Source organism: Carassius gibelio, chromosome A20, assembly GCF_023724105.1.
Source record: "Carassius gibelio isolate Cgi1373 ecotype wild population from Czech Republic chromosome A20, carGib1.2-hapl.c, whole genome shotgun sequence".
In the NCBI taxonomy this organism is placed as follows: domain Eukaryota; kingdom Metazoa; phylum Chordata; class Actinopteri; order Cypriniformes; family Cyprinidae; genus Carassius; species Carassius gibelio.
The window spans coordinates 15,887,015-15,959,103 of record NC_068390.1 but is presented as its reverse complement, the minus strand read 5'-3'; the positions used below and the strand labels follow the sequence as shown (position 1 = coordinate 15,959,103).

At 35.4% G+C, this 72,089-nt stretch overlaps 1 protein-coding gene and 1 long non-coding RNA gene across 3 annotated transcripts in view; one reads left to right on the top strand and one right to left on the bottom strand.

Annotated features, from left to right (window-relative positions):
• Positions 1-7,482, bottom strand: part of LOC127938110 (DBH-like monooxygenase protein 1 homolog) — a 15,294-nt gene extending 7,812 nt beyond the window's left edge. The window contains exons 1-5 of one of the 2 annotated variants that reach the window (XR_008148630.1): positions 6,852-7,482; positions 5,461-5,607; positions 5,014-5,181; positions 4,533-4,616; positions 1-78 (exon numbers count right to left, since the gene is read on the bottom strand). The exon at positions 1-78 is cut by the window's left edge and continues 102 nt beyond it. Coding sequence is in view for 1 of the 2 variants with exons in the window: in XM_052534530.1 (XP_052390490.1) it covers positions 1-78; positions 4,533-4,616; positions 5,014-5,181; positions 5,461-5,607; positions 6,852-7,121 (747 nt within the window). In the remaining variant the exon portion in view is untranslated. The remainder of the gene's footprint in view (positions 79-4,532; positions 4,617-5,013; positions 5,182-5,460; positions 5,608-6,851) is intronic. The other variant, XM_052534530.1, reaches the window with a different exon arrangement.
• Positions 7,483-35,964: 28,482 nt separating this feature from the next.
• Positions 35,965-41,602, top strand: LOC127938069 (uncharacterized). Its single transcript, XR_008148621.1, has 3 exons — positions 35,965-36,129; positions 40,842-40,919; positions 41,094-41,602. It is a non-coding gene; the product is annotated as an uncharacterized LOC127938069 (long non-coding RNA).
• The last annotated feature ends 30,487 nt before the right edge of the window (positions 41,603-72,089 follow it).

Sequence of the window (72,089 nt, the reverse complement as noted above, 5' to 3'; positions counted from 1 at the left end):
GTTCAGATTGCTGTCACACTGGTAGAGCAGAATGTGATGAACCAGATTCTCATGACCCTTCTGAATCATTGGCTCTATCTGAAAACAACAACAAACAGAGAGACATATGAACAGCAGGGCTGTGAGGATGCCTTTTGTATTACAATTATATTTCTGAATTTGAACTGAGATAAGGAATTTAATATTTGAATTTAAGGAATTAAAAGGGTATTCAATTCAAATACTGTAAGTAGTAAAAGTGCTTAAATTTCACTTAACAGTAAAGAAAACCTTATTATGAAGGACTAAGTGATTATAAAATGCATTTATTTATTATAATGCATTTATATAGTTATATATTAAATCTGAAAATTAAATAATAAATTTCAATAAATATGTCAAACTATGTATTGCACATTGTGTACTGCTGTAAAATTAACACTTTTTATGGTATATATCAAGATATATATCTATATTAATATATGGCGTCATTTTAACAGTGTTGAATTTATAATCTATATATCAGAGAATGAACACAATTAATTAGTCAAAATTGTTCATTTCTTGCCATTATTTATATTTTGTCACAAATTTCACTAAATTAAATGGTCTTTTGGTTACACCAATTATCATTCCAGTTCAACAACAAATTCTTACATAAATTCTGAAATGAACCCAACCCTGATTAATATTTAATCGGTGTACTCTACCATTCAAATGCTTGGACTTTGTAAGATTTGTTTATATTTTTGAAAGAAGTCTCTCATATTCATCCATGATGAATTTATTTGATCAAAAATACAGTAAAAACTATTATTGTGAATGATTAGATTTAATCCTTGTAATCCGTTTTAATTCCTGTGAAAAAACTGAATTTATTTATTACTGTCACTTTTGTTTGAATGTTTCCTGCTTATAAATAAAAGTAGTAATTTCTTTAAATACCTAATTAGAAACTTTTGTACAGCAGTGCATATAATATAGTGAAAGTATTGCTTTAATGTAGTTACAATTAAATGAATCCAAGTTATTTAATTCAAAACAGGAACACTTTCCACTACAATGTCCAAGCTTTGTTAAAGGGATCAGCCGTAAAGATTTGATAAAAGTAGGTTATCTTTTTAAACCACTCTATTTTGATCTTCTACAAGGAAACTCTGTACGTGGATTGTTGAGCTAAAACTAGCTTGGATATCTCTGGATTAGGATGTGGGGGATTTTAGAATTATTTTTCTCCTCACAGTGGGCTTCTTCTGTCAGAACTGGAATTCTAAATAAAAGCATTTCCAACAGAGTGAACTGTGTCCTGATCTTCCAGGGGTCTCTGCCTGAAGGAGTGGGACCCCGGGCTAAAGAGTGGCTGAGTAAATATTCATACGTTCCTTTATTTCCCTTCCACCTACTCTTTTTTTTTTTTACTCATTGGGAGCCATTTTATTTTGAAGCCCTAAAATCTAATGAACATTTAGCTTATTGAGTAATAGCATTAACAGTATGTCTGATCCATCCATCTTCTAAAACCATCACAGATTCAGATCTTTCCATCCATATAATGCTAATGTTGTCATTATACTGTAAAACATTAAACAGTATGATTTCATGCACATGGCTGTATTGCATTTTCATGCTATAAAAGTAACAACATTTTGTCATCTCATTCTAAATTATTTAGAAATGTCGCACTGCGGTATTTTTGTTCATCACAGCCCAGAAAATGAGCTGGTTGACCAACATTTGTGACAATTACTACAAGCACAATCCTATTTTAAATACGGAATAAATATGCATTTATTCTATCATCTATAATATGTCAAAATAAATATTAAAATATAAATCAAAGCAACTATATATATATATATATATATATATATATATATATATATATATATATATATATATATATATATATATATATATATATATAGATAGATAGATAGATTGATAGCTAGATAGATAGATATATATAAATATTTTACAAAGCACATTTTACAAGCCTTTTTGCTTCACAGTTTCATGTATAAAGTACACCCAGATAGCCTCTTCTGGCATCACATAGCATGAGGTTTTTGACTGAATAAGGACAGTGACAATATGGCCTGAATATAGACAGTGAGAGCAGTGTCTAAAAAAATCTGCTCCTGTTTGACAGTTCAACATCTGCTCCATGAAACTGAATAGGAACAGTGCATAAAACATCCAGACACTGCTGTGGTTATGGGGCAGCTGCTGGCATCTGCTTAACAGCCTGGAGCTTTCCGAATACCAGGCTACTGTACAGTACGCAGAGAGGACAGGAAAAGAGGGCAAAATGGGGTCACAATAATTATTCACTCGTTGGTTTTACTGATTTGTGTTCAGTTGATGTTAATGACAGATTAATTGGAGGCTAAATGTAATAACTCAAACATGGTCAAAATAAATGTACCTAAGCAATATTTAGGCCATGAGTAAAGATTACATGCATGTAGTGAATATGAGAATGTGTAAGTGTGAACTTGTCTGTATGTTTCATCATCGCGTGAAACCCAGACAACGCACAAGTCTATTCACTGTAGAGTCTTTGTATCCGGCACATTACATACTGAACACTGCAGCCCAGTAAATGGGTTCCATTTATAATGTGAACTGCTCACTTCTCCATGTGCAGCACTTATCTTCACTTATCTTCTCACTAAAATAAGTGGAGCTGAATTTTACATGAGCATAAAATGGTGACAACAATTAATTTAAATGAAAGGTTAGTGCATTTGAAAAATTGGCCGAAAAGAATGATGCTTAATGCAAGTATTTTATCATACGATAAAAGTACCTATTCTGCCTCTAATTAAGAAAACTTGAAAAGCTTATTTATGGGAAGATTCTTTCATCTTGGGAAAGAGAGTATAATTTCAGTAACACGTCATAATAGCAGATGCAAAAGACAATAATAAGCAGGTGAAACAAAAAAAGAAGCTGAGGGAAAGAGCGAGAGAGACAGAAAGAGATCTAAACAGAGGCAGGTGACAAGATTCTGTAGCAAAATAAACCATGTAAAAACAACCAAAATGAGCTAAAACATAATAATAAAAAAAAATGAAATCACATACAAGGAATCTAATTTAGCAACATATTTAGCAAACTTAGCATCCCACGGAATAACAACAGTAACACAAAAATGGTGACACTACTTATTCAGTAGCATGAAAGTCGTTCAGCATTTCTCATAATAGCTTCTTTTGCCATTAAATGCTGAAAGAATAATCAAACACGCTTACCAAAACTGTGTTCAGTATTCGCACTGACAGTGATTAAATCTGTAAAGATCACAGAGCTGGATCTGATTCATTCTCAAATAAAGTTGAGAGATTGGATCTAAGTGCAGCAATTTAGTTTAATATATGCAAACCCTTGGAAACAGGAACTGAACAACCATGTAATGAGAACTGACAAGGAACAGAAGAAAACACAGGACTTAAATAAACTGAAACAAACAGGTGCAGACACTAATCAAATCAACGAATAACTAAGATAACAAACTAGTGGCAGGAAAATAGGAAAAACTAGGTCAAAGAAGGAAAACTACAACAAAACCAAAACAAAACATACATGTGACGGATGCATTGTAAAGTTCGATTTATTCTTGTAAATTGGTTTCCTCGCAGTGATCCCCCTTCCCATATTCTCAAAAATGATTCACCAATTTGAGTTGCTGTACTATCTTTCTGACTTGATTATGCAAAATGAAGCGTATAGTGTTAGTTCTGACAGGTCACGTGAGTCAAGCTTTCATTGACTGACTCTCAGCAGATCCACATCTACCTATAGGAATATGACGCCCATCACGGGCAAGTTCTATCAAGTTCTATTCAGAATTATTCAGCAGCTTTATCGCTTGCTCAGGAGCAAATCACCCTCCTCCATCCCCAACTCCCCCATTCTCCACGATCAGGAGTTGGCTTCTGATATTTCTTCACTTTATCTTGAATAATGTTTTACACTTAAAAGATCATTAAGAACAATAATGATATCTGCTTGTTCTGTTCTGTTTACCCTGCAGGGTTATAGCTGCTCTCCCTGCTCACTCATGACAGGCTGCATCGATGGGCAGGGACTTTTTTACCCATAACAGAACCATACCACCAAAACCATACTATATGCTAAGTGTCAATCATTTCGACGATAGTTATCATGACATAATTATTGTTATTGTATCAGCAAATATAAACTATATATGTAGCTACTGTTTAAAATATAAGCTTGACTGAAGTTGAGCTGCTTTAATTTAGGGTTATCTCGACTGACAGGAATCGGTTTAAAACTGTAGACAGAGGAAAATGCAAAAGCTTCAAGAAAGCCAATAAATGTAAGTATGGAAGAGATGAACTGAGATAGTAGAAGGTACTTCACAACAGGGAGTGTTTAATTGACAACACATAAGCCTGCAATTTCTTAAGCATGCATCTCTGGAATAATAATTACTGTATATCATGTCTTGGATGCATGTAAATGTTTTTAAACTTTATAATTTGATTAAGATGGGCATGCTTTAAAATGTAAACAGTATTTTCACTCACTCTGATTATATGATGTTTCTTCTTCAGCTCTGGAAATTTAAAGATCTGACACCAGTATGTTGTATCCTTATGAGGTACAGGAACCTACAATATTTGAATATGTTAAAGTTTTGGTTAAAAGGTTTGCATCAGTCACAAAACGGTTAAAAGTAGCAGTCAGCAACAAGCTGAAATATTCCATTGTGGACTGGAGAGTGTGGGCATTTTATTGATCCAATTTCCGTTTTTTTTTTCTATTCAATGCTGAGTATTTGTTGTGCAGTTGTAAATATGTACACTCTTATAAATTCTGGTGTTTGGCAGTATCCCACAGGCATAATAGGGGCCTTGTTTTCATTAAAAATACCCAATCAGGAAGCAAAAGAGTGTATTTAAAAATGATTCATATGTAACCACAAGGACCGTGATTCCTAAGCATGCAAAAATAGACAAAACTGCCTAGGGCTAATCAGTTCTCGGTCACTCCTAGCACTTTCCTCACCTCCTCATTTAGAAGGTCAAAGAAAGCTGTTCCTGCTGGGATCCTGGAGCTGGTTCCAGGGTTGAGTAATCGCAGACTCTTTCTGCCTCTGTTCGTCCCATGGTAGACTGGTCCTGAAACTCCCACGTCCTCCTCATGGAACGCCCAGATCACCCTCACAGTACTGCCCTGCGGAGTAACAAATTATGGGTAATTGTAGACTTAAGTGCAAGAGACTTCTTATATAAGTAATAATTTGACAACATTTTAGGGAAGAGAGTTTATTTAACTCCTGGATAAAACACTGTACTATTGTTTCCCCCGAACAGAAGGCAATTACTACTGAGAGTCCCGTTAAAAAGTTTTGGTTTTGTGCATGCTCCAAAAAACTGGATAAAGAAACCTTGCCGCTGATGTTTCTTTCAGACTTTTGGAAGCAGATGTGATGATGCATGCAGTCAAACCTACCGTAATGACTTTATCATTGTCATCACAGGTATGGAGGTTTCTGCTGAAAGCCAGGACAGTATGTGTGTCATTTTCTCTGCCGTACAGCAGCTGATAGCTCTGCAGCGCATCTTTATGGACCTTTCTATTTGAGTCTGTATAGCAGTCCTGAACAGAGTGAGGAGGAACGAAGTTAGTCCATCTCAGGTTTGAACATTTTGAAAAGTCTGAATCAGAAAAGAAGGTATTTTTATAGATTATAGACTGTGTGAGTAAATGCATGTGCATGTGGTCACATTTGAGAACCCTTTGACCTGAATGTTTGGTTAGCTGCACAGGAAAATGTCCTATTTTTTCCAATACATTCAGACAGCAGTATGAATATGTTTTGCAACAAAACATGTCATGACTCATGCTTACAAAACTAAAACAGAAATGTATCGATATAAATGAGCCTTCATTACACAATGCTGATGAATAGTGCAGTGCTGAAAACTAATCATAAACTTATATTGTATTCATCATACAGTTTACAGCTGGATGGAGATTATAGTGTGCAGTGAATATGGACAGCAGGTGTGGATGTATTTAAATATTGACCTGCTTGCATTTGAAACAGTAGTGTTTATGTGAGTACTGTCTGAATAAAATCCAGGTCACAGGGCAGCTGATTTTGGCAGGTCATTGGGTCAGTGGATGATCTCAGTGCAAAATATTTGAGGATGCAAAAAGCTCTCACTGCAGATTTAAATGTTTGACAGTGGTCTTTAATGTTGCTCACACTCTTTAAACACACACACACACACACACATATATATATTTAATTTTAGAATAAACTCTATGTTCATAGCATGTTTACTGTACAAAAAAATGAAGGAAGTAATAATGACAAATTCTATCAATATATAAGCAATAATAAGAGATTTTGTGATCCAAAGGAGTGCAAATTAATTTTCATATTTTGGGATGTGTCTAAATGTAGTTTAAAATGCTATTTGTTGCCCAAATGACAATGAATGGCTGTAATGTAAATATGTAATTATGCAAACGACTGTGAAATGTGAACTGTGTTGTTTCCTGATGAAAACACAGTGCACTATGGAATATAATAAAAGTGTATTTATTTTTACCCATTATATTATTGTTGTAGAAGTTAATTGGATGGATGCAAACATGTTAATTGTATTTTTTTATTACAATTATTCATCATAGATCCATCCCAAACTATTTTTGTTAGCACAAATATACAAAGGCTAAATAAGACACAAATGCCTTACAACTTAACAACATCATTTGCACAAATCAAATTCCGCAGACTAATAGTAGGTTGTGAGTCAGTGTTCTCTAATTGTATAATCAGCATTCAGCACTGAATGTGAGATGCATTCAAACCCAAAGGTGCATGCACTTACCATCAGATATGGACTTCCGTTGAGCACACCACCTATCACGATATCAGACGAGGACATCGCACCGGTCGGTGACAAACCGAATCCTACATATCCCCTCGTTTCAACTTCTACTTCAAAAGTTATCGTGGACTCGTTAAACCCCCACTTAATGTTGTATCTCCCATCCGCATCTAGAGCAGCTGAATGAACGAATCGTGTCCCCTGTGAGCACGCGGAGCTGAAGAGTGAAGTTAAGAACAGTAGAGCGTAAAGAGGCTGATTTTCAGACATATCGAGCTTAATCGCAAACAACACCGACTGCACTCAAGGACGCGTTTTATCCATAGAGCGGTTCATGGAAATGCAATTTCCGAGGGCAAGAGTGTTTGTTTGCTTTGGTGCATTGGAGGCGAATGATCCTTTCAAGCGCTGGCTGCCTCCCACTGCTGAACTGTTGGAACTTGTGTGATTTCCCTTTGATGTGGAAAGACATGTAGAGCTGAACACCGTGTCTACGAGCGCGCGACGCGACAAAAGTAGAACGCTCACGTTATTATCAAGCAGCTGCCGTGCAGTCCTCATATTCAACGGCGTGATTACAATACAGTTAAACCTGTGTAGTGTATCGTATTTCAAGTAGAAGGTGAAGAACCACTTGAATATTGGTGACCCAAACGCTGTTTCGCTGAGCAGTTTTATTATGCTTTGTTATAGGCTACGTATCACGATTAATAACCTAATTAATTTATTCATAAAACGTAGCCTTAAGCTCATCTATAGAGATACTTCAATTGAGCAGTATATCAGCCAGTAGAGTATTTATAACATATTATGAGAATGACCACTACTGCAGTGGTTCTCAACCAGGGGGCCGGGGACCACCTAGGAGGCAAATTTCCAAGGGGACAACAAGATCCAAGGGGGACCTTATTTAGCAGGCATTAAATAAGCCAAAAAGGATGAAAAATCAAGATGTCTATATTTTAATCTACTTTTCTTTTTTTTTACTTTAACAGTTTTTTTCTTTGAAGAAGGATGCCTGCTGTTCAGAGAGAGAGAGAGCAAGAGAGAGAGAGAGAGAAAACATGAGAAAGAATAATTTTAATTTCTTAAGCTAAAACTGTAAATTCTACTTCTTTGTTACAAGTATGGAAGAACCATCACTTCTACCACAAAATACTGCTTTGTAAGTAATCTTCCTGATGTATCCCAATTCCTTAGCACATCCAAAACCTCAGAACAACTTGATGATGTAACAGAAAATATGGACTCTCTCTTTTCTAGCATTTTAAATACAGTTGCTCCTTTACGGTTAAGAAAAACAAACATAACCCCAGGTACTTATTCAATACAGTGGCTAAATTAATGAAAAATAAAGCATCAACAAGTGTTGATATTTCCCAACATTACAGCAGTAATGACTTTATGAAACTTAACTTCTAAGATCCATACTATTACAGATAAAATTGTAACCATGCAGCCGTCAGCTACAGTATCACATCAGACACATCAGTGCACTGTAGACCCCCTGAGGAACAGTTCCACTCATTCTCTACTATATGGAGGAAGAATTGTATAAACTTGTTAAATCATCTAAACCAACAACATGTATTTTAGATCCTATTCCAACTAAGCTCCTAAAGAGGTGCTTCCAATAGTCATAGATACTCTTCTGACTATTATTAATTCCTCATTGTCATTAGAATATGTCCCCAAAACCTTCAAACTGGCTGTTATTAAGCCTCTCATCCAATTAACACAACTTGAACCCAAAGAACTAGTTAATTATAGACCGATCTTGAATCTCCCTTTTCTTGTCCAAGATACTAGAAAAGGTAATATCCTCACAATTATATTCCTTAGATAAAAATGGTATCTGTGAGGATTTCCAGTCAGGATTTAGACCATATCATAGTACTGAGACTGCTCTCCTTAGAGTTACAAATGACCTGCTGTTATCATCTGATTGTGGTTGTATCTCTCTTTTAGTGCTATTGGATCTTAGTGCTGCGTTCGACACTATTGAAAACTTTGTTGGCATTAATGGAAATGCATTAGTATGGTTTAAATAGTACTTATATGACTGCCATTAATATGTAGCAGTGAATGAAGAGGTATCATACTGATCACAAGTGAAGTATGGAGTACCTCAAGGCTCAGTACTAGGGCCATTATTCTTCACGATTTACATGCATGTCAGGAATCATGGTATAATGTTCACTGTTATGCTGATAATACTCAGCTCAATATTTCTTTGCGGCCCAGGTAACATACCAATTTGAAAAACTAATGGAATGCATAGTCGATATAAAAAACTGGATGATGAGTGATTTCTTACTGCTTAATTCTGAAAAAAACAAAAAAAAAAAAACAGAGGTGTTAATTATAGGACCTAAAATCTATGCATGTAATAACCTAGAAAGCCACGTTTCTAGCATTTGTGAAACAGCATTTTTCCATCTAAATAAATATCTAAATTATGGCCTATGCTCTCAATGTAAAATGCAGAAATGTTAATCCATGCGTTTATGACCTCAAGATTAGATTATTTTAATGCTTTATTAGGTAGTTGTTCTGGAAGCTTAATAAACAAACGCCAGCTAGTCCAAAATGCAGCAGCTAGAGTTCTTACTGGAACCAGGAAGTATGACCATAAATCTTGATTATTACTTATAAAGCCCTGAATGGTTTAGCACCTCAATATTTTAATGAGCTCTTGCCACGTTATAGTCAGGGGGTGCACATAAGAGGTCCGCATGCACGACCAAAATAAAAAATGCATAATATAAATATGTTCTGACAGCGCATTTGCGTACAGACATGGTTGACAGCTGTTAATGCAAAATTACCATTTTAGATCACAAACTGTACTATATAAGTTTTATTTTCAACCTGAAAGCATAAATCTAGGCTATGTCTACCGTTTCAAAGCACAATACAAAACTGTGACATTCATCCTGACGCTCTAACAGCGCTAAATCTGGAAGCACATATACTTACTTGCCGGCAACCCGACAAAATAAAAGACTGCTGATTTTAAGTTTGAATATGATGAAAGCGCTTTAGTTTATTTATTTTTAGATGCTTTTTCCTAAGCGACTTAAAATTGGGGAATACATAAAGCTATTCTTCTTAAAGAGGCAAACAAACAAAGTAGTTATAAATATTAGCGTTTTATTTTTAAGTTTATTTACTTTAAAATAAATGCATTTGTATTTAATACTAGGACTGGTTTTTATTTTTTAATAATATTATCAGACACTATTATTTAGTTTATTTACTATTATATAAAAAAACTAAATAAATAAGGTGATAATAGTTATAATATTATTACTATTATTAATTAATTTTTTATAGTTGCATTTAATGGGTCATGCTATATGCAGTGTGAGGACCAAAACCAAATCTCCAGGTTCTCTTATGAGAACCAGGCTGAAAAAATTATGTGCACCCCTGGTTATAGTCCTCCACGTCCGATGTGTTCTCAAAACTCAGGCAATTTGATAATACCTGGAATATCAAAATCAACTGTGGGCGGCAGATCCTTCTCCTATTTAGCACCAAAACTCTGGAATAACCTACCTAACATTGTTCGGGAGGCAGACACACTCTTGCAGTTTAAATCTACTGTCGATTAAAGACTTTAACCTGGTTTACACATAACACACTAATACGCTTCTAATATCCAAATCCTTTAAAGGATTTTTAGGCTGCATTAATTAGGTAAATGCTGATATTAGTCTGTTTCTCTCTTATTCTGAGGTCACCGTAGACACCAGATCCAGTCTGTATCCAGATCAGAGGGTCACTGCAGTCACCCGGATCCAGAACGTATCCAGCCCAGATGCTGGATCAGAACCTAGAAAGGACCTCTACAGCCCTGAAAGACAGCGGAGACCAGGACAACTAGATGAGCCGCAGAGACAAATACCCAGTGAAGACCTTTTCTCAGACAACCAGCGGGACAAGACCACAGGAAACAGATGATTCTTCTGCACAATCTGACTTTTCTGCAGCATGGAATTGAACTGCTGGTTTCATCTGGTAAGAGGAAAACTGGCCCCCAAACTGGGCCTGGTTTCTCCCAAGGCTTTTTCTCCATTCTGTCACAGATGGAGTTTCGGTTCCTTGCCGCTTTTGCCTGTGGCTTGCTTAGTTGGGGACACTTCATCTACAGCGATATTGTTGACTTGATTGTGAATGATTGCACAGATACTATTTAAAATGAACTGCCTTTAACTGTCATTTTGCATTATTGACACACTGTTTTCCTAATTAATGTTGTTCAGTTGCTTTGACACAATCTTTTTTGTTTAAAGCGCTATATTAATAAAGGTGACTTTTCTTGACCTGGATAAGTCTTGAAATTAAACTGCTATTACTCGATGGGCATTTTTATAATAGATATGTCAAGCTTTGAATATTTAATTGAAATTATTTCATTTTTTTTTTTCAAAAATAAAAATGATCTGTTATCCAGTAAATCACAAACAACTGAAAAAGTACTGGGAGCTTCAAATATTGTTGTGGACAGTAGGGGGCCTTGTAGTCGAAATGGTTGATTGCTTTATGCATCCAGTGAGAGTCTATTTTTTACATGTTGCTTTAGGACAACAACACTGGAAACAGTGACTCATCTTAATTAATCTTTATTACTGGACCATTTTTTTTGTGAGTAGAAGGTGCAAAAGTAAATCAAGTTTTGCTAGTTTTGGCAAGCAGGTTCTAGGTATGATATAGACATGGAGATGAGAGATGTTCTTAATTTAAATGATAATTTTTATTGGTAAAGTTCAAAGACATTAAGCTCCTAAATACTTTTGGATTTTCCAAGTTATGGAGAAAAAGAAAGAAATAAATAAAGAAGTTTGTATCTGAAGGGTTTTAAGATCCTCGCTGATTAAGCCTACCAGTTACAAGTACCAATAATTTCAATAATACAGCTGTAATTCTGAGGTTTACATTTGTGAGTGATGACTGCCATCTACTGGTGACAATAATATGTTGTAATAGCACATTTTTCATGAGAATGTCCGTCACATGTCCATTTATCCATCAATCAAATCATATTCAGGGTCATGACAAAACACATTCAGTGCTGTTTCAGACTTTAAAAAGAACGTTTAGACTTTTTTTTATTTTATTTTAATTTAAGTAATTTATTGTTTAATAATTTCTGGTCTGAATCTTAGAAATATTAGACAGTAAAAAGTATCAATGATTTCAGTAAATAGATAGCTAGGCTAGTTTAATGGATGTAAATTGTCTTTGACATCAATTGGTAAACAGAAAAATGGTGTGTGTTAGCTCAATGGCTTGCTTTGGATGTTTTGGAATGCTGTCTTGGAGAAAGATCGAGGTGGTCGAAACTACGAACGATTTTTCTTTAGGCATAATATCAGAAACTGTATTTTGTTGAACCATTTTTTGAAACACCTGAGGCTCATGTGTTTGTTGTGCCCCTCTAATTAATAGGCAACCATAAATCCACAACTGCAGGACCATCTAATTTCATAGACGTTCATGGTATCTGCTTTATAGTTACATAGTTACATTTACAGACACTAGAGGGCAGTAGAGGACAGCGATTAATGGAATGGCGTGAATCATATCAGTTACAAAAAACATCGAGGCCTGGTTTCACAGACAGGGCTTGGGTCAAGCCAGAATTAGGCCATAGTTCAATTAGGACATTTAAGTAGTTTTTATAAACGTGCCTTAGATAAAAACACTACTGCTGTGCATCTTGAGAAAAATCAGTGGTGCTGACAGTATTAACCCCTTAGCATTCTTGTACAATTTACCTGAAAAGTAATGTTTTTGAACCATTTGGAGTATTTAAAAAGTAATCTTTTCTATAACCAATGTTTTTACAGTATATGATGTTTGTTTGTGGGTGTGGGTGTGAGAGTGTGTATGTATATATATATATATATATATATATATATTCCATGATATTTCAAAGTTTGTATCAATTATGAAACATTTGTATTATTTACTTCAAAAAGGCTGAGCAAGTATGTTTATAAAACTTTCTGGGCATTTCTTCACAAATTCATATATCCATATTTACACGTTTATAAATTAACTTGTTTGAATGTTGTTAACATGGTGTGTTATACAGATAATTAAGTGGTTTTAATGTTCTAACAAAGTTTTAAAGTCTTAATGTGTAATAGTGTTTATTCCAATAAAGTAGTGTTCAGATCTGGGAATGAAGCGTGAAATAGTTTTTCACTTGGAAATGTAGAACACTCCTCTGCTAAAGTTTCAAAGTTGTAAAAAAAAAAGAAGCATTAGAAAAAGTTAAAAAGTCACTATTTTCTTCATGTGATGCAGCTTTCCTCTCTGGAGGCCTCTGACAACGTTTTGAGAGCTTTCTTTATTGAGACTTGACTCATATTCCCATATATAAGGTGAATGGACATTATTATTTTTGCACAGCTATTTTATAGACATTGCAAGTACTTTACGTCAAATGGCATAATGGCAAACAGCATAATTTACTTCAGAAGCCTGTGCAGAGTTAAACTGTTGATAATGGCTTCTCAATTCTCAGTTGAACTTTCAATACACTGTATATGACATTGAAAATATTTAGCCTTCACCAGAAGCAGCTGTCCAGACCAAGATTAGCACACTGTCATAAGCACATGGACGCATTCTGACCCATCCTTGTAAAATGAGCATGTGGAATACATATTTTCAATCTAAAGAAAAAAAAAGAAATTACATTTTGCATATTGGTGACTCAGAGAGTGGCCCGTGTTTCAAAATCCTTAAAAATATACATATTTAAATATATGCTTAATAGTTTCCTCTCTCTCTATCTCTCTCTCTCTCTATATATATATATATATGCACTAACAATATATAGTTAGACAATTAATTATTTTAGTTAAATATTGTAAATATTTATTTCTCTAATATAATAACTATTTTTTGCATCTCCACAAGCATTAATTATTTACATTAATACTTAAATTATTTTATTCAGGGCTTTATGAGCTCTCCTAAATCTTATATTAGGACATTATGTTTTGCATTAAGGGAGACTCAAAGATCTATCCATGTTTCAAAAGCTTTTGTGAAATATATGAAATAATACTTTATCAGAATACTTTAAATAAATTATTGAAAAAATATGTTATAGTTCATAAAAATGTATGATTTAAAATTTTGTAAATATTTTTTTAAATGTGTGTGTGTGTAAATGCAAAATACAGTATGTACTATTGCCTATTTTATTCAATAGTCTATTTCTCTATTTATTATTAATGAAAAGTTGTTTGGCATGTAAATTCTGCTGTCTAAATAAGTTTCAACATTTTATGTATCTGAGTTTAAATCAGGATTTTATGAGTTCCTTCCTATACCTGCATCAGCATGGTTCCACGGAGAGCGAGACTGAAGCAATACCACACCTCACCACCGAACACCTGCATTTTCACTGATGCACATCACACAGATAAAGCACCTCCTGTAGCACAGACTCACAGACAGACCCAATGCAGAGGGTTCAAAAGGTCTCCAAGGGCAGCCGAGCCTCTCTAAACATGCCTCCTGTCCCTGTGAGTTTCCATCCTGATGAATCTTTCTGTCTGTTTTTGACTCTGTGTCTCACACTCGCTGCTCTCTTAGTCTCTCCTCTTGATCTGTTTCTGTCTCTCTGATGTTTTGGAGTCTGTCTGCTTTACTGTTGTCCTCTCTCTCTCGCACCCCCTCTGATTAACCCTAGGCCCCCGCTGAGCTGACTGCCAGACAGAGCCATTTAATTTCACTCGGATCCTTTTCATTTCTCTCCTCCAGGCATATCCCTCCATCACCTCAGAGTGGATAAAATACGAGCAGCTTTCAAGGGACACTCTCTCTGCTAGAGGAGACTCGGTTGCGCAGCTATCGAACATGAAATGTGAGTTATGTATGAACTTTTTAATTTCTGACGTCTTTTATACCGTGTCACCATGAGCTACTGTTGTTTTAATGTTCAATCAGCTTCATTTACCATCTGTTCTTCCAAGTATAATTGGAAATACTTGCACATGCATTTCAGACTCTCCTACCCCATGAGACTCTCATAAAGGTGTGTGATGTGAACAAAAGAAAAGTGATAAAAGAAATAAACTTTTGTTTCAGTTATGCTAAAGAAACATTTGATAAAAAATGACACAAAACATTAATTTTTCACCTATATGAATTCCTTCATTTGGCCCATTCACACACTGAAACATCTAAACAATGGTTTCTGGCAGGTTAGTTTGGGCTGCTCAGTGAGTGTGTATAACTGTTTACTATTGTACTTCTTGTGCTATGAGGTTTTATCACTGCGTCTGCCTAGCAAGATCAGCCAGGTCTAAAATAATGGGGTTTATATTTTTCGCAGCATTAATCTGACAAAAGTGTTGCACTTGTTTACACACTGACAGTGCTGTTTTTTTTTTGGTGAATAAAAAGACAATACAATTTTATTTTATTGTGCAATTGAAAATTAAATGTTTATGTGCATTAGAGACCAACAACGATTTGTCCATTGTACTGAAAGCACAAGCAAAGTCCTGCTTGTCCTTCAGGAAGCACACAAACACTGAGGAGGTAACAGTCAGCTGCAGATGTGGGGTTAAGTGCAGGAAGAGCTCAGTATACCTCTGCCTGTTAGTTCACTCCCATCACCCTTTACCAGACCTAGAAACCAACAATTGTATGTTGATTTCCCCACCTAGAGATCCACTAATCACCTAGTGCTTCGATGTCTTACCACAATATCTATCAAAAGATGGTCATTAGAATCCTAAATTTTAAGAGTCTGTTCACATTAAGGATATAACTATAATTATAAAAATATAGTTTTAAAAATTATACTTAATTTAAAGTCCACACTACAACTATAACGATAACAGCATAGAGGAACAGTATCATTGGAATCACTTTCAAAATTATTTATTATTATTATTATTATTATTATTATTATTATTATTGTTATTTTTAGCTGGAACATTGACAGCCAATCAGGATCCATTCTGCTTTAAAGCTCGATGATTTAAAATAGCAGACTTCAAAACTGTAGCTTGTGCTTATAATAAACAGAATGTAATCGTTTGTTGGTGTGGATGCTAATATGGTCACTGTTTAAGTTATCATTATATTTAGCATATTCCTTATTTATTTATTTATTTTGTGAACGGGACTTAAAAAAATTAATCTATGCACGATTTGGCAACAGCAACTTCTTGTGTGAAAATATGTGAGAAAATTAAACACAAATTTAGATCTTGAGGAAGTGTCTATATATATATATATATATAGGGACATAAACACACAATATTGCACACAAACACACACACACACACACACACACGCACACACACACACACACACACACACAATATTTCTAATAACTGTCTATTACAACAAACATTGCTTAAATTATTCAATAGCTTGCTACTACTATAGTTTGCTATGGGAGAACACTATACCAAAACTATAACTTGATGCATAATCAAGTTTATGGTTGTGCTGAAAGAATAACTTATGTTTACCTTCTATATACTTTTAAAATCGCCGGTGTTTTATGAGTATTCTGTAAATTCATAAATATAATCTGTACAGCAAACAATTCTTCTCTGTCCGCCTCTGCAGGCACATTTTAACACTACAAGCAGCACAATAGCAGGTGAGAGAACAACAGCTGGAGAGGGAAGGAACATTAACACCCCATGCAAAACTGTTACTAGGTGTTCCCAGCTTTCTCCATTTAGAGATAATTATGTAATTGGTGTTAACACAGAGCCAACATCAGCACAAATGTTTCCCATTCCCTTCTCTCTGACACCTTCGTTCTGTAGCCTTCAGCTTGTGTTACTTTGTCACTGATAGCTTGTGTCTGAGAATGAATTTGCATACTGCATACACGTATATGATTGCGTACAGACAAGTGCATGAATCTAATCTGGGCTGTTTCCACTGAATGGACACTGTGACCCAGTAAGACCACCATGGTGCCTTAATCGAAAAATAAACTCCGGGTGAGAATTAGCCTTCAGGTGCTAATTACAGTCCTCCAGCTGCCCGCTGTCTCCTCTGAGGAGATGGGAGCACGAGCTGAGTAGAAGAATAAATGCTTTTATAGTCTGCACGTTCCTACCAGATACTACAGAGGAAGCACAACTGGTTGCTTTCACATTATTTCTCTAGTATGGTTAGGCAGCAAAGTGGCCATTGAGTGTGACTGATTTACATTCTGTGAAGTTGTTTCAAATGTTCATTATTCTGCTAAACCCATTGTTCTAGACTGAGAAAATAAACGTCACTTTATTACCTTAAAATATTTAAAGGAACGCTATGGCAGCATTAAATTGAGGAACCTTTGTCTAGGGGCAATTCATCTGCGTTACCCTTTTTCTAATCCTGAAGGCTGATATGAAATATTAATCGCTGCCTTTGAATATGTGTCCTACCATTTACAGACGGCTGTATATGGAGTGTTTTGCTGTGGATCAATTTTGATGTTTCAATGTTTGAATGCTTCAAAAGCATTAAGTCAGATTATGAATAAATAAGAAGCAGAACTGATAAAGGCATCATTGCCCTAAAGGAGGAGCAAGAGTTCATGTGTCTAATTCTACACTTCAAAGACCGTCGTGCCTTTTTCATGTGTACACAGTCTTTCTAGAAATTAGGTCGGGTTTTCTCAGTGATTTCGAAATTAAGAGAGTGCCTCTTTGAAATATAATCACAGAGGAGAGCATAGAAACACATAACTTTCATTGGTTTTTGCTCATTCAGTTGCATATTAGGTCTACGGAGATGTGTCTATGTTAGCGCAAATCATTAGTGATCCAGCCTCACCTACAGAAGAAGTGATTGTAAGGTTTTTTAATGAATCCTTCCCAATCGCCTTTCCTAATAAAGTAAACAGTCCCTCAGAGAGGGGCGGGGTCAGTAGAGCTCATTAACATTTAAAGGAAAATGCTACAAAAATGTGTGCTCTGGAAAGAGCTGTTTTTGACAGGGTAAGAAATGTGTTTTTTACATTACCATTGATAAATTTAAATAAACTATGTTACAGACTTTTCATTAAGACCTTAAAAAATCATATAAACTGGTGGAAATGGGCATACTATGACCCCTTTAAGTTTAGTTAGATTAAAAAATACACAAATGTAGGCCTATAGTAAACTAAATGAGAATACATGCAAATGAAAAGTTTGATAGTACAGACAGAGCTTTATGAAAGATACTTATTTTTGTGTAGTGAAAAGGATACTTTGTGATTGTGTGCGTTGTACTAAGACAACTAAAAATGCCGAAATGTTTGAAAAAAAAAACCCTCTGAACTTTTGATGATCTGTTGTGATATTAGTAGTAGTTTTAGTAGTTTTGAAAATGTAAGTTGCTTGTGAAAATAGCGCCAAAGTGAATAGAAAAGTCTAATGTGTCCTCTTTAATAATATAAATGTATTATAAATACAGGATTGTATCTAGTAATGCCACTTTATCTTGAGATTCACACAAACATTTACAAATATACATACACTTTCATAGTTTTGTTCTTTAATTTGCACATCAAGCCAAAAACAACAACAACAACAATAATAATAATAATAATAATAAATTTAGTATGAATATATTAATCTGTTAAATGCATTTATCCAATCATGCCAACTGAACACATAATTTTTTTCTTTATAATTTAGTTTTATAGATAGATGTTAAATTTAACATATCAAATGTTGCTAAAATGATTACTGAAGTTAAAATGGTTATTTGTTGCACATCTGAATTTCCATTTAGCTTACCATCCTCCCACATCTACCCAGAAGTCAAGCTTTCTGCTTTTTATTACTAGTCATCCACTGTAGAACTCATTTTGAGTGATGCTGATGGCAGGCATTGAGTTGTTGAAATGTGCAGCTAGGCCGACGCTGCTGTTCTCGAGGTGTGTGTGCGTGTGGGAGGGAGATAAGTTATGCAGGAGAAGTCGTTGTTTAGCACGGTGAAGCGCTCCACAGAGATCTATTGCAACATGATGAGGAGATGAAATTAAGGTCAGAAACACCACAATTTTTCCTGTCACAAGAAAGATGCAGTGAATGGCTGCGGGAGAAAACGACTTAAACTGTCCCTGGTTGTCTGCGTGGGAATCTGATTTCTGGAGTCATTAATTTTGTTCTGTAGCCATTAACACAGCTTCGTTATGAAGGACTGAAGCTGCTGCATTATGTGAGGATACCTGGAATTTTCTCAATAACATAGCAGGAATTAATTGAAGTTTTTAATTTTTTAACCTTTAAAGCTCAAAGAGAAAGCTGCTGTAATTTACTGTGTCTAAAGTCATGAATAACCTTTCATTTGATATTCCTCCACTTGACCATGAACGTCTGTCGGTATGTCTGGTCCAGCATTTCTTTCTTGTTATATGCACACCCACAGCACAGACTCATCAGAAGCCGGGTATTAAAAGTGATTTGTATCTTTATATATGATCTTCAAGTGTCATCCACACAAAATCCACAACTTGTATAAAAAAGAACTGTGGATACATAAGTCATTAACTACAAAAAAGACATGTGTTTCTGCAAACTAATAATTTAGAGTGTTTATAATGCATATTAAACTGTAAACCCTAATAAGTTGGCAGAACTCACAAAATTTGATGTAATCGTAAACTGAAAGATTAAATCAGTACAACTTTAAATATTGATTTTCTACAAGTATGTTAATCACAATTAAACTGAAATGTTGATTAAGATAACTCATAAACTTGAATGAATAAATGAATGAATAATCATGCAGAAACATTGTATTAACTCAAATCTTTTGCAATTTACTTCCAGCTAGCAAAAGCACACTTAGCATCTGCTAATGTAATTAGCAAATTGACCCACGCTATCCCTTTGTGTAACTATTATTTGCCCACTTAGCCTTGACAAATCTCAAATGTGTTTTATAGTGTAATTCTTACCTTATATAACTCTGGTCTGGTAGAAAATATCACAGCCTTTATTCAATCCTTGATACAGCAAAACTTTTCCTTTTGAAGTCAGTAAACAAATTTTCCATGGATATAAAATGGGATCGAAAGCCAGTTGTGATTCTCAGATAGTGACTTTACATAAAAGAAACAAAAAAACATAAAGAATATATAATCTACTGCACAAAGCTGAAATCGTCGGCCTGTTCTGAATTCCTCACATCACACCACAATGCAATGAAAAATACAATGCAATGTCAAAAGTTGCAGTTGGTGAAAATCAACATCAATTTGTCACAGTAGCTGTGATAAGGAAGCATAATCACAACTAGGTTTTATGAAATGACTGGCTCAAAAACTCTTCTATTTTATGATAACACTGAGCCACTTTTTGGAAACATTTTAGCAAGCATCTGCATTTATCTGAAATCAGAGAATCTAATACATATTTCCTGGCTGTATTTGTTGTTACTGTTTTTACTTGGACAAAAAATACACAATGTTCTTTGGATTGAACATTAGTGTCCCTTAGCAATAAGTTTCTTCTCATTACACATAGAAATGCACATAATTATGAATCGAGTGCAATGTGTCCCTATACTGGAAACATTATAGGACCACAGACTGGTTTGAGGTGTTCTGAGATAAAAAAAAAAATATCATGTCTCTTAGGAAGTTTTTTTTTTTAAATCCTTCTGAGAATAAACATATCAAGTTGAAGTGAACACAAAACAGTCAGTATGCCATACACTATCTCCGTTGTAGTGCAGTAGCTGAGAGAACTATGTTATCCTTCAGCAGGTTTTCTATAGGGACTGGCTATAGTCTGTTTATGACAGGGCTCTCAGGTTCAGCAAAGCCGACATGTCTGGCAAGAGTACATTTTCCCCATTCTTTTATGTAAGCTTATTTCATCTCTTTCCTCCTTTTTTTTCCCCCTGAAACTGTCAACCAGGTTTGGTTCAAAAGTGTTCTGAGAAGCCACTCAGGGTTTGATTGCCCTCAGCAGGGACAGCGTGCCATAGCTTATCTGTCCGTTAACTGACAGCGAGAGAAGCCCACAGCAACAGATATCAGCTCTGTTACACCAAAAGAGCTCTAGGGAACACTGTCTGGTCAGTTCCACACATAGACCAGCCTCTCTGACACTGTCCTGTAGAGACCATGGCACAGATTACATACAGTTTAAGAATTGTTTTGAGAACAGATGAAATTACAAATAGTATATTTGACCAGTGGAAGACTTGGACTTAACAATCAAATATGCCTAATTTAATAAGAAATTACATCATAGTTATGAGTTTACTTCCACAGTATGTGGAGAGAAACACATCAAAATGTAATTTTGCAAGTTTAAAAGCACATCTGTCAAACTTCTGACAGGACCATGAAGGCAAAAAATAGTAAAACATAATATGCTACAGCGGTAATTTTTCTTCCTATGACTTTTCTTTCTCCACAACTTGTCAAAAGTTTTCTTTTTTTTTTTTTTTTTTTAAAGCAATTTATCATGAACAAGAGTTTCTTTCGTGTTTTGGTGGCATCAAAGTATTGGTGAGGGTTGATTCATAGTGATGTCCCAGCATGCAACAGTCAGTCCGAGGGGTTCTCTGCTGAGAGATCTTCTTGACTGGCCATCTGAATCCACAGGGAACTTGCTGCCTGCTCAAGCCAACTTGACAGATAGCTGGGATTTTCCGTGGTAGAAATCCTAATATCTAAAAATGAGGTTAAGCCATGAAAAGGATTTAAATATTTATTTTACTTATTTTACTGCATATAGTATATTGCCACACACAATATGAGGGAAATGATTTATGTGAATACATGTCGTGGGGTCTGGATGATAACGTGTGAATCTGATTTTGTAGCTCAGTATTTTTCCATTTTTATTTATTGTTTATGAATCCCACAGCAATTAAGATTATAAACCAACAATGTACTGCTTTTACCTTTATTATTAAAGGGGTCATATGACGAAGGCTAAAAAGAACATTATTTTGTGAATTTGGAGTAATCCAATGTGTTAATGTGGTTTAAGGTTAAAAAAACACATTATTTTCCATTTTATGTACATTATTTTTTTCTCCTCTATGCCCTGCCTTTCTGAAACGCCTTTCTACTACTCTTGGCAAGATTTTGAAGTGCGCAACCAGTGGATGCTTTACTATCCCATGAGGCCACAGGAGATAATTGGTAAATGGCAGTGAAATGATGCAACTGAAGGAACATGACAATGACAACATGAAAAATTGTAGTAAATCTGGATTGATACTACACCTCTATTCTAGACCTATATAGAACATATATTTTTAATTATCAAAGTAGATATAATTCAAAATATGTATCTACTTAGTATTGATTTTAGATGCTTGCATCATGTTTTTGAACAAACCAGTTGAGTGAATAATTAAAATGACTCACTCTCTAGTTTTGTTCCTGCAACAAGGTCATGGAATAATTATTTCACTCAAATGAAATGACTGAAAGGTTCATACTTCTAAGGACACCGCAATTTATTTTCTGAAATGCCATCTTATTGTGTAATCTTAAATCATATTCACTTTCCCAATCAAGTTGCTGAATTAGACTTGATTTCAGAAAAAAACTGGTAAAATAGTGAGTAGAGGAGTGATAGAAAGTAATAGAAAGTGAGAGAGACAGAGAGAAAAAAAGAGATGACCAAAGCTGACATGTGTGAGTCATTTACATTCTGTTTCCACTCTGAGAAGAAAATTAACTCCAACACCGAATTAATAAGACTCCACTTAAGTCTGAGTGGCAGTCTGTTCTCTAGTAGCATGCAACATTTAGGATCTGTTTTATGCCCATGGCTGGACACCTTTATCAGCCATTACACAGCCCAAATGTGCACCTCAGTAGGACAGTGGGCTTGATGCGGGGTGTTTTAGCTGCCTTCTGTGAGGAAAAGTGAAAACAGTGATTTCATTAATTCTAAAGCAACTGACAACTGAGATTAAACCGTTTTGTACAATACTTTCTGGCATTTGAATCACAAAACCAGCTCCATATCTATGGTAAACTTGCTTGCACCTGTGGTACATCCCTGCACTTGCAATGCAGAGCTCTTGTGTATGAGTTTCATGAAACAGGAATATGAGATCTCAAAAACTTATAGAAGTAAGCTAAATTGGCATGTTTGTGTGTGTGTGTTTTTTTTTGTGTGTTTCTTTTGCTAACACTATCATTTTGTTTTAGATTTGAGTTTAGTCTAGGTTGTATTTTATTTTCACACAACAGAGCATTAACCTATAAGTGCCACTCACCGGAGTTTTTATTTCCAGACTGCTATGATACACACAATAATCATCATTATAAAACATAGCCAGAATCTTGTTCATCTAGCTGAACTTGCTTGGGGCACTGTGGCTAGAGACTGGCACTGGACTTAGAACACAACACACTAGGCATGCATAGACTTTTCATACAACGACACATATTTGTTTTGCGCAATGTTACACCAGTTAACATCAGGTATGTGTGTGTGTGTAACTGATTGTGTATTGTTTAAGTGTTGATCCTGTTCTCACCATTTTTGTTTAGGTTAACACTTTGTGAGTCAATAATTTTATTATGTTAATTTGGGTATTGTTGAGAATACAAACAAGACCGGTTGGCATGTTAAATGTTTATTGTTTTCAATCATCCACTTACATAAAGTGAACAGTCATACTTACGTACTGGAACATTTTCTCATAAAAAACAGAAGAAACCCGGGCACCACATTGCCACCATTTTTAAATACCTGTTTCCCGCCAATAGAAGGCACACTTAATTGGTCTCATGCCGGAGGTGTTTGTTTGATGCTTTGGTAAACCATAATTATGAATTTAGTTTGTGTTGTTTGAAATGGTTGTATATTTCTGCATATTTTTTAGTTCTAATAGTTATGCCTTTGTTACAATTAAGTCCCTATTTAATTGTTTTGTCTTTCTTGAACTTATTTGTTACCATCAATTATTTAATGGTTTAGTCCTAGTGGGAGGGGCTTATACTTTTTAAGTGTTTCTCTCAGTCTGGTAAAGGAGCTCGTAGAGTGAGTTGGGGAAAGTTGCTTGCTTGATTTTTGGGTCAAATTATTGACATAGCCAAAAGTTTTGTTTGTACATTTAAACTTTGTACAGTTTTTTTTCTATTTTTTTTTTCTTCTATTTTTTGAGTTACACTGTAAATATAATTTACATTCTTTTGGAAAATCTTTGTTTTTCACATTTTGGAATAAACGCCAACTTTTTGACTTCATCAGCACGTCACTTCATTTTTTTCACGCCTCCATGGGCCGGTACAACCAGAGCAGGGGTGCCGCCACTGCTTGAACACCTTGTAGCAGTTGGCACACCACTGTCTCTGTTACAGCACCTCTCACTGGACATTTCACTTTGAAAGTACCGCAAAACATGCAAGAAGCAATTTAATATAATTTTGAACAAGGCACTTTTTTTCTTCAGTGCTCTGCTGTATGCAGAAGCTCACCTTTTCCATTCTACCTCAACCCGTGCCTAAATACTGTAAAAAGGATTTGGATCATCCACATGGTCAGTATAGCGAAAGCACTTGCACACTCCTTCCCTTTATGTTGACCCAGTGTCATCTTGGGCTGTCAGAAGAGCTGTGGTCTTGAAAACATAGGAGATTGGAATATGTGAGGTTTTTATGACATCATTAATCACTGTCACTTACACACAGCAGCAGAATCGTATCAATACCGCACAGAACAGCATATCTATTTTTGCCTTTACCTCTGTCTGCTGCAACATACTGTATTGCTATCACATGCTGGACAGAGTCAGAAGAACATATAATTTTCTGTTTGATTGACAAAGCTTTTGGCGATGCAGTTGCATTGTGATAGAAGTAGAAATGATTGCTCAAATTGTATTGTAGGCAACAGAAAATAATCTTTTCTGTCGATTATTCAAATGAGATCTTACACAAAAATCTTACATAAGTAAAGAGAAAGGAAAGCAAAACTCGATATGTGTGGGAAGGCTGATTTTCTTTGAAGACTGCAAACCAACTATGCAAACATCTTCGCATAGCACTATCCCTCATTTTAGCTTTTAAAACTTTGACAACTTCTATAGAGTGCAGACACTTCCTCAGAAACCGATGGGGAGGTTTCATGGCTTTAACACACACAGAAAGGTAAAGTGCTAAAGTATTTTTTGTAAAAAAAAAATGAAAACGTGTTTATGCATAAACAAGCATTAGATTTCATCTATGAAGTCATATTCTGTGGTAAAAAAAATAACTAGGTCTAAAGATCTAGGAGTTCAAAAGCAAAAAAACCTTCTAAGACAAGTCTTACCTTCAGTGGCTGGAAGGATTTGGGAAATATGCTGGAATGACTGCAAGGCTGAATGACTGCTATGCTGAAAAACGCAGTACATCTGATTTACATTATATCCCATTATCTGTGGTTGTCCACATATTTAATCTGTGAGATCTCCTTTAAAACTCAGGAGGGGTATATTAGCCAAAATGAAGATTCAGAAGCCAGCTGAGAGTCACTTTCAAATTATTGGACCCATTGCAGGCATTTAAGCAGTATGATGTTTTAATTTAAGCATAATTAACACAGCATTAGTTTAATGTTAAGCTCTATGCAAATCTAATACAGCAAAATAATTGTGCTAGAATAAAATATAAAGGCAGCATTTTCAGCTTGAAGACCCGTGCTGAACTGCAATATTATAAAGACAGCATGTTTCCCCCCAAAGTTAGAATGACTTTACAAATTACAATTTGAAATACATTTATAAATGTAATATAGATGTGTGCAAAATTATTTACAAATATTGTGATGATATATCAAAATTAAATTGATATATCGTAAATAAACATTAACATTGACAGCCCTAAAAATTTATTTTTTTATATTTTTATTAAATTGACCAAAGCCCTCTTTCTGGCCACCTGTACTCCAGTTTGAAAACCCCTTAGCAAGAATATTGGGCTAATAATAAAAATAACAGTAATATTAATAATAAAAATAATAAACTGTGTTTTACAATAGTAATAATAATGAAAAACTAAGATAAATCATGATGTTAATGATAGATTGTTGACATTTCATAAAGAGATATCAAATGAGAAATTTTGGCTATCAATCAGACCTTTTAAAACAATTTGGCCTCATAATAGCATCTAATTTTTACACTAAAACTGAGATCCTCTGTGTCAAATTTGATCAATGGCATAGCTGGGTTCTAACCCATTTTTCTCAATGCTGCAATCTGTTTCCATTTATTTCCAATTAGTTCAGAGCTCTCATCAACTTAATTAATATTAACAGGAAACAAATGCATATTTTTGCTTAGCCACGAGGTCCAAAATTTACCGGGACATCTGCCCACATGATTCATGACTGCTCGAACACATACAGTCATGTGCTCCTACACACTTACACGGCTGGTGGGCAAAAGAGTTTAACTTTGCCTTTTAAGGTTGCAGAGGGAGTGTGAAAAGTTTGTTTAGACTCATCAAGAAAAAAAAGAAAAATCAGAACAAAGTATAAAGCTGCACATGCTCCTCAGGGACCTGTATCTTCCTCCTAATTTACATAAAGGTCTGTGCATCAGAAGTAGCGGATGCCCTTTTTAAAATATTAATGCACAGCTAGTCTCTCTCTCCCTCATTGCTTTGTAGCACCCTCTATCAAAGGCTGTGTGTGAAAAAGGGAGAGGGCAGGGAATACTGTGTGTGTGTTTCTGTCTGTTTGGGTACATCTGTGTTTAGTGTTCTTTCAGTTTTGGCCCATTTTCCATCATAATTTTCGCTGGCCGGCTTGGCAGCTACTCTGTGTGGCTTTCATTGTCACTTAGACAGCAGCCATTTCGCTTATCTCTCTGGAAGAAAATGAAACAGTCTAGTCTGGTTTAAAATGGAGTTAACGCAAGCATGAATGCATTGGACGGGTTGTTGTTATATAGGAACAGGGTGAAGATGTCACTTGTCTACATAAGCTATGAAAAACGCAGTCACTGCAGTTTCATAGAGCAGTCTGTCTGGGAGCACTGATGAGTCACTGCGCTTCCTCACTTTGAGAAAGTTTGTGTCGTTTCTGACCCAAGAGGCACCACGGCAGGGGAAAATTATAAACATTTATTTGTTGCTGAAGGAGTAGCTATTAAAAATAGAAAATACAGTAATTATTTACACACCCTCCTGTCGTTCTTCAATGTAACACAGAAGGTGAGTTTATGAGGAATATACTGGCCACTCTTTTTAATATGAATATTAAGGTGAATCTTCACCAAAAGTTTTTTTTTTTGAAAGGCCTTAAAGTATGAAAATGTTACTCATGCCCATTATTCAAGCTCTTCTGAAGTCATACAATGGACAACAGACTAAAATTAACATTGTAACTAACTGAAAATTAAAGTTCATGATAGAAGAAGCACTGTTTGATTCATGAGCCAAAAGAATCAAAAGCATTGGTTCAACCCACTGATTCAGTGAACTATAGTGTAAGAGGTTTGAATGAAACCTTGAAATTGGCCAGACACTGAAATAACGATACTATAATATTCTTCAAAAATTCTTCTTTTGTATTCCACGAAGAAAGAGTGTCACACAGGTTTGGAAAGTGAGAAAATGATGCCAGAATGTTCATTTTAAGTGATCTATCCCTTTAATCAAACCACCCGACAGTACACACGCTCTCTGGCAGTAACTGCAGTAACATGTATCATTCCTTATAGTATTTATGTTTCTAGTTATAAATCTTTATTTTTGTTTGTTGTTACACACAGCACCTTCACATTTCTTTGAGCACAGTATGAATAGAAAGCGGCTTTGTCTTTTGCAGTGGAGGTAAAACAAGTTCAATTTGCAGTTTTTTTTGATGGGACATTGCTCTTGATGTTCACTCTCTCTGAAAAACAGAAAATAAAACACACAGTGACACACACGCAAACACACACACACACACACACACACACACGCACACACACACACACACACACACACACACACACACACACACACACACACACACACACACACACACACACACACACACACAGCTGTTTCAATATCCTTAGGCTTTAAAGACAGGACATGAGAGGATTTGTGTTTGTGGGCAAGTACTGTTGTGTCCTTACACATCACACGTGATTGTTATTTTTGGTGTATGCTCAGAGGGAATAGCAATAAATCAAATTAAAAAGTAATTTCTTCCCAGTGGTCCTCCCCAAAGTCATTTCTGCTTCATTTTTCATCACATTACCTTAGCCATTTATCATATTTTATTGTAGTCTGTGCAGTGGTCTGATTGGAGAAATATTAAACAACGGTGTGTATGGAGGTCTACCTCATTAAATTGAATAATTGTCTGAATTGGCCTATTTCCAAAAACGGCTAACAATATTACAGAGCACACAAAACCCTGTGAATCTTCCCAAATGTTACCCGCTCAGAGACATTGAGCACTGTGCGTCCTCATTCATTTACTTTCTACTCTATAAATACAACACTACTCAATAATTATATTTTGCTTCATGTGGCTGTATAGTCGCATAACCAGCTTTAATATCTCAGCATAATTAGTTAAGCTCGCCTCCATCTGCTACTAATAAAAAGAAACAGGGGCTGTGTCACAGAACCGGTGTGAAATGCTGAGCAAAGGCTTGTTTACTGAGCCCTCAGCCTGATTCTCAAAGGTAGTTCTCAATATTTAACTCTTTTATATGAGTTCTCTGGCAGGAAAAGTGTAGAAAACACAGCAAAAGTAGGTGCAAAGAAATATACAACTTCAGCTCCTGAGTTCATCTCCTACACTGGGCACTCAGTGGCCCTTGTCTATGCTGTTCATGAACTGCATCACTTCAGCAAGTTTAGGTAATGTAATCTTTGTTTGATTTACCGCCCTTTTTCAATAAAGTTTTAGCTTTGCTTCGGGACACAAACGGCAAAATGAAAAACTTTACTTTGTCAGCCTGCCTAATTACCTGTGTGCTTAGGTGATTTTTTTGTTTGTTTGTTTCAGGTTTGACAGTTAATTTCACAATATACAGCTTTTAAATAATTCTGAAGTTTGGGCAGTGCAACCAGTAAGAGGCTGGGATGTATGGTCCTTCGCTAGTGTTGCATTTCCTTAAGTTAGCTCTAAACTCTATGCGTTAAACAAAAAGTTTCTCCGTAGCCGTACCTCGCCGATCAGGGAGAATGTTCTGATCCTAGTGCATTGGGCACTCTCACATGTGCAAGACCTTGAGCAGCACTCAGACTTGTGCCAGACTTGAATCTATTTCCACACCCAGAAGGTTCCAAAGCCCCTGGGAGGAGCAGCAAACCCAAGCCTGTTCTGCTAGCTGCAGTCTGTTTCCCAGCCAGTCCCCCTGAGGCTCCTAATCATAGCTGCAAACCCAGGAATCAGGGTCAGTAAATGCAAAGCAGAATTTAACAGAACGAAACCCATAGCACCACGGCAATCACATTCATTGCAGACTGAGTGCTTTCTTTGCAGAAAGTCCCAGTATGGCTTGTTATGAGCCTATTCTGCTCTGCATATATTTATGTAAACGTAAAAACACTGCAGCGTTTTGAGACACAGTGATATTGTGAGGAAAGGAGATTCGGATGTCTTTCCATTCTTCCACTGCATGCAGATATAAGTCCCACTAGATCTGAAGATGTCAGCATATTTAAAGACTAAAACGCTGCTGGACAGATGTTTTATTTTTTATGTCTTTGATCACAAAATGTCTGTGGCATATACGATTGAAAAACCCTGCAGTTTGTGTAATCAGAGAGTTTTGCTGGCTCTGTGATTACCAGCAGTGAGTGCTTGGTGGAGTTCATTATAACCCTGTCTCCTGCTCATTCTGATGTCAATTAAAAAGCCTGTTTTATACTTCTTTCCTCATCAATCAACATAGGGACTGCATTAGCTTTCAGTCCATGCCATTCAACTCCATTCCAGATGATTTCCTCCCAATCTATCATGACAGGATCCACCAAGGTTTCCACTTTAAAGCTTTGGATATTGGATGCAATTTACAGCATTTCCTGCTTGGACACAGGCCCTTCCTGGGACTTCATGAGGAAGCAATTAGATCCAAAGTGATGTAAATACAGCCATAACAATGACTTGGGCTTGAAGGTATTGCTTTGAGGGCAGAGGGTAAACACAGTTGAATTAGATTAGGGCTATTAGAACCTACCTAAATTTAAAAGAGGGAAATAATTAAATAAAAACAAGAAAAAGGAAGCCATCATTCATCGATCTCGTCATTTACGTAAAAAAATCAGCTTGTTTAAATTTGCATCGCATTGGATAAACTTCCTATAGTTCATTGTAAATCCTGTTAGTGTAATACTGATGAAAAAGTTCATTAACAAAGATTTTTTTTTTTTTTGGCAATGAAGACTGGACAATTTTTTTTTTTGCTAATTCATAATGATGATGATATTTTAATTATTTTAAATAAACCATACTGCTGACCCTAATAGCAATATACTAACCTTTTATTAAATATATTAAGTATATGTGTATATAAAAACAATACAGAAATATACAGTGAATGCTATTTAAAAAAAGTATATATATATAATTTTTATTTTATTTTTATCATTAACATAAAATCAGTCTATATAACAGTCTTTATGGTGCCTTTCTATTGATTATAATATTTGTTCTTTTTGGAGCTTTACAATCCCTGTTCACTATCTCCTCTCATTTTATGGAATACAGCTTCAATTTTGGAACATTTTTTATATTTTATGAAAAAACTGGGCCCCATGGGCCTGGAATGATGTAAGGGTGAGTAAATGATAAATTTTTCATTTTTAGGTGAATTAACCCTTTAACTGGATGCTTCCTTTTATTTGCAGACCTGAAAAGGACATTTTAGGACAGACACTCTTAACTAAAATGTTAATTTCTTCTTCTTCTTTTTTTTTAATTACTCAATATGATTAAATATAGATGATATTTTCATCAAAATACAAAAACTATGAGAGAAAAAACTGTGAAAATCAACACTGGACGAGGAAACAATAGAGAAGTGCAGTTGCTCAAACACCCTCAGTGTGTGCATATTCATTGAAGTTGTTGTGCAACACAACAGTGCTTAGGGGAAACTTTCATTTGCAAAAAATGAGATCAAAACTCATAAGATCAATCAGCCACATCGAGGAACACAAGAACCCTGCTGTGGACGCAATGCCATGCACTAAAATGGCCACCAGCGCACAATGACACACAAACACCAGCTCACCCCATAGTGTTTTTCTTTCAGGCAGAGATTTGAGCAGCTGCAGTCAGGATGCCCTAGCCCTGTGGAGTGACAAGTTTAATTTGACTTTTTTCTGGAAAAATGAGAGCTAGACAGCCCAACGTACCATTCTTCTAATTTACTGTGTCCATGGTAACCAAGTGTTATTGCACAGCAGGTTCTAAACTAAAAATATGGGGTACAGCTGAAAGCTCTTGGGATAAAAATGTGTAAAGAATAAGTAGAGCAATAATGAAACAGAAAAAGGACACTGTAAGGTTAACGTCAGCTTTTTCTAAAACATAGACCTTCACCCTCTTTCACGAGTACAAATCAATTCATGTCCTGAACTCAACCCAGGGTTTACTGATTCCATTCAGAGGAAATGAGGTCAATGCCATGATATCTCATTTTAGTCATTCAGTCATTCAGAACGCTGATTCATTCAGTCACAAAACAAGTGAGTAGCTCATTGAATCATAAATTCAAATGATTTGATCAAAAACAAGTGTCTTTATGAATGGATCATTCGTTTAATTGAGTTATTGAATCATTAATTCAACCAACTGTAATTGGTATTCAATGTATTCAAATAATATTAAGCATTTAATTTAAATTAATAGACAATATATTTTCACATAGACTTTATAAAATACACACTGCTCATATTCAGAATAGCAATGCCAAACTGAGAGAGGGTGAGAATGGCATGTTCAACATAACTCAAAGGAAGTTATCCTGTGTTGCACAGCTGCACATTGCCTCTCTCATCTTGTATCTTTAATGTGTGTTGTACTTGAACTCTTAGGCCACTTCTGTGAAACTGACATTAATGAGAGCAAATTGATGAAAAGAGATACAGGGGTAAAATTCTCCTGACTTTTTGAACTCGGGTGAACTCCAGGTAACCTCTAGAACAGGGGTCGGCAAGTACAGTAAGTTTGGCATCAGGCTAAAACGTTTTTTGCCACTAGGTGGCGGGCCAGAACATAGTCAAAGATAATTTAAGAAATTAATTGATGAAAAATGAAACTAGAATTGCCTGTGACATACTGTTACAGTGTCTATTGTAACTGGTAGTGATCTGTTACTCTGTGTTAAATCCAGAAGGACAGTTTGGAAGAGTATGTGAGTGGAGTGGAGATTCAACAATGCTTTGTGGTGAAAATTTTTTTTTAATTTTACCTATGGAACGATGCATTTCTTAAAGATTTCTGCTCATTCGAAATCGGATACAAATGAAGTGGCCTGGTAAGATTCTATTTGTTTGAATGCATTATTGAGAGAGCGATTTAAGTGATGAATAAGTGTTGTAGTACTTGTTTAAATCTTGCTTTCAGCTGAAAATATTCAGTATCTACAAGGAATAAACAAAGATAGTCCTTGAGAACTATAACTTTCTGCTCATGTCCATTGACGTCATCATAGCATTCACATTCTTTATGATTTGAGTGATCCTTCTCTATTAAGCTAGCTAAATATTTTTAACATGTGAATTCTTGCTAAATATGCAGTTATATCATGGGCTGTTCGTATGAGTTGGACTTATGATGGAGCGGTGGTGGAGGGCTTTTGGAGAGAGTAAAAACCACGATCTGACTTTTAAAAAATCTGCTCGCTCCAGTCAAAATCACACCGCTCCACTCCGCACTACGCTCCCACTCCGCTCCGCTCACATACTCTGATTGTTCTTAACTGTTGCTGTCATGACAGATCTATTTCAGAACCAGCCACTATCAAAATAATCTGGCCCGCAGGCCGCCTGTTGCTGACCACTGCTCTAGAAGTTGAACGAATATGATGAGGCATTTTTCACAACTTTGTGACAACTCTGGCTGTCAGAAACCAGACAGTCTGTGTCTGATGTACACTGCAGGGATGACAAGTAAAGACTCTTATAGTATTTTATGGATGTTTTTGAGGCTCCGCTAACAGTTTTTATCCTCACACTAAGGCTGAAGAAAGAGAGAACGACTCTTAGTGAGTGAGACAAACCACACAGGTATGTATCGAAACCAACTGTCCCACTCTGCCTCTCCATAAAAGTGTAAAAAAAAAAATCCTGTGACCCTGACATTTGAAGGGCCTGCTTCCTCAGAGGAATTAAATGATACCTATTTTCTGTCATAGTCTTGCCAGAAAGAGTAACTGAGCACCCCCCTGCCCAGCCTGCATCTATATTTAGATCTCTCTCTCCATAAGACACGCATGCCAGTATCACACATTAGAAACAGCCTCCTGCTGTTTAGCTCTCTATGACTAGCAGATTGGATGTTTACGAGAAGTACCCACTCATTAGCAAGTGATGGAGCGGAGGGTACATATCCAACTTTGGACTCAACTTCAACATTCTGTCATGATTTGACATGTTTTTTAACCTAATTAATCAGATCCACTTTTATCAGACGGAGAGCTGTATAACATGGTGTATGACAACACTGTTCAATATAGGGGAAACTGGGGCTAGTTGTCACATGGAGAAGCTGTCACAAGGATTTTAACTCAGTAACTGTAAGGTTTTGAGTTTTTTTCTTTAGCTGTGGTTATCTCGGTTTTAAATTAGGGCTTTTTTTGTGAGTTTGTTTTTCATGTCAAGTTGTCACATCAATATGCAAATTGTTAATGTTCTCATATGTGTTTTACACATTTCATGAATTGCATTCATAAAATTTGTTCTGAAATCAAAATTGTTCATTGTTAGTTCATGCTCGTGTCCATTAAATAACATTTTCATTTTAATAACATATGTAAATGTTGAAATTAATATGAACTAAGCTAATAAATGCTTTAGAAGTATTTTTCATTGTTAGTTCAACAAATTGAACCTTTTTGTAGGGTAGCACTAAGACATCAAATAAAGATGGTAATGTGAATTAATTTATGTGATTTTAAATATTTCTAACAAAAAACAATGAGTATTGCAAGCACTGATTGCCACTCAGAATCCAGATTAGCTGTGACGGTAGTTCTTATCGAGACACCCCAGACAGCTCATGGTATTATAAAAGTGATCTAAATCAAACAGACTGACAGTGAAAGCTCCTTGATTGCATTACATGATATGACCCTCTTGAGTGCATGCTGGGCTGCTAGTGCTAATCAGGTGCCACATACTTTATGTCACGCGTCTGTTTTGCTTTAGTTATATCTTAGTCAGTTGACCTAGTTTTCCCTTTGTGTTCAATTAGCTATTTCATTTGTGTTTTATTTATTAAGTCATTAGTCCCTTGCTTGCTTTTGTATTTATACTCCCTGTTCTGTTCTGGTTGTTGATTTGTCTATGTTTTGTGCTACGTTGGTTCTGGTGATTCCCATATTCCTTGTGGATTTATTATTAAAAGATTATTGTGGATTTTATATCTTTGTTGTCGTGCACTCATTCATAAGCACCGAGCACGACAGTTTAGTCCTTGTAAATGATCTGTTAACAAATGAAATGCATTTTCTGGAAGCCGCCAAGCACAAGGAGTGAGATGCTACTGTCAGCACGGGAGTCAGAATGTTAGAATTTAACACCAGAGGGCTAATGAGTATTTTTGTTTTGTTTGCCAGTAAAAAATACCATTCTGATAATTAAAAAATAAATAAATAAATAAATAAATATGGAGAAGGAAGCGTAAAACTGTTGGAAATAAAATGACCAAAGACCACCACAGTTTTGTTTTCCAGTTAAACATAAAAAATAAATACTTTATTAATTAAGCGAGTGCTTGAGCTCAGCATGAGGTAACAGTGGGTACATAATAATATACAGCACCGTTTACAATTTGCTTTAGAGCATTAACATTATATGCTTGATCCCTATGACACTTTTTTACGATTCACCATGTGAAGACATTTTCTCTTTGGCTGTTGGGGTTTAAAAAGTCTCCCTGAGCTTGCCCTGGGGTTGCACTAGCTAGCAGGTGACTTCTGTTTTTTAGAGGTTTAACTGTCTTCCTTCTCGAGTCAAAACAGCTACTTAACTCAATAACCTCTCTGGCTGTGATGAATGGTAAGATTCGGTCTGCTTTTGATAGGCTCAAAAGGAGGCTTAGAAAAGCTGAATTTCTTATTGTTTGAGCCTGAATGTGACAAATCAAATCTTAAAAAGTAGAAATAGCGATTGAGCCATGAAGTAATTGTGTCTCTCTAGAGTAAGCTTGGCTGAGGTGATTTGATCTGGGGATTTATGGTACATTAGTTGAAAGAAAATATTTTTGTTTTAATGTATTACATCACCTTAACATAATTCTTGTTTTCCAGGAAACTTAATTTGACATGGGAGGTCCAGGGTGACATAATCTATCCCTTGACCTGTTTTCGAATTTTCTAAGACGTGAATTCAGGCTGCATTCAAACTAAACAATGTGTTCCTTCTCTCAATTCTGCAGAATCATTCACAATCTTACTCATGTGTCATGCTTTGTTGTAAGAGGTCAAACAGTGGATTATTGAAAAGTTACTATGAGATTTAATCAATAATGCCTCAAATGGAATAATCTATCAGGACTGCAATGTCGATGTCCATGTCAATAAGCCCAGAAGCACCTTTTTTGTTATCTCTACAGAACCAAATAAAGCCTGGTCTAGGATAAGACTCGAATCCCATACCACTGTTTCTAATCCTTACTCTATAACTACTGTAAGTAGTTAAGCAATTCATGAGCAGTTAGGAGCTTAGTGACAGTGCTGGCCAAGCTACTCAAACCAGTGACAAAAGTACCCACATAAAAGCTAGATTTCACAGAAAAGCTGTACTATCTACACTAGCTTTTATGATTTTATGATATGGAAACAGCATTTATACCAGATGACAAAAAAATATTTTAGATCTATTTGTTAAAAAGAAAATATACCTAAAAATATCAAGTTATTATAAAGAAATATATTGCACAAATTTAGTTTCAGTCCTCCTATCTGATGTGCCAGTAGGTGGCAATAAGCCACAAGTCTCTATGATCAGTCATCGGTTGAATCATTCAACCATTTTGATTCACTATTTTGGGGACAGTATACTACTCTTCCATCATCTTCCATCAAAAAGGTTTCTTTCAAAAACTTCATTTTCACTGGCAGAGTAAAAAAGACAGCTGATAATATCTAAACTGTAAGTAAATTAATATTAGATTCTCTGTTTTTGAACTGTTGCAAACATGCTGTTGATCTTCATACTATATGAGCACTTGTTCCTGTAGTCACTAATTTACTGTTAACTTAAGTCCCTGTGGAAAAACTTTCAAAAACAAATGTAAGAACAACCACAGGTGAGCTACATGAACTCTGCTTCACACAACTAACAATAAGATTCAGTAACGTTTCTCAAAAAGAGCTGAGATAGTTGGCAGTGATGCTTTGACAGCTGTGTGACACACATTTACCTTAACATACTGTAGGACAAAGGTGAATTCTCTGGCTAGGGGTCCAGCCACCTGGAGCTGTTCACTGGGCTGTCATGTAGCTCTCGTTGCCTTGCCAGCATGGAGGTCAGATGCTGTAGAGCATGGCATGAGCAATTCCACCTGGTCAGCCTGAGTACTGTCAGCTGGCACCATAGCTTGTCTTTGATTATGTGTGAAGCTTTGATGCCCATAGAGCCTGGCATTAACCATAGCTGCTCTTGATATAGTTTTCAATGACTTTTATTAGGTCATGGCCTTCTAAACATCCCATTTGGTTGAGTTATTGTTACATCCCTCATGAGGTGTGAAATGGCCGTTCTGCATTATTTAGGCATTATTGTGGAGTCCCCCAGGGCTCAATCCCTGCATATCTCCTGTTCAATCTGTATATGTTCCCACTAGGGAAAATAATAACAACAATGCGGATATGCTTATTGTATATAAACCCAATAGACCTCTTAAATCATTAGTGGCATACTTTTGACTATCATCATAAAATCTGCTTTGCAGCTTATTCTGGCCAAGAACCACTCATATAGCCAGGACAAGGCTGTCTGACTGTTATTTAAAGCTAGAAATCACACTTTTTTGTCTTAATGTCTTTAATATGCTATTTAGGGGCAAGTCTAACTGAAATTGATAACATCACAATAATATGCTGGCACTGAAATAACTCATAATGGCACACAAGTCTCTGATAAAGAGTGCACTTCAGCAGAAAATATATGTAGGCTTTCTGAATTTCTGTACATCCAAAAGTAATAAGTACTGATTATTTCAGAGGCATCACTCAGACAACAACAGCTCTGGTTGTACAATGCTATTAGCTCTATAAATAGTTTTGTTATTGAAAAGCAACTTGATTTTGAAAATAGCAATGCTAGCACCTCACTGTTGAGAAATAATGGGTCAGAATATGAGAGTCTTGTTTGAAATATTACAAAATGTGAACTAAAAATAACATGATGATATTTAAAATTATGCAAAACTATCTGGGTTTGGTAAGTTTATTAGTTGTTGTTTCTGAAAGTCTCACAAAGGCTGAATTTATTTAATCAAAAATATATTAAAATCCATATTTCGTGAAATATTATTGCAATTCAGAAAGTTTAAAGTTTTAATAGATTTTAAAATGCATTTTTCTCTCGTGATAGCAAACTTTAATTTTCAGCATCATTACTTCAGTCTTCAGTCTCACATATTCCTTGTTGCTCAAGAAAAAAAATTGTATTATCAATTTGAAAACTACTGACCCCAAACTTTTGAACAGCTCTGTAGATATTTAAAGTATTACATTAATACATATCATACATATCAGTAGTAAAGAAATTGTAATAAAACTGCCTATTATTCTCGGATGTTCATAAATATCGTTTTACTTGCATTTACTGGTAAAATAACAGGTCTATTAAATGATACCATGATTTCTTTTTCACTGCCACTCTGTGGCTCTGCAGGTCATATGACAGGAAATTAGAGCAGAAAAAAAGAGAAAAGGAGACAGATGGACGCTGACAATCATATCACTGACAGAGGAGGCACTAGAGTGCTGTGGCAGGTCCAACAAATGATAGAACAGACACTTCACTTTGGGAACTTGTTATCATCATTTAAAGCAGCTAAATTGATTACCAGATTTATCTAAAACCTGCAGTTATTCTAGTGGCTGAGTTTGAAGAAAGTGCTTAGTCTTAAACAGCAGTTTGGTGCATTTGTGTATGAGGTCATGACTGCAGATGTCTCATGTCCTGTCCTGTCCTGGGCAGGCTTCTGCAGATGGTGCTCACACTGAGGCTGCATTCTAAACTTAAGCATCTCCACCGATGATGTGCTGACATTTGGCCCTCGCATCATAACCAGTATCCTCTGCCATTATCATCAGACAGCAGGATGTCTTAATCTCCTGCTATGATGTGAGTGCTGTCTCTGGCAGTGAGGAAGACCAGGCGGCCGTCCCTGGCAGCCCATCATAGCCCTGTTTTGGGCCTGTCTGTGTGTAAACCTCACACCCCTGGGCAGCGCTGAACTTCTGACCCGTGCTTGTCCTGGATAGGTCTGTCAGTTGTGCTTTAATCCTTTAATCCCTACGCAAGGAATCATTCAAAACAAAAAAATACCCCAAACCACAGCATAAAGCGAAACGTTTATCTATACGCTATCCTTAAAGTAACGAGTTATCTACCTGTTAGTCTCACAGACAGTTGGCTGAACATCTGATGCATATGGCACCACCATAGATCAAGGTTCCCAGACTTTCTGCCGTTAGTCTGAAGGTCTGGCTATGCAAGACTGTCTGTCTGTCTGTCTGTCTGTCATTATATTGTTCTATTATTCATTTTTATCTGTCTTTCTGTCTGTCTGACCTTTTAATATGATCATAGTTTTTTAATATTGAAAATGATCTGTAATTACATGGGCAAATGTGGCAGAAGAAATGTGTGCACTTTCTTAACTGCAGTTTACTGCCATCTGTTCTTGTGTCTATCACCAGCTGACTGCTTGTTGTAGCCACTGTGAGCTGAGAGATTCAAGAGGGGAACTGCACTCATGCAAGTCATCAGCTAATCCTCTCTCACACTCTCTCACACACACACACTGACGAAAAACCTGGTTTCAATGCTAACTGATTTTGAAACGTTGTGTTTTATTTGGGTTGTTGTGTGGGCTCTGTTCTCACATACAGGAGGTGGATGGGCAATATAATGTAAGCTCCCATACAAAACAATTCCTGCATAATATCTGCTTAGCGTTTGTGTCAACACTGAGAAAACAGCTATTTTCAGTTTTCATTTACATGGGCTATGCAGTTTTTTTTCTGTTTTACTTTCTCTCTTACTGATGTCATATTTATTTAGTCGTCTTTTAGGCTGGGAGGCAGAAAAAGAGATTATGGTTGTTCCTCTGAGGATTGCTCCTCCTGCCAAACTTTCTGTCATTGCTTTTGCTTCACTGCCAGAGCAAGCCACCGATCGGACTGTCAGAGATATTTTCATACATCTTAATTTGCAAATTAGAGCATCTTCATTTGACGGCTGCAGCCATCAGCAAACAGATGTAGGCTAATCTTTTAATCAACAATATGCACAAATTTTGTTGTGTCCTTACAAATTCTGAGTGAACATATTGAGATATCATGAATAAACCTGTTTGTAAATCTATCAGCATTTTTAAATCAAAGAGAATGTGTAATGCACTGTTGCGGCCATATTTTGAAAACTGATCTAAAGACATCCAACTTAAGAACACAAATATATATATTATAATTTTATATACGTTGTGACTATGAGAGATGATCATGATGTTAATAAGAAGTATGTGCTGTTCCATACTCATTAAGCATGAAAAAAAATTCTCAAGATTTCTTAGTTAAAAAAAGATAACTTTACTAATATTGAATTATGTTTATGTATCAAAATTGAAATTTAATTAAAGGTAAACAGGGTTTTTTTTTTGCAATCTTAATTCATGCACACAAACTTTGAAATATGCAGCTTTATATGCCATATCAAATTTATAAAATATGCTGTGAATCCCAGCAGCCTTCAGTGTATGAAATTTTGCTGAAGAGAATTTCATATAGCCAGAAGCTCATTTGCTGTTATTCTATCCATTATTAGACTAATTTGTAATTATGACTCACTGAAAAATGTGCATACTTATTCAAATGGAAAGCACTTTCTACTTGCTCCTCCGGGCTGCTAAACCTTTTCTTGTTTTAATCACAGTGTTCACATCAAAGTTGAAGTTGCACATCCAAAGCGAGACATCGTTTAAATGTATTTTTGTGTCCTTACAGAACACTGTACTAAATAAATGTTTGATGTCCAAATTCAATATCAATTCCATTCTTTATAGATAATTGTTGGGGAGGATGAAGAAAGTTTAACTTATATTTAAAATCCAAATGGGGGACACTAAGCATCATGGACGCACATGCTGACTTATGGGGCACAAAAAAGTTGACTAAAGGCAGAAGGGTCACAGCTTAGCACCAATTCATTTAGTTCCACTGGCTCACAAAATGAAGATGTTAAGAGCTGATAAATGTGAGCTCAGGGGACATCGTTGATTAAAATCTCCCTTCTTTCAGTTCTAATCTCTTTCAAGCTTTTTCAAGACTTTTGTCCTGACCAAGGCATTCTGTCCTGATGCAATGAAGCTTATATAATCACAACAACAGATCCTTTATATGTTGGTGGTAAAATGAAGACCACCATAGTATTTGGGGAACACCTCAAACCCAATTAACCTCACTCTGAAGCACGCGTGAAATCAGTCCAATGGAATGGCGAGATATCAAAGGCGGGATGATGTAGTGACCAAGAATCTTAAAAGCATGTGAGGTGGAAACAGCCTTAGCTGCTTCTTCTTCGCTCCGTTTCTTTATTTGTCTCGAGAATGTGTGTGTGTGTGTTTACAGGTTTTTCTAGACTAGTGGGGACTTAAACCTGAATACGCACCAACTCATGGAGACTCCAGACAGTGCACATTCTAAATGGTGAGTGTTGGCAAGAAGAGTGACAAGCAACTTTTTGATTGTGTGCACCTCCCTGCCTGCTCTTTATTATGAGTGCGTTGCTTGTCTGGGAGCAGAGCACACTCAGTTAGTTTTTGAGGGGGCTGACTGTGCACATTGTGATTGTCTCTTGCTATGTACGCTCTGTTCATGCAGGGTGCTCTTCGAGGAGGGCATCCTAGTGAGCAATCATCAGGGATTGGGTCCCACGTCTGCCTCGGCAGAGCGATGCTGCGGCTGTGGTTATGGAGATCACAAATGGATCTGGTGGAGGAGTTCTGCCAAATGTGTCTCAATGGGTCCTGCTGACTGTTGGAAGAGGCTACATTATACAGTTTGATTCTCATCCGCCTCAATTCAACAGGGTAATTTCCAACTGTGGTGGGCCCCGAGCAATAGAACAGGACGTAACCTAGAGACATTTTGCATAACACAAATATAGTGCATGTGGGTCAAAGACAAGACATTTAAAATTAATTTTTTTTAATTATTTTTTACTCATAGAAAGCATAAAATGCATTAAAACTTTTGTGAAAATGTCAAAATATGGATGAAATAATGTTCCATTGTCATTTAGTGTAATGTAAAAATGAAACAATATACATATTCTGACCAGTGTTTATTAAAATATATAAAAGAAAATGTGATCATGTTAAATTGTATTAAATTATTAATGATTAAATACCTCTTGCTGACAAACAGGTAAAAAACACTTGTTGTCTTAGACCCATGTATAATTTATACTTATTAAATTGTATTATTTATATACTACTTATATAGAGGGTATGAGGTCTTGTATATTTAAAACCAACTCTAAATGTCCTTCTATCAGAAATGGAAAACAAATATTTACTTGACCTCTGGATGAACTTTGGCATGTTACGAAAAAAAGTGTTTTGTTTGTTAATTTGAAATGCATGATAACTGCTTTGGTGCTACCTTTGGCAATAATCTGTCGCCTTCCCCTTTGCATTGTTCAAAGGCTTCCATCAGACGAGCCATGGGGTACTGTCTGAGACGCCTCTATATCTACTGATTTTTACGCTTTGGAGATGAAAGGTTCTCATTAGAGGAAAAACTAAATGATAAGTATAATTATATAATTATAGAGACAGTTGCCCAAGAGAAGAGAGAATGGAAAAGAGAATATGGGCTGTTGATGGTGATTACACTGTCTCAAACTCCAGAAAGTGGATGTTAGGAGATATAGGTGTGGAATTTGTCTTCCGAAAGAAATCTTTATGAATAATTAATTTTGGTTATGTTTGTGACCCACTCATCAAGCTTATCATGCCTACCTGTACCATGTGTTTATCTAAAAAAACATTTAATTAAAGCCATATATTGTGTTTAGATAACCATGATTATCATGCAAAGTGCTGTTTTCAACTTACCTCAGACGTGTACTCTATAAAAGCCTTTTAAACTGTACTATACATTTGTACTGCATTACAGTCTTCATTTCCTATGCAATAATCTAGTAGCTTCAAGGCTGGGGTCATATAGAGTGCTGCCAGAATGCTGATCACCAGATTAAAAGCAAAAATACCATGGTTTAAATTAACACACTCTTTATAAGTGTTTCTAAAGGGATGCCAGGCTTACCACAGCTACATTTCAGCTCTGAATCTTTTTAACATGCATCTGACCCAATTGGGTAGCTGAAAGAAAGTAGCATAATCCCCCACCCCTTCATTATCTCAGGAGATAAGATGTTATGCTCAAGGGTCTTTCTGCAGATATGCTTTCCCCCTCAATAACACCTTTCCAGTGTTTCAATTATGAACATGTCCACTCTTAATTGTCTAGTTAGAGGGAACATATTATTTCACTTTACATTTTTGCAATGGGCAAATCTATTGATTTCTAGCATTTTCATGAAGAGAACATTGCCACAAAGGCACCCCGGTTTTTATTTATAAAAAAAAAAGATTATGAGTTCTGTACCAACTTTGTGTTATAAGCAGTACTTAGACAATTGTCCTCAATTAGCGCCATTCATTTTTCCACCTAAAAATGCTGAATGAATGAAAAGATTGACCTGCTTGTAGCCTGCCTGATTAAATGACCTCAGATTTCTATTTTTCACTAAACAAGCACCAGCCATTCAGGTCACGCTTACAAAAATAATATTCCTCATTAAGCAGCACACTCATCTTGCATTTATCAGAAAATATTGTGTCTTTTCTGTACTCTAACCTAACACAAATTGTTTTTGTACAAAAACAAGCAGAAATCTCTTACTCACTTGCCCTTCTTCAGATCTCACATCATCTCCGAGCCCTCCTGTCACTCTCAGAGAGGCTTCTGGGATCGGAAGTGATTAAGAGCTGAGTGCCACTCCAAATGCTATTCTGAGTCATTCTATCAGTAATAACGGAAAAGACTAACACATAAAGAGTGCTCTCCATATGGTAACCATTCTCTGTTTTTGGAAGGTACACCACTGAATGCTATAAATTAATAAACTGAAGTTTCTCATATTTAACGTTCACTGAAAGTTGAATGAGTGGTGTGACCGGGGTGTCATTAGGGTTGGTTACATACTAAAATACAAGCGTTTCCTGCTGTAACACCACTACTGATTCTACATTGTGAAACAGAGTGCCTGTTCTTTTTAGTGAATCCCTAACATCAGTGTAGTCCAATTCAACAATCAAATGGTTCTCAAGAGACAGCTCTTTTTTAGTAAATCAAAAACATTACTCTCTACACTAAAGTTACCTTTCCGCTATCTCCGACATTCACATGAGATTGTAACAGTTTGTCCCCTAGTGGCATTCACAAAGAACTTTCAAATTGCCCGTGTTCCAGTTACCTTCTCTACTTATTCACCATGGTAAAATGAATGAAAAATGAATGTATGAAAATAATTGGTCCCCAATATGGCCAAACACCACGTTTTCTATAGCTAATAAATGTATAATATGATACTAATAATAATATTTATAATACAAATTTTAATAAAAATATCAAATAATGATTCTGGACTTTTTGTGTTTAAATATCTTTTTTTGGTTTTAGTGGGAAAATATGATTAATTCTCACTTTGTACCTTACTAATCTCAATGTTTTCCACATACACACGTGCTATTTTCCAAATATACATACACATATGATCAGAAATGTATGACATCTAGTCTGTCATTTGTCAAAGATGTGAAAAGAAGTTAAAAGGTGCATGTGAAACATTTCAGTGTGGTTGCTTTAATAAGTTGTTAATGATACACATTATGCACTTTGTCAGTAATATTTTACCAATGTCTGTATAAACACCTGTTAAAAAAAGAAAAAAAAGAAAAAAATAAATTCTTAATGGAACCATTACAAACCCAGAATCACAAAATGACCCTATTATGGCTAATCTGGTGCCAGATATTCTAGCACTAAGCAAAAAAACACTTTGCATAAGCACATGCATGCTTATCACAGAAACTTTTGGGGTATAGAAACTGAAGTGAGATTGGGTTCACCGCTGACGAATGGCCATGAGAGTCTCCTCACACTGATCCACCAGGAGAATAATTAGTCGAGCAGAGAGAGTGTACAATTGACTGAAGCAATATTATTTCATTTGCTGTATCGAACCCATTTATTGTCCCCATAAACTACAACTGAACTGAGGAGAAAAGTCAGTGGGAGAGAAAATCAAGTCACTAACCCGTCTGTCCAACTGACTGGAATTTTAAGGCATTCAGTCTAATTCCATACTACCAGGTATCAAAAGGCTTTAGCAAAGATACTGCATGGTTAATAACTCTCTCCCTGTCGGGAGTTGCAAGGTCTGTCCTTCAGAATCGGTGAAGCACAGCCTGACATGTTTGTTCAGCTTGAGTACAATGTAAAGAGGTGCTGGCTGTATGGCTGTTGCTTATAAACATAACGCTTTTACCTACAGGATTTAAAGGATAAGTTCACTAAATGTATGTGTAAATGAACAATGTGTACTTTTTCTCAATGTGACCTGCGCCCAGATATCCCCTTTTATTTCCCAGCAAAAGTCTCCTGAATGATATAGCGGACTTTTAACAAATCCAGGGCTTTTGTACAGAGCAAGCTTTTGCATTTTTGTTTTTCTTGCCCACAGACAGTCGGGTCAATGGAGGGGCAGCACCAAAATCAAAAGTGCATTATGGGTGTTGAGGTTTTTGGCAAAAGGAAGCGAGCCAAAAATAAAAAATAAGGTAAAAAATACTCCCTCTACAGACATACATACAGACAGATAGACAGAGACAGAGAGTCAGTCAGTCAGTCTGTCCGTCCTCTAAAGGAAATAAATACACAATCCCATTATGGAAAATGAATAATGCATATGTTGCGCAATAAACTTAAATGTTGTAGGTAGACCACAAGAATTTTGTTTATGGAAAATGCTGCTGGCCACTCTATGATTACAAGTATGATTGACAAGTAGACACACACACACACAATCAAAGAAACATCCAGCAAGCCTCGGCCTTCATTTGCGTGGCGAGGGGTGTCCATGCATTAAACAATAGCGCTGTCCATTGCAGCTGTACGGCCTCTCTTTTAAAGTTATTTGTATGGAAGAGGCGGAGCATTGTTGATTTTCCCTCCCTTCCTTTCAACCTCTCTGTCAGTATTTAAACTCAGTTGGGAAAACGGATCTTAATTCTTATTCAGAGTGGAATGACAGCTTAGAAGTTCAGAAGGTATATTTTAGTGCTCCCAAGACAGCACTTTCTCAGGCTTAACTTTATTACAGAACATTTCAAGTATATAATTTTCCCCTTGCCAAACTCTGCAGAGGTTCTAGGACTCCTCTCTAATGTCAAGGATTCCCACTAGGCCACTCAACTGAAGATGACACACAATAATTCATATTTAGACATTTAAAGACAAAGGCATAAAGATTCAATGCATTACATTCCAAACAAACCACTGGAGCAATCTCTTAACTGTTTGACTGTATTGATGGAAATCAAGCCATTGAGCTATTCCTCCATCTATTATCTCCAATTACTTTAGTGTCATTTGCAGAATACCATCTTTGATCAACAAAACGAAACATCCAGAAATAAATGTGAAGGGCCTGCACAAATGGAGTAGTTTCAGCTGTTTATGCTGCTCAAATGCACTACACTCTTCACTTGACAAATCTGCTATTTATTTGTTGGTTTAATGGCGTCTTTGGATACAACCCAAACACATTATTTCATTAGACAACAAAGGAACCTGATTTTACAAATTATATTTTTGTTTGAGTACTGCTGTTTTTTCCTTATTTGTTCTAAGCATTTAAATATCTTCCCTGTCATGTTGCAGTCATTGCAGCTACTTTTATTGCCTAATGTATGTACATTAAAATAGACTGGCATTCTCTTATGTAAACTCATTTAATCCTGTGACTAATAGAGAAAAATCACACTATATTCATTCTCACTCCTTTTTCCTTTTATTGTGAGCTGGCATTAGTCTGTATTTTCCTTCTTTTGAGGCCCTTGGACCATAGTCAGACTCTATCTGCTCTAGGGGCATCATATGTGGATAGCCAAATGTCTTGACCCTCCTTTCTGTCTTTAAAGGTGCCATCTGTAATGTTTGGCAAAAAAAATCAAGTCATACTCCACATTCCATAACAGATGGGGGCAGTATGCCTCAATAAAGTGAATTGGTCTACTCTAGAGTAACAAACGAGAAACGGCAGTCTCTATGCTCCGCCCCTACTTTCACAACAACACTACAGCCATAGCCGAAGCCTACCTAACTGTGCGTTCACACCGCCGGCGTCTAGAGCGTCAAAAATCGCTCTTGACGCTCTGCTCACGACGCTGCAGAAAGATTTGTGAGCGCTCAGATGCTCTAACGTAGATCGAATGCTTATTTTGTATTTAAAGCGGCTGCAAAGCAAACAAGCTTGTTGATCTCGTGCAGACTAACCACAAGGAGTTATAACCTCATTAAATATTGTTGTGGATGAAATATTAGGATCCTTTACTTAAAATTAACAATCTCAGACACCTTGGTCCACGTATCACTTTTAATTTATTTTTTATGTCCCTGTACGCAAACAAGGACACATCATAGATTAATCCAAATGCTAAACAGCAATAATCAACCTGTCCTTTATTCTGCTTGGGAACTAATGTGCCAACTCTCAAGCATTCACCGTGAGACACACGCAACTGACTCTTTTCACACGCTTTCACGCCACACATCAATTTTTTCACGCACAGAAAAACCACGAAGCAAAGAGGACACGGAGACCAACAGACTAGACAGAGCAGGTTAGTTATAATAAAATGGGTAATGTTAAGTTATAGCTAGCTAATTATCAAACGCAGCTACTGTTAGCCATCGGTAACATTAGCACGTTTATCGAACAGCCTTCGATACATTTCAATGTTATAACTTCCCGAAAACAAATACACAAACATATAAAACAAACTTCTAGCGAAATACTAACAGCATCTAACTTACTCTTAGAAATGTTGCAAGTTCGGAGTCGAGCCTCATTTCTTTCAGGTCCATCAATCCAGCGATTGAAAGCAGTGCCGATGTTTACTCTGGTTCGGCTCCTTTTCTTATTGGATTTGATTTGTGATTCCGAGCGCGGTTGTTTCCCTGTAGCGGGTGGTGGTCTCTTGCCAAGGGCTTTAGACATCCTTTCTCTCTCTTCCCTGAACTGAAATGAAGTTCTGCGCTGTACTTTCCACATGATTGACATCAGGCCCACAAGCCGTGCAAGTTATTCCTGTATTGCAGGTTGGCTGGTGGTTATGTTGCCCGCATACCGCCTCCCATGGCCGAAACTGGTATTACGACACCTGTCGGGCCGGGGCTAGTAATACTAATGCTAATTAAGGTTGATATCTCTACAGCACTATAACTTGACATTTTTTTAATGACATCATCGCCCTTATTTCTTTTCATTCTTTTGATGCGTGTAGGTCGTGTTATGGATATTTTTACCTCAACTTTTGCATATGGCACCTTTAAATGGATTCGAAGATGGGTCTGTGGTGAGATCAGATGAAGTTTGGACCTCATTATAATCATTACAACCCCCCGTAAACTGTCCAGGGGTGTTAAATAATTTATTTTGCTCAAATGTGTGCTGTAAGGTTTTAAAATTAAATAAGGTTCATTTACAAAAAATGTTTTCCTAACTGAGTTTTTACTTAGACGCAGAAAATAAAGTATATATATATATATATATATATATATATATATATATATATATATATATATATATATATATATATATATATATATATATATATAAAGGGTTAGTTCAGCAAAATAATAAAATTATGTAATTAATAACTTAGCCTCATGTTGTTCCAAACCCGTAAGACCTCCGTTTATCTTCGGAACACAGTTTAAGATATTTTAGATTTATTCCGAGAGCTCTCAGTCTCTCCATTGAAGCTGTGTGTACGGTCTACTGTCCATGTCCAGAAAGGTAAGAAAAACATCAAAGTAGTCCATGTGACATCAGAGAGTCAGTTAGAATTTTTTGAAGCATTGAAAAATACATTTTGGTCCAAAAATAGCAAAACCTACAAATTTATTCAGCATTGTCTTCTCTCCCATGTCTGTTGTGAGAAACAGTTCAAAACAAAGTAGTTTGTAATATCCGGTTTGTGAACGAATCATTAGATGTTACCAGATCTTTTAGAACCAGTTCACCAAATCGAACTGAATCATTTTAAACCCTTAAACAGAAAAGCATTCTTTTCAATTGTAATAATATTACAGTTTTTTTTTTTTTTTTACTGCATTTTTGATCAAATAAATGCAGTCTTGGACATAAGAGAATTTTTAAAAAGTCTTAATTATTTCAAACACTTAATCAGTGTGTTTGCATTATTTTTATTTGTATAATTGCATATTAATATATTTAATTAAATCTAAATTACTATAAATATTATGTGTGTTCACTACAGAAAGAAAATATTTTTCTCCAGAAAGATTTAGTTTTGATAACATATTTAAAAAATACAATTTATTCCAATGATGGCAAGGCTTTTCAGCATTTTCAGCAGCCCTTAATCCCGTCTTAAGTGTCATGTGATCCTACAGAAATCATTCTAATATGCAAATTTTCTGATCAATAATTTGTTCATAATATTATTGTCAAAGTGTAAAACAGTTGTGCTACTTCATATTTTCGTAAACACTACAATACTTTTTTTTTTTTGCAGGATACTACAATGAAGAGAAAGACAGCATTTATTTGAAATTTGAAAACAACTTTATGACCTCAAACTTGAATTGTCTTGAATAAGACAAAATGTGTTAGGCATGCTGAATCAGCACACAAAAATGAAGACATAAATACCACTAATGGGCTGCCTGTCTGCAGTGATTTAAACCATGACTGCAAGGTGAACAGTGCCTAACCCAGTAGCTAAACACACACAGTCGGTTGATCATCAGATGGCCTTCGGGTCTACCTGCGGGCCAGGCTGCCTGCCTGAGTCCCCCCACTGTCACTCAGCATCCCTCTGCTGAAGGAAAAACACTACCAGCTCTGTCAGTCTCCAACTGACACATACCCATCTGACTGAGGCAGATCATTCTGATTAAAGATGATTTCCCCTGCAGATCTTGTCTTAAACATAGTCTGGCACTTAAGTGAAATATGTAATTTATTTCTAAGTTAAAATACTTTATATCCTAGTTTAATCTGCGGAGACAAATTTACGTAAGCCATTTATAAGTTGACTTACTGAAAAGTGTTAATGGTGCAGCTCTGCGACACTCTTCAAATTTTGCTCTTTTTGATTGTGCAGTCAAATTTTAGCTCAGCCAAACTACCTGTTTAAGCTAAATATGTTTAGGAAACCTGTTAGCGAACAATCAGCTTGATTAATTTTGCAACTCCATTTGTTTCCACTAGTAGAACACAGAGATTACTGATCACATGAAATTAATGGAAGACACCAGATGAGTCCTCTGCACAATGTGACTTCTCTGCAGCCTGGAATTGAACTGCTGGTTTTATCTGGCCAGAGGAGGGATTTTGCTTCCTTGCCACCGTCGAATCTAGCTTGCTTAGTTGGGGACACTTAATGTCCAGCAATATCATTGACTTGATTTCACAGACACTTTTTAAACTGAACTGAGCTGGATGACGACATCACTGAATTCAATGATGAACATGCATTTAACTGAAAATTGAGTGTTTGCTATTGTCCTTTTGCATTGACACACTATTTTCCTTTTTAATACTGTAAAGTTACTTTGACACTATCTGTATTGTTAAAAGCATTATATAAATAAAGGTGACTTGACTTGACTTGACATGATAAACCTGTGTTGCGAGTAGAGAACACCCTGGACAAATGGCCAGTAAATCATATATAATATAATATTTTAAACCTAAATTGTTATAAATGTGTACAGTACTGATCAAATGTTTGGGTTCAGTAAGATTTTATATATAGTTTGAAAAAGGTAATTTATTCCTGTGATGGCAAAGCTGAATTTTCAGCAGTCATTACTCCAGTCTTCAGTGTCACACAATCCTTCAAAAATCATTCTATATGCTGATTTGGTGATAAATAAATATTTCTTATTATTGTCAATTCTGAAAAAAAGCTGTGTTGTGTGTTATATGTCATGTTAACTTTTTTTTTTTTTTTTTTTTTAGAATTCTTTTTTTTTTTTTTTATATATATATAATTTATATATATTTTTTGCAACATTAAAATGTCAATTTTGATTGATTAAATGCATCTTAAAAACATCTTACTGACCCCAAACTTTTGAAAGTTAGTATTTTCACATTTTACAGTAAGGTTATTGGCTGAAAACAACCTGGATGCTGAACTTAACACCCATGAACCAAGATAGCATGTGTCCAAATGTCCTGCTCAGTACACTGCTTTTGAGATGAATGGAAAAAAATGGCTTTCTACATAAAAATATAAATATTTATCAAAAAAAAATGTATAAATGTATAAAAAATGTTTTATATGTATAAAAAGCACCTCAAAAGACTAAACCTAATTTTAAATCAGTTAAGGGACCTGATTCAGATAATAGCCCTCTTGTGCTCCTTTTTTGTGAAATGGGAACATTCTTCACAATCAGACATAAAACAGTCCCAGAGGGGCAATTATTTGGAACACTAAGCATGCAAATGCTCAGCAGGACATACCTGCCTTACAGAAATCCTACTGCTATTACCAGAGTAGATTTAGACCAGTGTCCTGTAGCGCTACTTCAGCCGTCACCGCTTTGAACAAATGTCAATTTAGTCATGACACTTTTTTTTTTTTTTTTACTTTTGCAGTACTGATATGGAAAGTGAAATCATTATGCATTTAGGATGTAGAACTGCCATGTTGTTTAAAATGAAAGAAAGTTTCCATAGTGACCTGCTCCATTTTTTAAACACAAAAATGCATAAGGATAGATGCAGTTATTTGCAGATTTATACATTGTCAGGCCTGGGGTGTCTCTTTGGCTGCTCGTAATCCTGAGGCTGAAACACATCATGGTTTAGCGATTACTAGTAGAAATCTTAATGTTCCTGCTCAGATCAGAGAGTGAGTCAGTGCTCTGTAGGCTAACAGCTGTCGAAATGTGAAAAAGCACTAATCAGAATTACAGTTTCATTTGCTCACTAATTTCCCTGTGAGAGTGGATGGGGAATATTTAATCGGTCTCCCTTATTATCTTTTTGCTCCAAATCCGACACACAGTTTGTTCTCTTTCAATGCTTGAGAGAGGGTGGCGTGTAGCTGCAACGTGTTCCCATGTTCAATAGAGACATCAGCTTTCTCTCTTTCACTTTACACCCCCATTCTTTACTCCCTCACCCGCCTTCCCCCCATCTTTTTGTTGCATTTCCCTGTGAAGTTGGCACACTTCAAAGCTCGCGGATTGACAGGGACGTAGACTAAAAGCTCCCATTCATCTAGCGGGTGGAATTAGGTTGCCGTCTCTCTCAAGCACTACTTCAGAAAGCAGCTCTCATCTCTTTAAATATCTGGCCTTTGCGTGACATCCTGGAAAGAGACAGAAAGAGAACTAAAACTTCCTGCTAGGAGAAGCTGATAAAAGAGGAATAAAGTAAGTGTGAGGGGGAGTCGTATGGGTGCAAATTGCTATGATATCCCACTGCAAATGTGTAAATGGGCGATGAATGTCAACAATGATTCTTCTTTTGAGAGCCTGCTATGTGTAGCAAAGTGAATAAAGAGAAAGGAAGAGGTACAAAGAGAAAACAAATAAGGAAGGGAAAGACACAGAGTGACATATGCAAACCAGAGGGGGAATAGATTTGGAGGGGAATGGTAAGGAATCTGGTTACTTGACTGTTACAATAAAGAGACAGTTTAAGCGAAAATGAAAGTTGTCATCAGTTACTCACTCTCATGTGGTTACAAACCTATATTTAATCTGTGCAACTTTTTACAAGGTTTTCTGTTTTTTTTTTCATACTGTGGAAGACAATTGTAGCCAAAATAGCAAAATTGTTTGTTTACCAATAACTTAAAAATATCCTTTTTTTGTATGTGTGTTTTCTGTAGAAAGAAGAAGAAGAAGAAAAAGGAAAAGGTTTGGAATGACATTGGAGAGAGTATATGATGACATAATTTTTGGATGAACTTTCACTTTATTGTAATAATTTTAAGAAATACTTAAGGAAAAAGGCAATTAATTGATAAAAATAACTGAGATACTAAATTGTTTAGATATACCTTTTAGTGATTTGCATTGTTGCATTTTAGAGGCACCATAAATGAATATCCAGGCCTAAACGACTATTGACTAATATACAAAAATGTGATGAAAAACAAAAACGATTCATAGGAGCCATTTGTTTGGAAGTTGGAATACAATGGTAGTGTTGTATGTTTTTGATTTACTAGAAAATAACCTTATGTTTAATTATTTTGTGACTCAGACTATATATTTTTGATTCATTAGAAAAGACCTGACTCATGAGAGTCATTTGTTTTGTCATCTAACTGCATGGTTGGGCTTGATTTGGAATAAACTCTGTTGTAGTATATCAGTGTGGTGATCTCTTCACATAAGTGGTAGAATATGCTTTGAGAACAATGAAAGGAACCAAACCTCATTCTCCTCAGGTATTTTTACTCGAGCTACATGGTTTAGCTCAATAGTGAGAGCTCAAGTGCATTTTTGGATTCCCACCATTTCGGTAAGCATTTGAGGCAGGTGTCCTATTGGCTCTATTCAAACCCATGGGAAGGTATTCATAGATATTACACAGTCATTTGAAGACACAGTGAGACGTATCTACTCTGCCATTTTCTTTCTGGCATGCTTGAGTTTGGCACTAGACAAAATAGAACTTCCTGGCTGCCAGTTCATTGGGCTTCACTGTAGCACACACACACACACACAAGCGTTCGCTCTATAGTGTTCACACATCTTGGCCAGTTACCAGTCAGTAACCCCTTTGTTGCACATCCCCCGGGCCAAGGACAGCAGAGTGGACAGCTGTCTCACAGTTTCATACCTTTTATAAAGATCCCTCTAGAAAATCAATTGAGTGTACATCAAAACACTTGGCATGTGCAATTATCTGTATATACAGCTGTATTCAAATAGAACCAGATGTGTAAGGTGCTTAAACCAGACGTTAGTGTAATGAATTGTATTACATTTATAGTTTTTATACCATATACAGTTTATATATATATATATACATATATACGTATATATATATATATATACGTATATATATATATATATATATATATATATATATATATATATATATATATATATATATATATATATATATATATTTTTTTTTTTTTTTTTTTTTTTTTTTTTTTATAAGTATTAGCTGAAAATTTGAAAAAAGTGCAAATATGTATAATATAGTTTCTTGGTTTTTACAAAAGTCTTTCCATATTGCTCTTGACAAGTTCAGATTTCCGAGATGCTCACTATTTGAGCAGCCATCTGATTTGAACCTGAAATCACATTGTTTGTATTTTAATTTAAGTCCACTATTAGTTTGTCTTCAGTCATATTTGCATCAGAGATGAAACATTATATTGTAAATTTAGAATCATTATTGTAAATGTAAAAAATATTCCTTCACTCTTGTCCTTTTTGGATAAACCAAATAAAGTTTTTTATTCATTATTAGTTTTGAAGACATTATTCGTCCAAATCAAGATATTTCTTTTTTCTATATTTCTATATTTTCTTTTTTTTTTTTACACTAAAAGGTAAACAGACATGATCAAGACAAACTAATATTTATGTTAAGGACCTTTCCTTGATAAAACAACACAGTTTAAGACAAGGCACATGGCCTTAAATTTTGTTGGGTAAGATCATCCACATAAACACGCTCAGTGCTTCAAAACTCACTTATCACGGGGGATAAAACTAAAACTAGTATCTAGTCAAACTAAGAAATAGTATTACTTTCCAAGATGCTTGAAAAGCTACATAGAGATGCCTGAACAATATTTTATACAATATTTCATTTGTCATGTTCGCTTAGTGTTACCATTGCATTAGCTTGTCAGCTAACCAGATGTGCTGCATGCAAAACTGGGCTTTTTTTATTTTTATCAGGTATTATTCATACCCGGTATTTAATTTTAGTAACTGTGCACCTGCCCTTGGTGCAACATATGCATTGTATCCAAAAGACAAATGGTCGTCTTAGTATGGGATAGGGAAGTGTTATTGCAAAAGGAGGGGGGAGCAGGATTTCTCCATAGAGATTAAAGATGAAGCCCAATGAGCCTGAAGAAAATCAGGGTGTTGTGACGGATGTGCTTTTATAATACGAACTGCAATTGCAGCCGCAATTACCAAGGCCTGATTACAGGATTAATTGGACACAACAGGGTAATTGTTACCACCAAAGTGTTGTTGGAGTGAGTGACAGTAATTGTAACACAGTGTTGGGTAGCTGCAAAGTTCACACAAGAGTCCCGAGGAGTGTTGGCCTGTGTGTGTGTGTGTTTGGGTTGGAACTTATTTATTTGTCAGTTATTGTGAATGGTTATAAATGTTGAGATGTGATGTTTATACACAATTCACTGGCATTTGAACAGCTGTTGTGCTGTGTGATGAGTCCACTCAATCACGAGAGACTTCAAAACCTCACAAACTGTTACACACACAGAGAAAAGCTCACAGGATGTAGTGTTATGCTCCTCTCAGACTTTGGCTGTGGGCCCTCTGGTAAAAACAAGTTCATTAAATTTTATCATCTAGATATGTCAAAAATAAAAATAAAATAAATATTGCAGTATATCAGTCACACAGCTCATACAGCATTGAGTTACACTGGAGTGACTACTAGAGCAAGTCCAATGCACAGTAAGATATAATTCATAGCATTTGCCTCTGTATGCACTTTCAGAATAATAAATGTATTTGTAGATTATTTTTGTATTATTTTTGCAGGAAGTTTATGGATTCATTTTAATGAATTTTTAATTCATTTTAAATGCTCGTTTTCACTCAATATCCTGTTAATCTTGAGTACCTATAGAGTAGTACTGCATCCTTCATAACTCCAAAAAGTCTTTAGTTTTATTATATTCATAAGAGAAAGATAGTCTGTACCGATTTTTCCAGGAAAAACACGAGCGCCTGGAGGCGTGACGTGTGGGCGGAGCTAAAGAATCACGAGCGCCAGTAGGCTTTTGCGTTGAGAGCATGTGGAAGCTGTGACATTACCGTGAGGGAAAAACCATCATCCAAAACAAACCATGGCTTACAGTCAGATTCAGCCGTTTATTTATGATCCAGAATCAGATCCCGAGGCTTAAACTGAACGAGAGCAGCAGCAGCAACGACTCGCTCCGAGCAGGGCTCGATCCCGGGTCTCCGGCATGGGAGGCGGATGCACTAACAAGGAGGCAGAGATATTTGAAGCAGTTTTACTCACCACCCGCGGTTCCAACACACGATCGTGACCCTTTTTCGTTGGGATGGCATCTTCCTTAAGAAATAAACGATATACAATTATATCCAGCAGAAGTGCCCTTTGGACCCATATAAGGAAATTCCGCTCCATCTAACGTCACACAGAGCCATACTCGAAAAAAACTTTCCAAAACTTGTGACAAACCGGAAGGATTATTATTGGAACAGAAATACTCCTTCAAACGTACAACTTAATTTTTGAAACTTTGTCCATGTTTAGCATGGGAATCCAACTCTTTAACAGTGTAAAAAACTCAGTATGCATGAAATAGCATTTCACCCCCCCTTTAAGGACAGAAAAAGGTTCTCTCAGGTCAAATGAACAACCATTCTTGCTCTGCATTTTCCTAAAGTCAGCTCGATTTTCACTCACATTGTGTACACAAACATACATTAAATTTTCTATAACTTTTTGTTATTATAATTATTATTATTTATAATTGACTCACCTTCATGTTGTTTCAATTGATATCTTTTTCCCCCCTTCTGTATGACACACACACAAAAAAGAGATTTTGAAATTGTGCTTGAACAGTGAATGAGGAGTGGAGGTTTACAGAGCTCTAAATCATTAAAGTAATTTTACAAATCAGTCTGTTAAGTGAGAGAGTCAAACTTGACACTGGGATCAGCTTGATTTGTGAATGAATCATGTTGTGAAACTAATTATCTGATTCACTGAAAAAAATAAATCTGATTCACATGTATGATTGTTTGTGAATAAGGCATCACATGAATATGTCAAGAAGAGTTAGAAAATGTCAACATTTTTAGTAAATAACTAGAAAATTACAGTTTTTCAAACAGAGCTATCATATGACTTTTTATTTTTTACACACACATAGAGTCATAGAGTTTTGCAACAAGATGAGAGTAAACAATAACAGAATAAAAAAAAAAATGTTGTATGCTAATTGTGTATGTTAATATTTTGTATCTTTCATTGTAGTGCTGTATTATACCAGCACAGATTTTTGGGTGTAAGCCATTCAAAGTACAATCTGTTGACACTGAGGGATGTCAACCGACTTTGGACCACCCCCCCCCCCCCCCTACAGTAAAACTGCACATTTTAGAGTGGCCTTTATTGTGGCCAGCCTAAGGCACACCTGTGCAATATTCATGCTGTCTAATCAGCATCTTGACATGCCACACCTGTGAGGTGGATGGAATATCTCGGCAAAGGAGAAGTGCTCACTAACACAGATTTAGACAGATTTGTGAACAAAATTAGAGAGAAATAGGCCTCTTGTGTACATAGAAAAAGTCTTAGATCTTTGAGTTCAGCTCATGAAAAATGGGGTCAAAAACAAAAATGTTGCGTTTATAATTTTGTTCAGTGTAGATGATCTCAGGCTCCTTGTGGGCCAAAGGCAAAACCATGCACATAGTCACAGCAAAGTCTGGTTTTCCTGATTTGCCTTGAGGTTATGCCACTTTGTTACCGGGGTCCTGCAGATGTTTCTATGCCGATGTGACATGAATGAAATTGGGGTATCAGCACTCTGAGACAGTTACAAAGGAGGTTCATTCCTCAGATGTAATCTGTTTCTCCGGGATCAAAGACTCAAGCAGGGCCCTGCTTCTCAGGCTCATGAGGGCGTTTTTGAGCCTGCTCTGTAGCTTAGAGAGAGATTACACTGGATTTAGCACTGATCTCCCACTCTCCCTATGCAAAACAACAAAACTCTGACAGGTCCAGGGGTTGGGAGGGGGTGCACACCCTATTGTGACTGGCTTACAGGAGGTATGCAAGACCGGGACCCAATATGACGAGTTTTTGGAGTTCAGCTTTAAGGGCACTTTTCTTCTGGCCAGTCAATGGGATGTCCTGCTTGCTTTCTTGCTTCGTTTCTTAATCCTCATAGTAGCAATACGCACTGAAATTGGGAAATACATTCCCCTTTCCTTTTACTCCAAAGGGAGATTTGTATTTGTGGATTTGCCCATAATTACAAGGGTGAATAGCAACATTGAAAAGGCTTTGTAGGTAAAGCATATTTTTACTGCTGTGCCTCTATTGTCAAGGGAGAAAACTTTTCGCTTATATCTTAACTGATTCCAGCTAATTCTGGTACTGAATTGCAAATAAAACCTCAGCGTAGGGGTCAGTGGAGGTGCTTGCTATGAGTAATGTCTCTGTTAGAATAACTGGATGGAATTTGTGCGCTTAATTCAGAGAAACAAGAAGCTCCTTTCGCACACGATACTTCAGGCTCTAAAGGTCACCTATCCAGGGACGGAGACCAAGTTTGGGCAATTAGTCATGTTTATTGCTCTGAAAGACAATGGGAGATCCCTAAAGAATTTGGCGGAAATTGGATTGGAGTTTACATTGTGAGATTTATCATTTGATTTTGCCTGTTTTTTCTTCTCTTTCTCCTGAGGTAGACATTTATCTTCATAAGTATTTCCTTAGTTGGCAGTTTAAAAAAATATATTATTTACAGCTGATACACTTTATTTGTGTTGAGACAGGGCAGTTTTGACAAACAGCAGAGAGAACTTGCTATAGCAAGCCATAACCTATAATATATTAGGCATATTCTAGGATGCTCTCGGTGAACGGAGCCAAGAAAATTATCATTTCACACTCAGAAAGAACATTCTGGCTGATTATGATTTTGACATTATCAAGGGAAACTTCTGGTGTTCTAGAGAACAACAATACAAAGGATTGTGGGATTGCATGGGCGTTAAATATTCAAAAAAATTCCTTTCACTGATTATATATTTGAATGTCTTGTATCAGCCAACAGCAAAAGCAAAAAAAGGTAAAGTTTTGATGTTTGGGCACACACGATTATTTTACTTGAAATTATTTAAAATGAAATGCAAAACTTAACCTTGCAAATACATCTAAAACAAAAACAAAAAACAACAACCCTGGTTCACTCAGTGTGATGACACACAGAAAACAAGGAATAATTACTTTGGCCAAAGGACAGACTGAGTATACAAAGGAAAGATAATGAAAGTGCAATTTGATATAATCCAAGATTAATGGTTTTGATGAGTTTCATTTAGTTTGTCTTTGTAAATAAGTGTTTTTTTGTGTTGCTACTGGTATTTTGACAGTGTGGAATTGTAGTGAGGGTCTCTGAGCTTCTGATTAGCAATGAAATCCATTACTGATAGCACACAGTGGAACAACAATATGGAGGCATCACAAGTATGAAGAATCAATTATTATGAATCTTGTTTCTAGATTGAGTTTTTTTTTTTTTTATATATATCTGTTTCTCGTGCCCCTACAGTTGAAATATTGATCATAGTAGTTCAAGTGCCAGTTTGTGTTTAATTAATTCTATTGAATGGCTCAGAGCATCATGGGTTTTAAGCAATAAAGAGTGTCATATTCTTTATATAGGAATCAAAAGAAATTGTTTCAGACAGAACACAAGCATGACTGAATCATAACACTCAAATATTTGTGGGTTCAAAAATGACTATTTATGTTTGATTTTCTGCTTGCATAATCTGTACTGCCTTTCCAAGTCTAATTAGTGAAGCGAACATAATATTTGTGTAATACATCTGGGATCTCACTGTATGGGTACTGTGGCCCATAAACTCAGATTTGCAAGTGTGTGTTTATGTGTTGCATGTCTCTTGAGTCATCTGTTTGTCACTTTTGAGCAAGAAAATAACAAACTGTGAAAACATAATGTTCATTTCTGCTGCATAAAAACATTGGTCTGCTAGAGTGTCATGTCTAACTTAAAACTTTATTAAAAAGTTATTGAATGACCTAGATGACAATAGTTATTCACACTGTCGGTTCTTGGTGTTTGCAATGAAAAATTAGGCTAAAGAATGTCATTTAGCTTGATTCTAAATGACACACCGAAGTGAGACTCAAAAGTTTTGAACACTGTGTTCAAGGACCTCTGGAGTCAGGTATATGCACATATTACCAAAATAATCATCTATTTTGATGCAGACAAACTCATGTTGTTTGTTCTATCTGAGGTCATATTCTTAAGATAATAATCCATAGAATCATGACCATGTAAGTGGTGACAGTTGATCATAAATAAAAAAATTATGACATACTGATTATTTAATCAAACGTATCACACATTCACTGATATTGATAGATTAGTGCAAGAATTTAACCCTTTAAGACCCCTTGAAAGCTCTTTACCTTTAAACTTTGGTAAAGAGCTTTGCTAAAGTTTTGAATTGTGTGTAACACTAGTGGAACATTTGTTGACAGACTTCTTCGACCATTACAACATGTTTCACAGTTATTTCAGCAATGCCAACAACAACCTTTGGCAAGGCACATTGCCTGCATACGGGTCAGGAGAAATGTTGAATTGCACTTTTATTTTTTTACCATTAATTGTACTAAATCGAAAAACCCTAATTATGCATCTTATTTTTAATGTAGAATTTGACTAGAAGTCTGGTGTCATTCACTTCCAGCTATTTTAGTTGCACAAAAATAGTCTGTTATACTGCTTGATTACTGATATTTATTATATTATTTTGATTTATTATTGTGGAAATAAAAAATAAAAAAACTGATTTCTCTTTTAAACTGTTTTACTGTTTACTACACTTTTTCTTTGAATAGTTAATTATAGCAGCCAATTAATTGGAATAGTATGGAAGCCACTGAATAAAAACTAAAAAAAGTTAATTGTGAAATTTATAAAAAAATCTTTGAGTTTACATCTCACTATTTGACTTTTGTTTCTCAGAGCTGTGAGATAGAAACTCCCAATTTCGAGAAATAAAATCAGAACTGTAAAGTATAAACTCATTATTCTGTTTATATCTCACAATTTTGACCTTTAAAACACACGTATTCTGACATATTCTGGATATTCTGACAAAATTTTGTCTTTTTTGATAATGGGTGTTGTCAAAAGGAATGTTTGAGGCATTTAGTTGAGTGGCAGAATAATAATATAATAATATAATAATAATAATAATAATAATAATAATAATAATAATAATAATAATAATAATAAAAACACGCTTCACCTTTGCTTATCATTGTGACTGTTTTCCTAATGGAGACATTTAAGATTGCATTCCCAAAGGCCGACCCACGTTAGCCTATTAGGCTGCTGATAACATTATCAAAGCAAACTATGGAATAAGCAACTAAACTACATTAATACTGCTGACACATAAAACACAAGACTGAGGGTGATTAGCTGTAAACGGAAGTATGATAAGGCTCCTTTTATTTTGTTTGATGATTGGGCTGTGATATGCACATTTATGGTTTGTAACTATTATTGGCCAATCAGACCGAGCTGGTGAGATAAAGTGATTTCATTGTTGTTTTCAAAAATCAAGCAGACTAATTAGGCTCTTTGGTTTCAGACTGACATGTATACAGTAGCTTTTAAATTTGCCGGAGAATAAAACATTACCAAAACCAGCTGGACGCCACCAGCGCGTGAAGTCAGCCGTCCAATTGAAACAGGCCTTGATTTGCAAGTTGTCATGCTGACTTTTTAGGAAAGCTCTAAAGCATCAAAGCATAACAATTAAAAATGCATCTGCTTTTGCAACAACAAAGGCTGTCAAAGCTTTTACAACAAACTGTGATTCGCTCATTAATCACTACAGGATGTTCATATTGTTTTTGTGATCAGACTTTTTAGGAACAAACTGTATTTTATTTAAAAAATGACTTTTTTTGTCTTTGTCATTTGTAGATCTAAACGGTTCAAATCGTACACTTTATAATAAAGTGCTCTCTCTCTCTCTCTCTCTCTCTCTCAGAGTTCTTCCTATAAAATTTTGCATCTTCTTTCTGGCCTCTGGATTTAAAATGTTTGAGTTTTTCTGCTTTGCCTTTAGGAACTAACTAATTGAGAGAGTTATTCTGTCATACATATTTAAGTGTCCCTACAAGAAGTTTTAATTGTCCCATTTATTTAGCTATATTTTACATAATTTCATTTTTCAGTTCTTACCCAACATATACTTCATTATCAGAAATAAAAGATGAGTTCAGTCATTCCAAATAGAATTTGTTCTCCTAATCCAGCATGATAAGTTATGTGTGTTATATATGCATGAAACCGGCTGGTTTTTATTGAATGTGAAAAGCCTTTTGTCAGTCCTACTGGTGTAATTTACCAGCAGTAGAAATAGCATCCTTCGGCAATATCTCTTGGTGATCTCTGCTTCTAAAACACTGAATAGATAAGACACAAACTAAACTGTTTCATGATGCTGGCAGAGATGATCCAGGTGTTTATTTTAGGCTGAATACTTTATGTAACATTTGTCAATGGGAAAGGAAGGAAGCTCCCAGCATGCATCTCTCTCTCCTGCAGAGCTATTCCTGAGCCCTGATCTGACTAAAACACAGCTGGGTAATAATAACCATGCTCTTTCATAACCATGCCACACACACACACACACACACACACACACACACACACACACACGCACGCACGCATGCACGCACGCACACACACACACACACACACACATTCACAGATTGTTTGTTCGGCAAAGATTTTGAGGCACAATCTGAAACACTGAAGTGTAATACAGTGAAAACTGCTAAAAATGACTTTAAAGAGTATTTTATTTGTTTAAACACAGATTTATAGCCAATAACAATTAATATTCTAATTGTGTCCTATCTATCTGTGTATAAAATAGAGGGGATAGATACATAGATAGATAGATAGATAGATATACTCTAATATATAATTCATCTTTATATATTTAATTAAAAACAAAATCTATTTGAATTTCATATTTTTTATTATTTATAATCTTAAAGGCATTTGAATAATAAAATATACAATACATATGAAACATTTTATATCTCAAGTCTTTTGATGTGTTCACACACCGTTGTGAACAAATGGTGTCAAGGTGCTTTTCTGTTTTACAATGAATTGGCTTAGCTGGGATTTAAAAAAAAAAAACATTTTGTAATCTGCAGGTCTGATGAAATGTATGACATAAAAAATTGTCTTTGGCACATATTCAGCGCTCGTGCTATAGCTTTGAGCACAGTGCCAGCAGTATAATTTTGGTGAAAGGTTTAACTGGCTTTACTGAATTCACAGCGCTCTTTAAACAGTGCTAAATCTCATCTATTCATCCCTGACACATATCTTTCATTACAGTCGGAGTGAGACTTCAGACAAATATGTGTTTGTTTTGCATCAACTGAGGAATTACGAAATGTTTACTGTAGGATGGGGGGGTTACTGTAATTCGCCTTTTATCCTTTAAACCAATATAACACGGGGATAACTGATATTCAGACACCTGTTAAGCTACATACAATTGTGGTTATTCAGAAGCACATTATATGACGAGTTACTCGCAGCTTTACCTACATTTGTTTATTTGGGTGTATGTTTGCATATGTGAATGGTGAGTGTCTTTGTGTGTCTGTTTGTGTGGGTAACTTTACCCTCCTTCTTTCTTTGTGTGTGGATAAATGTGTTAATCATATAGCAAGCAAAGGTTACATGCAGTTAGACGTCTAGCATGCCTTTCGAATAAGCTTGGGGAGTCAGATCTCTTATTCTTTTTTTTTTAATGCACGAATACCCGATTACTAATGAGATCATGTTGCAAAATGAGAGCATCCTAAAACATGCTTTTGTAATTATGTTTAATAAATATTATAACTGTTTTTATATTTTGGAAGAAATTTATTATACTCACCAAGGCTGCATTTATTTGATCATGTAAAAAAATACAATAAAAATTAATGCAAAATGCATTAAAAATATACAACAAAATACAGTAAAACTTTAATATTGTGATATATTATTAAAATTTCAAATAACTGTTCTCTATTTACAAAACACTGTTATTTTTAATTAATTCCTATGATGGCAAAGCTGAATTTTGTCACATGCACACACACACACACACACACACATATATCATCAGTGTGCTGCTTAATATTTTAGTGGAAACCATTATATATATATATATATATATATATATATATTCATATTAATGAATTTGTGATCAATCAAACATTCATGTAACATTTGTAACATTATAAATGTTTTTACTGACACTTTTCTTATTTTAAGGGATTCTTCCTGAATAAAGTATTAATAGTATTTATAAATTTAGTATTTATTAAAAGTATTAATAAAATAAAATAAAATAATCATAGTTACACTGTACTTTTGAACAGTATTGTCACAAATTAAAAGCACAATGACGTAGAATGGACAGACATATTGAATGGCTAAAAAATAATCACCAATGGTGGCATGTACATCTCTCCCTACAGATCTGTCCACTGAAGGGTTAATATCAGTTAATATCTGTACAAAACATCCTCCACAACACGACAGCTGTTGTAGCACAGACACTTACTGACGTTTGACGGAGAGTTCAGTTTCATCTTCAGCTTATGCGGTCTGATTCTTATTATCCTTAATCTCAACCAGAACTGCTGCTGTCACTCTTGAGGAATCCAAACCGTGAGAGTGAAATGAGAAGAGACTGTCAGTCTGAGCAAGAGTGTGTGTGTGAAAGGAAATTGCTTTGTTTGCTAAAACAGCATGTCATATAGTGCACCGGTCCCGTGTGTATAGTTTGGTGTTTTGTCATCGTGGGGTGTCAAAGGTCAAATCTGTCTGTAATACTTGGCATTTGTCTCCCTCATCACGTCATGGGGAAGTTCAGCGGTGAGACAGCGAGATAGACAGCGAACGCATTTACATTAGCAACAGACTGTGCATTTAAGGACATTAATCTTCTCAAGTCTCGAGTTCCTGTTGATGCCTCAGGGCGACTCTTGTCATCGCCAGTGAGTTGTCAGAAGTGCGACTCTCTCTTGTTTCTCAGATAAAGTGGGTGAGGTTGGTTTTCAATGCACCATGGAGGTTGAAGGAGTGAAAACACTCTCGATTTAGATGTAAGTTGTGACAGTTTGAAAACGGATCTTGATGAATTAAAAAAGAGCATATAATAATTATGTTTCCAAACAACAAAGTTTAATATAATATCCTTATGCTTTCCTTTCATGTCACATTTTAAACCAGTAAAGCTGACATTAAAATATACTGTAAATTGTAAACCATCATGAGCATATCTAGTCTCATAAAAGTATGATTTTTCTTTTTCTATTTTATTTTCAATTGGATTACAATATGGACTTATGGAAGTTCATTTCCACATGGGGGGAGTAATTGTGTTTTACGTTCAGAATTGCAAGGTTTAAAGTCAGAATTGTGAGAAATGAACTGTGATTTCTGAGTTAACATTTCATAACTTTTTGGTGCTTCCCAATTAAAAATTTTTTTTTAATGCACGAATACCCATGGTAACTAATGAGATCATGTTGCAAAATGAGAGCATCTTAAAACATGCTTTTGTAATGAATATTATTATTATTATTTTATATTTTTGAAGAAGCTTCTGATGCTCACCATGGCTGCATTTATTTGATCATGTAAAATACAATAAAAATAAAGAAATAATCTTAATTATGACATCTCACAATTCTGACTTTTTTTCCCACATATTTGCGAGTTTTTCTCATTATTACGACTTTTTGTTTCTCAGGATTGCAAGTTTATGTCTCGTAATTCTGAGAAAAAAAAAATTGAGTCTGAATTGTGAGATACAGATTCACAAGTGTGAGAAAAAAGTAATTGCGAGATATAATTTTTTTTTGATTTATTAATTATTTTTTATCCCCTGGCAGAAACAGGCTTCCATAGACTTTAGTTATTTTTCAAGGTCCTCGTCCTCACCAAGGACACCCTAGTTTATCCCCATCCACTTTCCTGTCTAGAAAAGTGCCAGTTTTACTCAGTGAATACTGCTAATGCTAATCAGAGAGTTCGCCTCACAAGGTAATCTTCCATATTAAATATTCATAACATCGCTGAGAGGCTTATTGTACTTAGAACATTGATTTGGGTTTGCACAGTTCCACACAATTTAAGCAAAGACCTGATTGGAATGTCAAAATACTACTTCTCCATTACCAAAGTCTTGTCTTACCCAAGCAGAACTGATTTGAGCCTCCTGACTGATTGTATTGCTTGTGGTAAACATGCTCTGCTCCTCTGTGTGCTTGAAATCGTCTTTTTAGTCGATGAGAATATTTGCTTTTTTGTGCTTGCTAGTTCATTTAATTGTAATTTGGAGGAGGTAATTGTGATCAGTATTGCATATTTCAAATTACAATTTATGTAAATAATAACTTATGTATTCCAATATTCCAGTATCACCTTTTAAGCATAAAACTGCTCTGAAAATGTTTTTGCTTGTTAGTCTATGAAGGAAGTAGAGAATAACATGTTAAATCAGTCAGTCATATTACTTAAAACGTATTACTGTAGTGTATAAATCTAGATATTAAAAACTGGACAAAAAACTATTTTCTCATGGACATTTTTGTGAGATAGCTAAAGGGCAACAGTTTATAATTTACATGAAACATCTAGAATATGAGCAAGATTTCTGTCAATTTGGAATAATTTTCATGTAAGCTAAAAAAATTACTACAGTAAAAACAAATATAATATTATGCTTTAATCCCTTGAGGCTACTGTAATATTGCAAGTTTTTCTTTTTCTTTCCAACGGTGTTGGCTCTTGAACAGTTTAAATAGTATTACAGAGACCAATACTGAGACTATTTGAAAGTCAACTGCAGAATTTCCAACAGAGATGAAATGATGATGCAACTTTAACAACACAAATGCAATGCCGTATGTTGCTAAAAAGACTGGAAACCTGTATACATGCTAGCCACTAGTAGTGTAAATTAACTAAAATTTTAAATGAAATCATCTTGTCACTTAGGAACAATTTCGAATTTACGTAATATGGATTTTATTTTATTATTGGAGTTTATTCAGGCAATTCTTGAAAATTCATATTGTATTATTCTATTCTATTGAAAAGACATGCTTTACGTTTAATTTAAACTAAACGAACACATCACACCAAAACGATTATCGGTTCGATTATCATGACTATGAACTATGGTTCGATCGTGTAAATTTCAGAATATTTTGATTGTAAAATAAATTGGAATGCCATTTATTTTGGTTTGTGCAAGTCAAGTAAATACTTTATCTTCAGCTATGCAGATTTGTCAATTTAATGATAAAGAAAAACAGTGATAACCGCGGGACCGTTTTATTATTATTATTTTTAATGTTTTTTACCATATCACTCTGTTGAATACAGATTTGAGAACAGGAACCAATTGTCTTGCCTTAAATTGTTGCATTTTACAATATTTTACTTGAAGTACTTTCAGAAGGTATAATAGTTGAGTGTCAGATATCTTAATGTATATTTCTGCTGCACACAATGACATATCTCATAAGATCTTTGCTAATTGTCCCTTAAATAAATTCCTATAAAAACATTTAAGAGGTTAATTCTTTGCTTGCTAAAAATCAGTTTCAACCAGTAATGTTTCAGTCAATCAGTCAACATGGAAGGAGCAAAAGAACAGCATACACTGCAAAAATTGAGCTTGTTTAATTTAGGGTATTGATCAGGCAATTAGTTTCCTTGTTATAGATAATGAAGGAAAAATGTAGATATAATTGTGCTCACTATGTCTTGTTTCAAATCAATAGATGTCACAGGCACAGATCAGTCACCACTTCCTGAGGCCAGCTTGATTACATGACTACACAGTTTTGTGTTTGTAATTATGACCTGAATGTTGCAATGTGAAGACAAATGAAATTATTGTCAGTACTATTTTCTGTGATGTTTTCATAAAGTTTCATGCATTTGGACCACGGAATCTCAATAACAACAAGCTCTGTTTTTTAGCACAGCACTTTTTGCAGATCATTAGAACAGCTGAAACTGGATTTCATTTTATGAAAATGTGAAAACTTTTGTACCTTTATGCATCACTCGTATTGGTGTATTGATATTTGTTGTCCTCATGCTGACCAACAAAATGTACCCATAAACAAATTTCTTGTCTCCTGTGTCCACTATTGAGGTTTTAATTTGATCTCCAGATTTCAACTTCTATCTGAGTGGCATTTTGAGACTCCAAATAAAAGATATAACAGGCCCTCGCATGCATGATGAAATATTCCTGAAAATGCCTTTTTCTTTTTTCCTTTTTGATGAAAATATGATTCAGCAGTTAGCACAAATGTGAAGTTTATGCAGGTTGAATCTGGCTTGCAATACCTTATATACCCCATCATATCCTGCATTTGTTCCTCTATTGCATTCAGAAGTGCTTCTACAACTGTTTCTCAACCGTTCCTTTAGCATGATCAGATCAATGGTCTTCACTGCAGATCAAAACGGTGTAATTTCTGATTTTAAACTCAACTGTGAATTTGAATAGGTCTCCTGAGGGTTTGAGGTGGAGTACTTTTAAAAAACCTGCTCCTCACACAAGGGGTCATAGTTTTCCCTCTGCTTTGTGAACTGTATGTGGATAGAGTCACATGTGAGTAAATTTCTACATAGATGCATACATGCACACAGACACTTTTCTTTATTTAATTATGTTACTCTATCCTTCTCTTTCTCTCTTTAATATCTTAAATAAGTTGATGTACTTATTTACTTGAATAATGTGTGCTAGTCAGCTGTTAATTTTTACAAAATACAGATCAGGATCAGGATGTTAATAAAGATCCTGAAGTACATAAATATATGCTTAATTGTTTAATTACTTTAATATGTAAGATTTAAAATACTGTATAAAAATTAGTGCAAATACATAAATATAAATAACCCGTATGCTTAATTATTCAAATGGAAAAATATTTAATATGTACAAATAAGTCTGTATGAAAGAATAAATATATGCTTAAATATAGATTTTTTTTAACTTATTTGAATAGGTGAGAAGAAATTAGAAAGAAACAGATTATTCCAGAATGATCAGGGCGTTTATCATCCTACAGGAGTTTTTGTATAAATGCATAAATAAGTACATAAATATATGCTTAGATCTTTATTTATTTAGTTAGTTAAAATGATTTGTACAATGATTTACAATGATACAATGATCTTGTACATACGTACCTTTTTCTTTTTGTCTCAGGTAAGCTAGTTTCAGACTCTAATGGGCAGACTGACTCCACTTATTTCTTTTAGTCATATGAGAATGTTTGCTGTACGATCTGATTATATCAGTTTTCTTACATCTGTCTGTCAGTGTACGAACATTATCTCTGGTGCTGCATGTCATTTATTATTTCATCTCATCCCAATTTTATCCACAAAAACAGACCAGTGGATGAAATAGCTAAAGATTTCTCATTCCTTTCTTCATTGTGTTTACAGAGAAGTCTCATGAATTTGCAAGTTATATATCTTTTCCTTCAATAGCCATGCATACATCAGTCTAACCCAGAGTGCCCACACAGTCTTTGCCCCATGATATTGTTTTTCACTATACTGTTTTTTTTATGGTGGTGGGATTTTATGGTAACAATACAGGAAGCCAGTATAGGGATTGCATGTATGCAGTGGTGCTCCAAAAAGTCTGATGGTTGTGCTACTAGTACAGCGACTGCTATTATGATATTGTAATTCAGCTCAGTTGAATGAAATATGGATAAATAACAATAAGAAAGAAGGGAAGAGTATCATTTGACATTTCTACGACCCAGCATAGGAGTGCGGCACTCAGGAGAAATTCACATTCTCCTTAGTTTCTTCCTCGTATTTTTCAGCCATGATGAATAGATCAATTTGCACTCTCTCATAGAGCTGAGATAATGACAAATGCAGAAGAGGGCTAAAAACTGACAGTTCTGGGCCACTAATGAAGCATTATATCATTTGATTAGGAAGCTGTGGGTTTGGGGGGGAAAGAAAAGAAAAAGGGAGGGGGGGTCTGTTGAAAACAGTTCATTTTGTGTCACACGGTTGTGCTTAACTGTCATGCTCTGTTGAGATTGACTGCTGCTGTTATGTTTGAGGTGCCAGAGAAAACATCTTGTTTTTCCTTAGATCATTTTAATAAGTTCATCTGACCTATTATTAGCATTGCGTTAGCAGTGTTAAAGGTTGTGGGTTCAATTCCCAGGGAATACACATACTGGGGAAAAAAAATTATGGCCTGAAGTAGTAGCTTTGGATTGGATTCTGTAAGTAGATTTCTACTATATTTCTGACTGTTTACAAAAGTCAGAGATTCTTAGAATACACATGCAAGATAAGTATGTTAAAATTTTTTGAAGAAAGTAAAAATAAAATAAAAAAAGAACAGAAAAAAAGAAAGAAATTCAGATGTTTATAATCAGAAAATATTATGAAGAATCTATATGATATTTCAATGTTATCTTAGTTAAGTCATGATAGATAGATAGATAGATAGATAGATAGATAGATAGATGGATAATTTTGTAAGAATTTTTAATTAGAATTTAAAAACATTTTAAGCAATTAAAATAGCATTTGAAATCACAAAGAGAAGGAGGTAAAAACAGAAATATTGTTTTATGTTTTTTTTCTGTATTTCTATATTCTGTTTGCTAACTGTTTTTTTCGTTCTGTTAATATGGTTCAAATAATGAGAGCTCAAAAAAATAACTAAATAAATAAATAAATTCAGGGTATCTCTTGACGGCCCTAATGAAAATAGATGAGTGGATAACATATATCGGACTGGACATTTGACAGTCCATTGTCTCTTCCTGTCACTGAGCAACAGCGCGTTCCATAGCTCACTTCTCAGGAAATGAAGTCGTTGCAGCTAACGCAAAGCATAATGACAGCAGACAGAGGGGAGCTCTCTCACTTTAGTTCTGCTTTTTATTTCCATTGAATAATGAGCTGATGGAGTGAACTGACAGAGAGAGGGAGGGTTGAGAGGAATGATCCTCAATGTGCTCAGATTTAATCCTTTTCTAGAAATATTCTTTGTGTGTGACAGACACTTATGCGCTACGGCTAGCTGTGGTTTCGCTGTTATTAACACAATAAAATGATGAAATTTAACTGTAAATAAATATGGGAGACTGTGGGTTTATTTTGGCAAGACAGTTTCTGTATTTTTTTTTTTAATTGCTAGTAAATTAACAAGTAACAAATTGAATAAAACATAAAATTGTTAGTTTATATTTTATTTTATTTTATAGTATTTATAGTTTTATTTACGCTTTCAAAAATCATTGTTATACTAAGTGGCCTATTATGGGTTTTCAGCTAAATTTAAGCAATAAAACCATAATTAAATTTGAGTAAATATATAAATATATATCAAATGTATAATGTTAATGCTTATTAATTTTTTTATTAAATGATACCAAATCAGTTCTTTAGAGGAATGAGTTATGAATTCGATACCCAAAAACAATGCAGCACCCAGCATGACCAAACCACACTTCCACTATACAGTAATGTCAGTCGGAAAAACAGTCTGATTATTTTTCATGCCTGGAGCCAACAGAACAAGTCAAATTATCTCTTTCCTCTCTCCAAACCAAGGCCTTTCAACCCACTAGGATCTATGCAGCTATCCAAGCGGGTCAGAGGTCACAGCATGTAAAAATAGTAGCTTGACATCCATCCTCCCTGATTTATAATGCATGTCAATATCCAGAATAGTTACTGAACACAGACTGCACAACACTCGGTGAGCACCGGCGGCATTGGCTCAGTGTATTCATTTGGCCACAGTCCATCATCTGCAAGAAATAAAAAGTCCAGCACTTGAGGCATAGGGACATGACATGATTATTAATGATTTCACTTTTGTTTTAAGGGTGTAAATGATCACTGGCACTAAGTTAATGCTGTAAATGTTAAACATGGATGACCACAAAGTGACCAGAGGGTTGTGAAGTGTTGAATCAAATTACATTTATTGCATACTTAAATGACAGTAAACATATCAATAAACATTTCTGGGTGAATGCAACATGCCAAGTAAAGTGGAAATCCACTGTATTGGTCATTAAATGTTCTCATTCACAGGAAATGTGACCATATTCTTAACCTCCAAATGTCCTTCATTTAAAAAAAAAAAATATATTTTTACAAATAAACACATTTGAAGTTTTATGCACCGATTGAAAAGGAAACACTCTACCTTCTAATGGCATAATTATATTTCTAATAAAAAATAATAATTAAAATATAGTAGAGATATAATTATGGTGGCTGTAAAAAAAAACAGTTTTTGACAGTTAGGTGATTTATTCAATCTTACATAAATAATAAAAAAACGATATATATATATATATATATATATATATATATATATATATATATATATATATATATATATATATATATATATATATAAATA